The sequence below is a fragment of the Stegodyphus dumicola genome, chromosome 1 (assembly GCF_044657685.1).
Source record: "Stegodyphus dumicola isolate Sdum_Otavi_A_Nest chromosome 1, ASM4465768v1".
NCBI lineage: Eukaryota > Metazoa > Arthropoda > Arachnida > Araneae > Eresidae > Stegodyphus > Stegodyphus dumicola.
Window position 1 is genome coordinate 67522597 of NC_140768.1, and position 72089 is coordinate 67594685.

Consider the following 72089-nt stretch of genomic DNA (forward strand, 5'->3'; position numbering starts at 1 on the left):
CTTTTAGCAACGGCCTCCCGTTGTGCGTTTGGAAACTCAGCTTTTGAAAGAAAAGGAAGGGGAATAATTTCTCTCTGACTACAGTATAGATGAGGTCCGTGACTTTGTTTGAGCTACTGCAGAATGTTCTGAAGTACACTTTTTTCTGTTTCGGCAACATTCATCTTGAGAATTCAACACTTGTTCATTAGCCCTTAGTAATTGACAGAAATGCTTTTAGAAAGTAGTGGGTTCATTGATACCAACAAAATGGTTGGTATCAATAAACTGGGGATACGTTAGTTTCAGTTGTTGGGTTCAAATGAACCTTTCAAATACTAAAAAAGTCCTTTTGCATAATCGAATCCTTTTGCATAAAGAATTTCATCTGAGAATAATTTTTCTACTTAAAAATGAGTTTTGCAGTACTTTTTAAATACTACTTGTATTTTTATTTTCATAAATATTGTAATTAATTATTTCCAATTTTAATAACTCGCAGAAAAAACACAATTTTCAAGAAATTTTTTTATTATGGTTATTCAAACTTATACTAATATACAGCAACTTTTATATTCCTTATACATTTGACACTGCATCCTTCAACCTGCATGTAAGTTTCTCTTCCTTAGTAACTCCTGACCCAGAGACGTCTCAATGAAAGCCAAATCATGCACAAAATTTTCACCTGAAAAGAAAAAAAAAAAAAAAGAAAATGATAAAATATTTTTAACACCATATTCTCGACCCCCCCAAAAAAAAAAGAAATTGCAAGAAATACAAATTTCTAACAGAAAAATGCATTTTCAAGCAGCTGAAATTGTTTCACAAATTAATAATGCAGATAGCAAATGTAACATATGGCACTATTGCCACTCAGTGCAATCTCTGCATATCCTAAATTCTGCTGGCTGATGTCTTCGTAAGTTCTGAACATTTTTTTGCCTCTAAATTTTGCTGCTCAGTGCCCTCTGCTAAATTATAAAATTTTGACTACCACTGGTTGCACAGGCCCTGATCAAAGCAAAGAGGCAAGATGCTACCTGCTATTGATAAACTGCCTTATAAATACCACAAATCTAAATAAATATCAGTTTTATTTCCAAAACAGAATTATCTCACAGCTAAAGCATTGCCTTTGCAGAAAATCTTCTAAATGGAAATAGAATTGCATCCACATTACATGTGCAGAATCCCAATAATTCATTATAAACAGTTCCAAACCATAGTTAGGCTTAGAACTCACAACAGTATTCTTCTTGGAAGTCTTCCTAAGGAAATGGTAGTATATTCAGGGAACATGTGGGCAAAATCATGACAGTATATCACAAGCCTAATTCTTGACCATACATACTAGAAAGATCACAGAAATTCCTCACAGGAAGCTAGATTCATATAACAAAATTTCATGCAACATATGGCATATGGGAAAAAGCAAGGACATTATAATCACTAGCATAGTTTATACCCAAATGAGTTGCAGATGGTGCACTATGTGCTCACAGCTGATTATCACTAATGCAGATATATATTTACTAATATTTAGAAGATGATGAAGTATAGCAAAATATACAAAACATTAGTCCTTAAATCCAACACATTTTCTGATTTTCATACCATCTAGAATAATAGATTTGACGTTAGGTACAATATCAGAATTTTGGGTACATGAAATGTGAAATGGTTTTTTATTTTTAGTCACTGTTTCTAGTAATTTGTTCGAAAGTAACAAATAAGCTGGTTTCAGTCTGTCAATGAAATGTTAACTTGTCTGTCCTTAATTAAGACTCGGAAATATTTATCATATTTTTTCACCACAAAAAAATGGTCCCTCAATAAGCAAATTCAAGTGCCTTTTTCACACGATCAGTTCTCACAAACACATGAGAACATGATCTCAAGTCTTTATGCATAAATATTTTATGTTTGTTAGCAGTTGATAAACTGGTGCTGATCCATAAAAGACAGTAAATTTGTTACAAATGGTTCAGGTTTAGTTTTAGTGGTAGGTAGTCGAAAAACTCACATGGTAACCTTATTTGCATAAAATATACCATTTGAGCTACAGAGTGATTAGTATCAGGACATATTGCAACTCTGAATCCTAGAAGGATTTCTGTCCATCTGATGTTGCTGTGAGCCTTTATTGCATTTTTTTAAGTTCTGAGAAACTGCTCAATTTTCCCACTGCAATGTGGGTGGTATGGAGTGGAGCGTAAAACTTTAGCACCACATACTTTTGCAAGGCTCTTGAAAGGCTGCGACTCAAACTGTCTTCCTTGATCTGAGATTATGGAACTAGGCACAACAAATCTGCTAATCCAATGATTGTAAAATGCTTTGACAACCATTTCTCTTGTGATATCTGGTAAAGAAACTACTTCTCCCTAACAGGAAAAATGGTCAATAAATGTCAGATAATACGTCCTACCAGCAGATGGTGGTAATGGCCCAATCAGGTCAACTTGCACAATACTTAATCTAGCATGAGGTGCTTGGAACTCGGCTATTTTAGATTTTGTATGCCTGTTGACTTTGCTCCTTTGACAATTAACAGGACTTTAAGTCTATTCGTGAATTTCTTTCTTTATATTTGGAAAGATAAATTTTTCAGTCATCTCGTTGACAGTTGTCCTGATACCAGAGGAGCAAAATTATGAATTTGATGAAACATTTGTTGTCTAAATTGCTTTGAAATAAAAGGCCTGATACTGGTTGTTGAGCTGTCTCATCTTAATGTTTTCCAAAATGCTAATGTAGATGATTTAAATTTCAGTGAAGCACTACCTGTCATTAAATGTTGCAATTCTTCATTATATTCTTGAGCATCTGCTACTGCTTCATAGCCAGTAACTGAGACTACTTCAACTGCAACTAAATTTTCTTTGGCATCAATATGCTGAATATCAGTTGAAAATTCCGATATATACTGAAGTTGGTGTTGTCTGGGTTATGCCTTCCCATTCTTTTGCTTCTATGCATATGACAGTGGCTTGTGATCAGTAAGTATGATGAGTTTGCGTCCTTCCGATACATGTTTAAAATGCTTGACAGAAAGATATATTCCTAAGAATTCTCTGTCATAGGTACTATAAACCTTCTGTGCATTATTTAATGTTTTAGAGTAGAACACAATAGGTTTTCAATCTTGTTCTTGTTCTTCCAATTGCTGCAATACTGATCCTATAGGAAAGTCTGATGTATCTGCACACAAAGGGTAATCCATTGGGAAACACAAAAGGGCACCATTGACTAAATCAGATTTGCACTTCTCAAACTGGTGAATTCCTTCATCTGTGCAGGCCTACCAGCGGCAGAGCGGTAAAATCGCTGAACACTGGTAGTTCGGTCCGAGGTTCGAATCCCGCGAACGTACTGGCTGCATGGGCGTTTTCGTGGTTTTCCCCATGTGTAACGTGTATATGAGCCAGTTTCCCTTAGAAAGTCATCCACGAAGGCATCCCTTCTCTTAGGCAGATAGCCCTAGTGTGCTTTGCCATAATTAAATACACTAAACACCTTCATCTGTGCATGGAACTTTACAATGATCTTTTTTTATCACCCTTTAACATTTCGTGTATGACTCCTTGAGTTTCTGCAGCATTTTTCAAAAAGCATCGATAAAATTTTATCATGCCCATAAATGAACAAAGCTCATGTATTGTCGGTAATTTACATTGCAGATTACTTCAACCTTTTCTGGCAGCGAACAGGAACCTTCTGTAGTTATGAGGTAACCCATAACTTATGTTTAATATGTAATACATAATGTAATATCCCACCACATTACCCATTTCCAATCCTCAGATGTCCAGTGTCTTTTCTCGACACCACTGAAAATGAAGTCTTGCATGTCGGCAGAACTGAGTGATTTTCTTACAGGCACCAAAACTATGCATTCCTATCCCTCTGCAATTCGCTGCGCATAGTTCTAGCTGAAATTTGTTGGGAAGAGCCTTGGTTGACGATTTGCGATAGTTGAATCCGTGTTCTGCCGTACAATTCATTGGAGATACCGCCGATCACTGTCTTTGAAAACTATGCTCGAACTGCAGTTACATTTTTTAGAGAAGGATTCGAAATCGATGCCCCCACTAAATGTGCACCAACAATAAGCCCCTTTTTCAAATGGTGAACGATCTGCCGCCTTTTTTCCCCATTTTACTTCATTCATCATGAAAAGCACTCTTACACCTTACTTATACTGGCATTTTAACCAAGTATAATCCACATCATAGAAAAAATTTGGATATTTCATCCCTAGCATGCATTCAGATGAAAATCTTAAAGGTTTCTTATTGATTGGCCAGTGTGTGTATTATTATATTATGCAACATGAGGCAGCATTAACATGTGAAGCTGGGAAGGCTTCTAACGATCACCTTTCTCTCTTGTGAGAGCAGGATGCACTGAAATTTGATGTCCTTATTTTTTAGAATGGTTATGAGTTTTGTAGACAAGTGGATCATCCACGTTCAAGATATAAGCAATCATCTTTCCACAATACTCAATTTTGTATGTCTTCTTCTCAAATATCATTGTATGGATGTCCTTCCAGCTGAATCAGGAGTCCTGAATTGTGATAGGATTAATGCAAGCCACTTGTTTGGTGTAGCAGAATCCGAGACTGCCTAGATACAGATCCTAGCCAGTAGCTTCGCAGAGTTCTCTACGTCAACCCCCCCGGGGGGGGAATGTCAGGCTGGGTACTGGCATTTCTATTTCCATCAGCTTTTTTGCAGCATCAAAAACCTTCATTCTCATGTTAGCAGACACTTTCCTTACTCTTTCTGGCTGGTGACAAATAGTTTTATTTCTTCTTGGCTCATTGCCGGAATCTGAACTTCCGCCGATCGGCTTATAGCAGCTATCATCATTTAAATTTTCTTGCCTGTCGGGTCACCAGATTTTATGACTTTCATCATCCCCAGGTTGCTGTTCAATGCTATCCGCTTGCTTTGAAGAGTTTGGAAACTTTCATCTCTGGATGCTCATTTTTGCTTCTGCAGGAAATCGTTATGAGCAAGCATTTTAAGGTGTTTGAAGAAATCAAGGTCACATTCTTCAGCAGCAGTGAGAGGAACCACTACTTTCGAATATATATTCCAAGTTTGTGATCTCAGAAACAATAAACTGGAAAAAATTGCTCATTAATAATGCAGAAATCAGTAAAAAATTCAATAAAACCATATGGCATGCTAGGCCTTCCTACAGTGCTCCTAACTGAAGTTGGCGCACCAAACTACTATAGCAGTATCAGGCGAAACACAAAGCGAGGGGAACTAGCAACTTAACGCTCACTGTCTCGAAGTCCTCTCCGCAAACGATATCTATACCCTCTTAAGCAATGTCCTTGCCTTATAAAGCACATGTTGTAGCATACAGGAAAGTCCCTCATGTCCAATAGAATTCCTGTAAATCCAACGTATCTTTTTGCTTTATAAAGCACATGTTGTAGCATACAGGAAATACCCAATGTCCAATAGAATTCCTGTAAATAAAACGTGTCTTTTTACTCAGTACAATTGTAATTTCACTTTCGATGCCAAGTTATTAATTTCCAATACTTTCAAAAATTTCTAAAGCCTATCAGAATACACAATGTAAATAATTGTATTGGAGATCTTTCTTTGTGGAGCTTTTCCTTGGAGAACTGGAGTTATACTGAAATTACTGATGAATAAAACCAAAATATTTCATTGCAGACAATGTTTACATTGAAAAGTATAACACTTGGTGCAGAAAATGCTCACAACAAGTTAGCAGCTATAAATGAAAGCACACAGGAATATTTGGAAGCATAACTGGATGAGGAAACATTCGGAAAGAGATATCTTCTGCAATGGGAATGAGCACAGGATATGTAATCTTCAAAAGTTGATTACTGAAATAAGGCAGAGTTCATCAGATACATTTTTTTACAGAAACAGTGACTTTGTGGAGGTCATTACAGAAATGTGGTTATACTTAAATTACTGATGAATAAAACCAAAATACTTCATTGTAGGCACTGTTTACTCTGAGAAAAACATGGTGCAGAAAATGTTCAAGTTAGCAGCTACGGGAAAAGCACACAGAAATATTTAGAAGCAGAAGTGGATGACAAAACATTTGGAAATGAGATCAATTTAATTTTCTGCAATAGCAGTGCAGCACTGGAGATGCTCTCTTCAAACTTTGATTACTGAATTATGGTACAGTTATCAGACACATTTTTCTACAGAAGCAGTGACTTTGTGGAGGTCTTTCTTGGAGAAATGGAGTTATACTGGAATTACAGAAGAATGAAACCAAAATACTTCACTGCAGGCATTGTTTTACATTGTGAAGTATAACACGTGGTGAAGAAAATGTTCACATGTTAGCAGCTATGGAGAAAGCACACAGGAATATTTAGAAGCAGAAGTGGATGTGGAAACATTCGGAAAAGAGATCAATTTAATTTTCAGCAATCGCGTGCAGCACTGGAGATGCTCTCTTCAAACATTGATTACTGAATTATGGTACAGTTATCAGACACATTTTTCTGCAGAAGCAGTGACTTTGTGGAGGTCTTCCTTGGAGAAATGGAGTTATACTGGAATTACAGAAGAATGAAACCAAAATACTTCACTGCAGGCATTGTTTTACATTGTGAAGTATAACACGTAGTGCAGAAAATGTTCAAATGTTAGCAGCTATGGAGAAAGCACACAGGAATATTTAGAAGCAGAAGTGGACGTGGAAACATTCGGAAACGAGATCAGTTTAATTTTCAGCAATCGCACTGCAGCACAGGAGATGCTATCTTCAAAAATTGATTACTGAATTAGGGCAGAGTTCATCAGACATATATTTATTTCTTGTATTCAAATTAAGTATATGTAGATGTACATCACTTAATGGCTATCACTGTTTACAAGCAGGTGTATACAGTATGGTGGAGAAAATGTTCACAAAAAGTTAGCAGCTGCACAGAAAATATACAGGAATGTTTAGAGAACAAGCATATCAGGCCACATGAGTACTAGAACAAATTCAGAAAAGAAAAGATTTTCATTTTCTGCAACGGTAGGGCAAAAGAAACGATGTTATCTTTAATAATTAGTGGCAGTGCAGCACAGGAGATTATCTTCAAAAAATGACTGCTGAATTATGGCAGAGTTTATCAGACTTGTTTTGCTTTCTACAGAGGCAGTGACTTTATGGAGGTTTTCTTTACAGACATGTGGTTATTCAGAAGTTACTGATGATTGAAACCGAAAAACATCATTACAGGTATTGTTTACATAGCGAAGTATAATATGTGGCGCAGAAAATATTCTCAACAAGTTATCAGCTATGGATCAAAGCACACAAGAATACTTAGAAACAGAAGTGCATGAGGAAACATTCAGAAAAGAGATGACTTTAATTTTTTCCAATGTTAGTGCAGCACAGGTGATGCTATTTTAAAAAATTATTTATTGAATTATGACAGAGGTCATCAAACTTATTTTCTTTTTCACAGAAACTGTGACTTTATGGAAGTCTTCTTTGCATAAATGTAGTTTTACCAAAGTTACTGATGATTAAAACCAAAATATATGATTGCACGCATTATTTACACTGCAAAATATAACATGTGGTGCAGAAAATGTTCACAACAAGTTAGCAGCTATAAATGAAAGCACACAGGAATATTTAGAATGAGAAGTGGATGATGAAACATTCAGAAAAGAGATGCAATGGCAGTGCAGCACAGGAGATTCTAGCTTCAAGTATTGATTACAGAATTATGGCAGAATTGATCAGACGTATCTATTACTGAAAGCAGAGACTTTTTGAACATATTTTTTTTAGAGAAATGGGGTAATATTCTAATTAGGTATGGATTTAATCATAATGCTTTGTTGCAGGCATAGTTTTTATTCAGACGTAGAAAATGTTATGGTGTGCTGGCTTGGCTTGTTACTGATTACAAATCAAAAATAATTTTTGGTTTCCTGATTCTTTTCTCTCCTGCATTCTTTCTAGGAGATGAAATAATTTTATCTGCTTCTGAAATTTCAATTTCTCTTTTTTCTTGTGTTTGTTTTACAGAAGCAGTGGCCTGTTTTTGTTTCTCATTCTGTGCTCTAGCATCAACAATATACTTCGGTTCTCTAAGAGACATTTTTCTTGGTGCTCTTGGATCAACAAGCTCAGGAAGAATACAATTCACGTAAAATTTTTCGAGTTTTGGAACTAAACTGATCCAGAAAGTTTTGTCTTCGGGTATTCTTAATGTGATTGCATCTTCTCTGCACCATATATATAAATCACACCAATTCCTCTCTGTTATGGCTAACTGCCCTTGAATTTGAAAATAATATTTGTGGCTTTTCGGTAAATAAAGATTATTATCAGCATCCATCCGAAGACCAACAGAATTAGGCTTGCTGAAAAAGTCTGACAAGTCTGCTGAGAATCTGGCTGTATAAGGACATTTTATTTCAAGTAATCCATCTTCGTCTATCAATCCATCTGGCGAAGTACAAAGAAAGGGATATTTAGGATCAATAAAAAGGCCACAACGTCTGATGTTTTTTCCCATGTGCTTTTCCTTGTATTGATTTAAGGCTACTGCTTCGTTAGCCAAGCCATACTTTAATGCTTTAGTTGAAACGTTATCATTATATATGATACGTTTCACTAAAGCAGCACTGAGTGTTGTTGGACGCCTATCAGCAACATCTTTGAAAAAGGATGATGATATTCTTCTTGATCTTTCATGACGCCATCTTTCAGATGATGACTGTCCACGTGTTACGGCCTCAAGAGAATCTTTTTTTGGAACTTCAATTGATATAAAAAAATTTTTAGCTGCCAATTCATATGCTTCATCTGATAGGTCTGGTTTCTCAGGAAAATCACCATAAGAAATATCCCCACCTTGCTGAATATGTCCTGCTTTCCTCATATTTCTCTTTTTCTTCTCAGTGTCAAAAAGTCTACGTCTCTCAAGACGTTTTACATGGCGCTTATTTCTGGAAGCTAAGAATTTCAAAGTTGGAGTCCTGAGGCTACTTCCTGTTACAGCTTTTTGTGCATTTTTTTGCCACTGTTGTGCTGGATTTTGATAGGCCATGACAGCAATACTCGCACGCCTGTTCATGCCACCAGCTTTGGAAAAATCAACTCTTTTTCCACCAGATGTTTTACACAGTTGACTCATGAAGCTTTCAGCAGGATTATTTGTGGCATTCCAAATAAGAGTACTGCTACACGATATCAGTACTCTTCCCACTTCTGCTTCAATAGCTTGCAACATACCCGAGGAAAAAATTTCATTGTATGTGCTGTCCAACTCTGCACCTTTCTTTGCACAAAAAGCACTACAAGCATCATGCTTGCCAAATATATGATGTGGCCCATTTCTCAAGTCAGATACTAATGCATCAATAGCTTCTTGTGTGTGCTGATAATGGCTAGGTAAAGCATGAGCTTTTATAGCTACTCTAGCACCTCTGACTAACAGTGGCATTTTAATTTTCAGCAATTTACGGGCAGCAATTCCTTTAGCCCCGGGGAAGCGCGCAGTATTTTGCTGAAGTTTCTCAAGAGCTCTGCGATATCTTCGAACAGCATGGTTAGCACATTCTACTTTGATCACCCGTCCTCCATATGAAACGCTTTCTTTCACTTTGGCCATTGTGTTAGCATCTCCATCTCCAACAAGTCGAGTACAACGTATTTTGTGAACACACTGGAGATAATTCAGACCTTCCACAATGGCACTGCTTTCCATACCTGTAGAAGGCCCATTCCAATTTCGCCAACAAAGGTGCACTTTATTTGGCATCTTGCCATCTTCAATAGCACTGCATATAAGGCACACTTTGTTGCGAATTCCAACAAACAAAATTTTCTGGGTGACCATGCCTATAATAACAGATATGCCACTTGAAGCATTGTAACCATGCCCATAGCTTCTTTTACACCAACCTCCATCAACAATGACAGTTATACAGTGATAACCATCATTATCTTTATCATTGCGAAGTTCTGCCTGCCTTTTCTCCTCTTCTATAGCAGCACACATAGTTTCCTGTGCACATCCCTGTATTATTTTGCCAGTAGTTCGCTCACAAGAAGCAAAGGTCGAGTTGCTCATATACAGAATTTCCATGATGCTAAACTTTTCCTCCTCTTGTGAAAATCCACTGCCAGTAGATAACGCACCTAATACTGCAAGCTGATTTAGGCTGCTTTTCTCCATATCAGAACAAATTGTTGCCATTTCCCCACATAAAATTTTATCACATACATAGTTATATGTAGTGACAAGACCACGTCGAATCACTTTGTTAAAAATAAATGATCCTCCAAATTTACAATTTAGGGAATGTTGCTCTAATGTCCTAGCCTGCACTATTACAAAAGACATATTGCAGATTGTTCTGCCAGATGGTAATGGATTTGCCTTTCGTCGATCTTCCCTTTCGATAATTAAAGGTGAATCAGGACACAGAAATTCATCATTAAGGTTCTCCTGAAGAGGCTCAGACTCCAAGCTAAAATATATATATATACAATATATATACATATATATAATTAATATATATAAATATTACAAATTAGGTTTAAATTTGGCTTATTTGATGACAGCAAAGCACTTGATCTTCCTAAGAGGAGGAATGCTTTCATGGAGGACTTTCTAAGGGAAATGGCTCATATACACGGGGAAAACCATGAAAACGCCCATGCAGGCAGCCCATTCGCAATTAGGTTTAGGAAATTTAGGCAACAGATAGCAAATAAATTAACAATAATAATACACTGGATTACCAGTATATTACTACAAGAAGATGAGTCATCTTCACAACTGCTGCTTCCATGCTCGCAGTGTCATTTGCTCGTGCAATATTAGTCACTACTTTGTGTGCCGGAGGTTTCACATGAAGGGCCTCTACACCTGAGTATAAAATGTTCGTGTTCCAGTAAACACTGAATTCAGAGGGGCAAGAATAACTCTTTCATGGTGGATAACTCAGTTACCAAATGGCTTTCTAAGGCTCTATTCAAGCCGTTGTATAAATGTCATAATTCCCAACTAACAACGCTTTGTAGTCAGACCTTGCTATGTCACAAAAACTAGTTTGGGCATTAAGCTTGAAGTTTTCAACTTTGTGCCGACTTGATATAAGAGTCGGCCAATCAGAGCATATACATAAAACCTATTGAGAGAGAAAGCTGTAGACACATACATGCATGCACAAATTTAGCTTCTCTAATTGGCTATGGCTTAGACCCTCTCTCGCAGGTGTGAATGGAACTCCCACATTTTGTGCCTTATGATTATGCGTCTATGAGATTTATACCATCATGTGAACGGAGCCTTACGATGGCATACTAAGAAGATGCACTGTCTTGTGGGGATAAGCAATTTATACTCCTAAGCCTAAAAAAAAAAACTTGGAAAAAAAAAGATCACGACTTAAATTTGTTGTCTAATTGCTCTAATTTGAGGCACATTATGAGAGGAAAGCAAAGGTAGTAATCAGAATTATTTAAAAAATTTTATCCTTATATTTTTCTTAAAAATTCTGTAAAATAATAAAATTTGTGGTTTTCCTCAAATAAATATATATGGAAAAAATAACAGCCACATAATCACAGATTTCATTTTGTTATATTTTATTAACAAAATTTAAATTATTAAAAATCTCTTTCATGAAGGGAACATAAAACATCATGAAAACAATGAAAAAGAAGCAATATTTAAAAAAGATAGTAGGCTTATTGATGAGGCTCCCATCAAAAGAATCAAACCCCAAAATATTTTCATTTGCTTCAGTGTCCCGACTGAAAATTTCACTGATTTCAATGAATATATTTTTAAAAAAATCTTTTATTTTCAAGTTCTTTCATGCAAAACGTCCAAATTTGGTACAAATCAAATTCATCCCCCTCTTTTTGATAGCTACAATATTATATTTAACAGTTTTAATAGCTATCAATATGTAAACAACATAATGTAACACCATAAAAGAAAAACATAAATGATGACATTTTAATTTTGGCATAGAGAAATACATATTTACCCCAAAAGAGAGCTTGTATTTCTACCTTCTACGTCAGAGTCAATAACTGAAATGTCCAGATCAGAACTGAGAAGAAAAGAACCATAATTAGTTTAATTAAGATACAATAACACACCGACCAAGTATTAATTTGAGAGTCAAGCAACAAAAATCAGCATCATATTTTGAAATATTCACTATTTGAAAATATAACGCTGATTTTGGTTGCTTGACTTCTAAATTAATACATAATTAGTTAACCATAATTAAGTAACTGTAATATCATGCACAGCTAATATCTATTTTAAAAATAAACCAACTTACCTCAGGAAAGCCTGGTTTGTCTTAGGAACATTAGCTGTAACTTCTGGCGTAGAAAAGTCAAATTTTTCACTTCCGGACCTAAGAATGAAAGAAATAAACTGCTATAACATAATTAAAAAAAAAAAAAAAAAAAAAAACATGAATAAATAAATAACACATAACAAATTTAAGCATTAAGCTATGTATGACTACCACCCATCTCAGACAGTGCGACAGATATTGCTGTATACTGTTTCGCCATACCCTGTGTAGCTATTATATCATGCTGTATAACCACAGTTTAGAAAAATTACAAAATGTGTTATTTATATCTATCTAAAATGGTACATTACTACATGATTTGTAAGAATAAATTAGAGGGCTCTGCGAATGAAATTCCTTCCAATTAAAAAATGTAGGAATAAAGAAAATGCAGGAATTGCAAATGCAGAAATGAAAAAGGGGATTATATTTTTTGTACAGAATCCAGATGACATATTTTTCAACATTTTAGAAATTTCAATATTAATTTTAGGGGCATAAAATATTAGGCCCCTAAAAGCAGAATATAGTTTTTAAATGTTCAGATAATCTTCCTATGAGAAGAATTCCTTTGAGAAGTACACATCTGAACCACAATTAAAAAACATGTACAAGAACAGAGCTGAGGACTTCTGTTTGCAGAAAGTCTGTCACATAACATATGAAAAGTTTCTTATTGGTAGATTTTTGATCAGACGGATATTTTAATGTTATACAGAGAAAGCATTCACTCCCTTTATACTGGAGATAATTCAATTTGGACAATGGCAAAAAGGCTAAGCAAGCCTGAGCGTATTGGTCCCATTCTTGGCACTAGTTTGGTTTACGCTCAAAATACACAGCAGATATTTTCTAATTACCTGCATCCCAATATCAATTCAATTCAGCTTTTGGTGGAATTTAACATTTGTGACATATTTTTCAAAAACTACACTTCACAACATGCATACATGACAAATACACAGAACCATAAATAAACAAGCAATAATATATATTTATATATAAATTTTACTAAATGATCATAAAATGTTCCAACGCTAAAAGAAAGTTTTAACATCCAAGTAAATGACATAATAAAAAAAAGCAAGTTGAACAGCGAGCACATGAATAAATGTGCATACACCTGTTAAAATATACCATAGGTAACTGACAAAGCATTTCGTAGCAAACATATGACTATAAAATTTCCAATAATACATGTAATGATGGTGAATTCAATTTAGATCGCAAGAACATGCTCATACTTTTGAAAAGATTCAATTATTTCAGCAATTCCTTGTGAATTGGAATTTACCCTTTCAATATTTCCCAACAATTTAGTGTGAATGGAGGAATAAATTCTTATAACAGAATTGAACAATTATTAGCATCCCCTCATACACACACATACAAAAAAAAGAAAAAAAAAAAAAAAAAAAAACTTACTTTGTAAAAAAATCATCCGGGCAATGATTCTCCTTTGACACAGATGCAGTTGTATCAATAATTTCTGACCTTCAATAAAAAAAATACACATATTTTACTTCGGAATTAACTTACTACGAAATCATAACACGGGGTAGTCGATATAAAGAATAAATTATTTCTCACCTTTCGAAAACATCCGCTTGTTCGGAATCTTCCACATCTCGGGAATTTAATTTCATATTTTTTTCTTGAGCTCGACGTTTACGCTGAATTCTGGATCTTTTATTAAAACCTGGATGTTTTTTCGGTCGTCCTTGATATTTTCGCATATTTTTTGCAAACTGACCACAGTACAAATAAATGTAAACAAAACGAGTGCGGAATAGCAATGCAATAGGGTTGCCGTAAACGTCATTCTGCTGACAGCTGACAATGTTTAGTGAAAACTGTGTATAAAGGAATATATGAAACGCTTCTAAATATTATTTAGAAAAAAATATGATTTATAACTGATATCAAAATCAATTACTTCATGAATTTTTGCAGAAATAAGATTACAATGTTAAATTTTAACTCGTAGCGCCATCTATTGATGGCTTTCCAAACTACACATTAAAATTACGTATTTCAAACTAATTTTTTTAAAATATAATATTTAAGTAAATTTCATTTCAAACCTGATTCTAACATTGTGATTCGAAAACTGACCTATTGCTTTATATTTCTGCCAAATTGCACGCAACATAGTTTCTTAATTAGCGATTCTGCGTGTAAAAAAATTTTTAGTATTGTAATGCTGCTGTAGTAGACCACCTTAAAGTGTTCTCGCATATTTTTCTTATTATTTTATTCAAAGAAAGTAAACATTTTTATAAATCAAAAAGTCGACGTTAAAGGGTTAATAAAAAAATTCATTAAAGGTTTACAAAGTATAAAATAAGTAATTCAAACTTCGGGCTTCCAGAGGCACGCGTTCAGATGGAAAACTATGTTATTCAAAATTCGATGGCTCTAGGTACCATCATTTTCTCGCAGTGCACAGAAACATACTTACACATATGCAGTTTCTTCATTATTCAATTTCTTTCAAAATAATACAACAATAAATATTTGCTAGCAACAATTTGAAAAGTAATTTGCTCTTTATGAAATGAATCAATACAAAATTCCATTTCGAGACTAATTAACCCCTTACAGGCTGAAAAATCAACTTACACAGCACTGAAAAACTCCCAATTCAGCTAATCACAATTTATTTTACATTTCTACTGGATGACAAAACAGTAAATCTAGTGCAAATGTACATCAGATTATCATGAAGAATAATATGGAACATTACCTCTTTTACAATACAAACTGTTTGTTTAATTGACTAAGTACTGCAAGGTTTTCTACTTAAGGGAAGAGTTGTTTTCATGGAAGACTTCCTAAGGGAGATTTACTTGTATTGACATTCATTACACACTGGAAAGTCCATGCAAAAGGCTTGTTTGTGGGGATCCAACCTAGCTCAAAATGCAAAATTCAGCAGTCTTAACCATTTGGCTATTGATAGGTTTCAGAAGACATTACTGTCAAATATGAGATTCATTTAACATTACATTTCCTCATATGGAAGACTTTTCAAAAATTTTGTAAGACTTAACTGACAATTTTAACTCACCACTGTGCACAAACAGACCAGTAATTACAAAAAATCTAGGCTGTGCGGAGAAAGCCGATAGTCTTCCATGAAGTCTGCAGATAGCGAAAGCATGTTTTACTTTATTTAAGTACAGAAACAAAAAATTCATGCATTTGCACACTTAGTAGCATAACTCTTTTTATACTAGATTCTATGACAATTCCTTTTGAAAGGCCTATCAAAATGAAGACTGCATTCCTTAACTGTCCAAATAAATCTGTGGAATTATCATACCACGCTAAGCTGGAACTCAGTGGAAGGGAACCAAGTGAATCTTGAGGAAACTATTACTAAAGAAATCAATAAAAAAATTTTTAATTTGTTAATTAAAAATATTGTATTTAAACATAATGCAAATGTACAGTAATTTTTATTTTCATGCTTAAATATAAAACATTTGTATAAAATGAAAAAATCAATTATGAGATGAAATTTAATGTCTAATAATAACAATAAAGAGAACATATGATATTACATGATGTAACAAAGTAACATGCTTTATAATGTAGATATATATTGCAAATTACATATTACTTGCTAAAATCTGAGCTATAGTTAATAGAAATATTTTTTTTTTTTCTTAATGCCACACTAAATTACTCATTATATAGATAAACTAAGCAAAAATCTAAGTTGCTGAAAAGCCTGAGATCTACTTATTTTGCTTCAAGGGAAATTTTCAGTCTCATTTGATAAAATTTTTAATATTTAAAGGGTAATTTTAGTAGCATGTATTATTATTATTATAAAGAAGAAAAGCACTTATTATTAGAAAAGGACTGGAAACAAATCTTGCTATGCATCAAGCTATTTTCATGACAAAATACAAACAAATGAAGCTGCTTTAAATGTTTTTGACATTGGAAACCTGTCTAATAATAATCAGGCTAGCAAAGGTCTAGCAAAAGTTTATTTATTATTACATTTATAATTATATTAAGCTGTGATACCATGTCTTTATTTTTCACATAACTTGACAAATATTGTTACTATATTAAACATAAGATCTTCAATTTATCTTCAACAAAACTAAGAAAATAATCAATTCCCAGAGTGTTGCCATTCAACATCACATATAATCTTTATCTTCCATGGCACCAAGTAAAAAAGACAGTTTCCAGTGATTTAACATGACATATTTTAATCTTTCAAATTAAAACTGCACTGGTTTGCTTAGTGTTTTAAGAGCAACAAACATATTTAAAATAATTTCAGTCTTTTTAAGATTACATCGAATAGATATGTAGTTTATAACATATGGATATGCAGCTTATAATGTGTCTAATAAATATTAGTTATGAACATTTTCAGTAATACTATTTTTAATAAAAGATGTTTCAAATATCATATAAAATTCTGTATAGAATGTTTGGTTTAGCCTAGAAAGCAAATAGTAGTTCATTATTCTTCTACCCCAAATTCATTATTCCTATTCTTTAAAAATAAATGATGAAATATGAAACAAAACTAATATATTTGTAAAGACTACCTATACAGAGAATGAGACTGATAATTGAATGAAATGTCTATACTGAGAAACAGATAACAATATGATAAAGAGTTACTTCTTGGTAGATTATCAGATGGCTGTTACAGTAAATGTTTTCCAGACTTAAATTTATAGCTTAGTACTGTTAATATCTTTATCTGTACTGTACATGTTCTATTCATTTTTCTTGCTACCATACTTTTCCTATCCTTTATATATTACATTGTTCCTCTATAATATGAATTTCTCGTCTCACAGTTGATTGTTTGCAAAATTAATACTCAAATCAGAAAAGTTGCTTACATTTTGCATACTAGTATATTTTATTTTATGGAAGCAGAATATTTCAACAAAAGTAGAGAGGTCTTAATGCACTAAATGAATAAAATTGTACTCATAACACTACTACCTGAGAAATATAGCTATGAATTATTCATAAAATTAATTAAAATAAAAATACAGTTTATGAATTATTTATTAAATAAATTAAAATAACTATATTTTATGAAATATTTATAGATGCAACAAATACCTATTTTAATAAAAACTTCTTAATTATAAAAATTAAGTATTCTAACCACAAGCCCATTTATAATGAAACCACTCATATAAGGTAACAAGAACATAAAAAGTAACTTCATGATTGTATCCCATTTTTATTTCTCCTTTCTTCTTACATTTTTTAAAGTCAATGAAAAATATGATGCCAAATAAATATACATAAAGCCATATTTTATGTCAAGTGGTTAAATTACATAACAATATGCATGTGTAATTTCATTAAGAAAGGGAATGATTATTAAAAGTATAACCTTCAAGCCTTAAACGTGCAAACATTTTTACATAAGAATCAGCATTTATATGTATTTGTCAAGCACAGATGTTTTAAAAAAATTCAATTTGATTACAGAAAAGGTTCAATATTTATCTCCAAGGCAGAACAAGGTAAATTCAAATCAAAGTTAGTCACAGACTCAGGATGTAAGACACCAAGTGTGCCAATTGTTTTACCATATACAATGATTTCAGCACAGCGTCCAGGGAAAAACATAGGGTTATCATATGCTTTAATAATATATCCAGCATCACAATTCTTTTCATTTAAATTTGGAACATCGAGAAGTTGCATGATTCTATCTAAAACGCCATGTATGATTTCAAAACCAGGTCGTTTATTGTAGTAAACTGCAGCTAGTCTTCGTTCATTTCGTGCTCGAACATCCATGCTAGGATCTTTCACTACTACATCCGATATCTCAAAAAGTTTCATAGGTAATGGCATTTTTTTATTTGCATTGATGGTTTTTAGAAGACCAGGAAGTAACGAAGTCCTCACTACCTGGAATTCAAGAGTTTTAGGATTGGAAATGTGAACAGCTTTTAATAATTCTTCAGTATTTCTGAGCTTGGTGGAGATGTCATCCCTGGAGCATAATGTAAAAGTAAGTGCTTCAGTAAAGCCAGCTTGTGCTAGTTCAAGTGCTAGTTGATCTGAAAGTTTATTTAATGGAAGCTGTGAAGCAATCGTAACAGTCTGAGGAATAGTTTTTGTTATGTTATTGTAACCATATGCAATAGCAACATCTTCCATAATATCACGTGCATGCATTATATCATGTCTCGTAGGAGGGATTTCAACTTTAACTACAGAAGATCCACTTTCTGAGACAACTTCTGATTTTAAGCACATTTTCGTTAATAACTTAGCAATACTTTCTGGTGTTTCATTTATTCCAATTTTTTTATTTATAGATTCTGCTGATAATACTTCTGTCCTATATTTTAATTCAGGATAAATCACAATATTGTCACTGGGATCAACAACTTCCACTGGTTCAGTAACAAATGGTTCTTCACAATATTCACTAAACATGCAGACAATAGTATCAAGAACAACTTTGGCTTTATGCAGATCTACTGAAGTGATTTCAATAAAGATATTTTTTGTGTTAAGAGTGATTTTGGAATGTTCACCATTTATTATTGGTGGCATAGAAAGAACTACACCATTCTGGTCATATATAACAGGATAAACAGGTTTATCTTTTATAATATGAAGATACTGTTTCAAATGCACATCATTTGCATAGATATCCATTAATTCTTCTGCTGTATATTCTTTATCTTTATTTAAGGGGCAAAATTTGATATCTTTAGGTGCTTTAGCAGTGAAAATGAAAGGCCCATTTATGGTGTCAAGATCATGTGTTCCTATAGCAGCAAGTGTTCTTCTGCGGCATATATTTTGGTGTAATTTATCCTGCAAATCAATGAAACTATCGTAACTACTCTGAGTAAATGTGATGCCTCGTAATACAGCAGCAACTGCAAAAGGCCTAACTTCTGCAGTTGCAGCATCAATTATCAACTTCTGTTTTTCTTGAGGAGATGATAAAATGTATCGTGGTATATCTATTTTATTTTGAAAAATTAGCAAAGATCTACAAACACCTTCTAGACATAGCAAATCATAACGATTTGCAGGAATATCAATTTTGAATACACTGACTTCTAGATCTTTTGTAGGATCAGGTTTTTCAAGTACTACTTCATCAAGTTCTAAACCAAATTCAAAACATAAATCACTGAACTCTTGTTCAGTATACTTCCTCCCTAAAGCATTAAACAGCAACTCTTCTTTAATACCAATGGTGGGCATCTTGAGATCTTTACTAGAGATGGACAGTTGTTCCTATTTGAATAAATTCAAAGAATGATCTAGAAGTTTAAAAAAAAAATTAAAAATTAAAAATCATACAATTACAACATCGATACAGTTTTTATTTTATCAAGATCAAAAATTAATAAATTAGCAATAATTTCTTTTGTACTTAAAACTACAATGGGCTATAGAAAACATTTAATCTAAGATTAATTTACTTTTTTCTCATAAATAAATGGAATAAGGTGCTAAAAAGTTGCTTTAAAATGGTATATCAAGGTAAAATACTAAATATTAGTATACTGAGTCATATATCTTTACACGAAGCATTAGTTGCCAAATATACACAAGTGCCAGTGTGGTAACCTGTTTGTGACACATCATGAACAAATGTGCAATAACATCACTGCAAGTAAGATGAGAAAGTAATCATCCATCCATGAATTTTCTCTCCTAGATTTTGACTTGCTTAAAGTGGGGCAACTATAAGATATGAATGCGAGTTAACTACAAATACAACATTAATGATTTTAAAAATGGACGGTGGTGCAACAAATATCAGTGCATTACTGGCCGCCATCATCTAGACTCCTACCTCAACAAATTTAATATGGCAGCAAACACAAAAAGACAAATATTTTTGGCAATGGAAAATTAAATCGGCAATTTTATGCACCTTGTGTAATCAGAAATTAATCTCATAAAATCTATTTTATATTTATTCTTAATTTAATAGAACTGTCATTCTTTTCATGCAACAGTTTTTATCAATGGCAGAAAGATATACACAGGTAGGTGTAATGAGTAATATTCAAAATAAAACTTCATTTGGTTTGTTTAAATTGAATGAAAGCACAAATTAAAATTTTTAAAAAATTAAAGATTTTTACTGATAATCCAATTACTAAAAAAAAAAAAAAAAACTTTTAACTTAAAAAATAAAAAATTTAGGTTTCTTTTTAAGAAGTTTGAAAACTAGTCATAATGCATATACAGTCAAAAGTCATTAATCCGGACTGGTCGGGACTTTGGTGATTCCGGATTATAGAACATCAGTTTAAATCTGGAAAGACGGCATGCAGAAATTATAAAATTAAAAATATGAAACCGTAATTTATGAAATAAAGAACAATTATGATCTAAAGGGTATCAAAATTTACAAAAAAAAAAAGCTTAATATTTATTTGTTTACTTTATTAAACATTTCTTTCAATGTAAGTTGTTTAAGTTGCTTCGTTTTTTATGTGATAATACATTCTCTTTAATTCTATAAACAGACATAATTCCTTGTTCAGTTACAAAGTTCCGCTGTTCAAGTCCTGTAATTAGCTGTGTCGAGAATACCGACTAATTTGTCAATCGAAATTTTTTCGTTTTCAATAACCTCTGTCACTTTCTTTGCTATCAAAAGCGAATTATAATGACGAGGAATTTGATTTAAATCATATCAAAGACGGAGTACATCGAGATGAAATACTACATTTAGTAAGGAATTATAAGCCAAATAAAATAAAAACATCTGCCCTGAAGATAAGGATAGTGCTGACAGATCAAGTTCCAATTTATTTCGCACTGCAGTGTTAAAGATAAACAAAGGATATGCCTTTATCCATTTTTTGCAGCAATTCCACTTTTTGTTTAATGGACTTCGAAACATACTTTCGCTTTGTAGATCCTTTACATATTAGTAAATATATATCAGAAATTCTATTTGACAAAATCGAAAGTTTAAGCTTACTTTTATAAAATTGCTCTAACAGTCTGCAAAAAAAAAAAAAAAAAAAAAGCCGGATCCAATTCGAAGATTACGGATTACGGAACAACGCAATCTGCAACATTAACTGAATTACATTATTTTAGCTTATACCATACGTTATACATTAAACGCGCATTCGTAAACGTATTGCGCACGCACACACGCATATTTGCTGCCGTAAAGGTCTTACGCACATGCGTCAAAGCGACGCATGTGCAGAAAGTTTGTAGCTTTGAGGTCCAGATTATAGATCATTCCGGATAATGGGTGTCTGAATTAACGACTTTTGACTGTATTTTAATTTTTTAACCACATATTGCTGTTACAATTACTATGCTGTCATAAGATACAGATATGGTAAACCTAAAATGTTAACTTCTGGTACAGTGGGATACTAATATTCTACAAGACATTAACAGTTGTTTAACCTTCTGAGTGGCATGACTGGCTGCATCCAGTCATGAAATTTCTTTGTCACTTGCACATATTAGCTTGTAATTTATGATATTTTGCTTTCTTTAATAATGTAATTTCATCTTAATGAATGTAAGCTTGTGAAAATAGAAAGACTTGTGTTTAAACAGCATTTAATAGCTAAATTTGCATAATTACTTCTTTTAGTTTCTGTTTTCACAAGCTTACATTCATTAAGATGAAATTACATTATTAAAGAAAGTAAGAAAGCAAACATCGTAAATTACAAGCTAATATGTACAAGTGACAACAAAATTTCATTTCAACGAATAGTAATGTAATTTCATCTCTTTAATAATAATGTCATTTCTTTAATAATGTAATTTCATCTGAATGAATGTAAGCTTGTGAAAACAGAAACTAAAAGAATTATGCAAATTTAGCTATTAGATGCTATTTAAACACAAGTCTTCATGAGAAGTCAAAAAGCCTGTGTTGCTCAGTGTTAAATAATGGTCTTCAGAAAACTTCACTTAACATCTGTTAACAAAAGTTAAGATCACTTCCTAAATTCCAAAAACATACCTGAATTTTGTCAGAAGTCAGATATAATTATACAAAGATGCTTTAAAAATGTATAAAAGTAAAACTGAAAAAAATTATTCTCAAAAATGCTAATTTTAGAAAAATAATATAAAAAATGTAGATCTCTTCTTAAGATATAAGAAGTTTGAGAACTAATAATAATGCTTATACAGTACAAAGTCTTTAATCCGGACTCATCGGGACTTCGGCGATTCAGGATTAGGGTTTTTCTGGATTATAGATCATCAATTTAAATCTGGTGAGATGGCATGCAGAAATTACAGTTGAACAGCAGTTAAAAACACAGAGTGAAAAATTAAGAACTTAAAACAATTAAACAAACAATTAGAAAAATTACAAAAAACACTTTGCAAATTAATTTATAATATTTACAATAAAATAGTATTTTTTACTTTACAATTAATCATTACTTTATAATTTATTATTATTTTCTACAATTTCACACTAGCAGGCAAGGCATCTTCAAAACTGTGAATAAACTGCTTCCTGCATAGTGCATCTGGTGGTGAGTTAATGAAGTGAAAGTTATTTTAACACATTCTTTACTGAACAGTCTTCGTGATAGCTTATGGGATTATTGCATTATTTGCTACGATTTTTGCATTCACGCGTGTATTACATACAGTGATAAAATAACTTAAAATTGTGGCTATTCTTTGTATTTTATGTTAATGAAACAGTTCATTTTTTTAAAAACTTTTATAGAACATTTTTAAATAAGATACCTACTAACTAGCCACACTCACAATGTTTGAAAATTGTTCTCTATAGAGAAATAAGTAAATGGTGATAGACTCAAAATTTTAGATGTGAATGCTTAGAAAAATTGAAATTAAACATTTGGTTAAAAGAAATACAGTAATGAAAAAGGTGCATCTTACTAAAATTTGTCGTGAAATGAAATTAAAGATTGATAATAAATCAATGTTACTAGCATGTAAAAACATACTAGAATACTTAATTAAACTAGAAACTGAAACTAATGGCAAAACAGGCAATAAACAGAGCTAATGAAAACTGCTATATATAGGAAAACTAAATAAAAATTGGTAAATGTAGTCCTACAAGGAACTTGCCATAAAGGATACAAAGAATGTTTGAAAAAAAAAATGAAAGAACAAAAAATAGATGTGGAGAGAACTGAACAGAATGAGAATTCTGATTACAGTTAAATAAAAGATACTTTATTTATAATAAAAGATTCTTTATTAAGTTGTATCTTATTTTTATTGTTATACTGTATAATGAAAACTAGTTTCCCCCCTCTTGGGTTTATTTAAATTGCAATTTATTTATTTATTTATTTATTTTAATTTACGAATGAGAGTCCTGATTTAATGCATATAACAATACTGTTATAGTCTAAATTGAGTATCTTGACAGTTCTGATAATTCATTTGATGTAATATATATGATATATTAATCATTTGATCATTGGTACTTTTTGGTGATAAGAAGAAATGCAAAGCAACCTTGGAGGTTTTAGTTTAGCCCTGAAATTTCAAAGTTCCTCAAAATGTCATGAATAAGTGGTATTTTCTTTATTTTAATTAAAAAATTCTCTCTCATTTTGTACCTTGATTCCTTTTCTTCCAATATACATCCAAACTGAAATCAAATACAATAAAAGCTAGCAGAAATTTTCATTTGTAATGAATATAGAAGGCAGCCTTCTATGTGGAATTTTCCGGCCATAACGCTGAGAGGGTTAAAGAATAACAAACACAATATTTCAGCAGAGTGCACAAAAGGTACATTTGGACACTAAAAAATAACTATTGCAGAGAGAAATTTTAAAAAAGGTATTACTGATTGCAATTATCTTATGAAGAAAATGTATCAAAGCATGCATTATACATCCGGACAAAAACACTGCTTCCTTAGGAAATACCATCTTCCTTTTCCTCCAAGATAAACCTTACGGTTGTTATTTATTTTCTGTCTACAAGAAACCTTAACAGAAAAGCCAAATGACCAACAAATCATGCATGGCATATCAAACAAATCAACTAAATTATTAGAATATTCAAACTGCGTTAAAAGTGTACTGAAATGCTGAGATACAATTGGGAAATTCTGTTCTATATAAGATGAGTTAGCTGCAATGAATGATTGTAAAATAATTATAAACTCTTGTTTTTTAACATACATTTCAGAAGAACATTTCAATTTAATACCACTGATTCTTACTATGTTTTAGCAGCGAACTTCACCATACCAAATTTGAATACTCTTCTATTAGCCGGGCATAAATGTCGCCAATTGTGAACCAAATGCGAGCCAAGTCACCAAGCGAAGCGAATGACAAAACAGTTAACAGAATAAAAGTCGAAAATTTTAAACTATAAACAAATATCTATTAATAGTAAGCAAAACAAGTTTAACTATAAACTAATATTAATGAATTGTAAACAAAACAGTTTTACCCAAAAAGAATGCTCATAATTATTGGTTTTTCCAGAATATGGTGATGTCCCTGAGAATTTGCATCGTCTCCACATAAATTCAGCAAGGTACAACTCTAAATGATGGTGAGAAGTTCCCTGATGTTTTTTATTTCTCCATTTCATACTGACCCAAAGGTTGTTTGATTTTTTTTTTAGTGTTTACACCAGTGTTGGGATCAACAAAATTGTACCTGTTATTGACTTTGAAATGCTGTAGATCAGCTTCTTCCAATTTAGTTGTGCAGTAGCCCTTTCAGGAATCAAAATAGATGATTGGCCCTTCTTTGATGTGATTTGTTATCACATCTAACAGTACTGGTAAAGAATGGTTTGGAACTTTAACCAGAAAGAATTCGTCCGTTTCCTGGCAAATGCCACCAAATATACACTGTTGTGGAAGAATTTGACCAACATTGTTCTTTCATTTTGTAAATAAGCTCTCGTGTATCTCAACTATTTTTTCAGGACCACCGATTTTTTTTCCTCATGTTCTGCTGTTTTATGATTTATATCCAGTTGTTTTTTACACAATTTGACTCATATCATCTCTTCGCTCCAACCGTAAATAAATCTCAAAGATGTTAGAAAACTCAATCTGGGCAATTCACATCACATACCATTGCAAATTCTCTTCTTCATGAGGCATGTTGAAAGATTGCACCACCAACGTATTCTCTGTCACAAAAAGACAGTTTCATTTCATGATTCTGATCGCATGTTGCATTCTTTGACAATATACCTTTCCCTTGAAAAAAAGAGACTGCATCTTCAGTTCTAGGTAAATCCCAACTTTTCACCATTTTTTAAAACAAAAATTAAGATGGAAGAAAAAAAGAAAAATGTGCTTTGTTTTGAATGGATTCAGAGAATAGAGCACATGGCCCCAAATGAACATTGCCCTTATAGTTGTAAGAAATTAGGCAGAATTCTACATTATTTGTCGATTTTTCGCTTGCACCCGGCTAATGGAAAAGTACCCAAATTTGAATATGTCAAGTTTTAGAAGTGAAATGTTGTAAATTTTTCCAATGCAAAAGCACATTTTTGTAAAGAACTATTTCAGAATATAACTCTGTAACTTCTAATTTTATAATAGCTACTCTATCATCTAACCCTATTAAAAGTGTTTCCTTAACATTACAGCAGTCAAGCAAAAGATAATGCATCTGATCCTGTTTTTGCTATTTATGAAAGCTACCTGCCACCCAATCAGTGTCATACTGATATTTGCTCTTGAGATCCACTTCAGGAAAATTATCAGACTCTTAATATTTAATTTCATTCATATCCAGCATGCAAAAATTATATTAGTAGACAGTAAAATTAGTGTTACTGAGTCAGATGAAGACTTTGGAAAAAGGAGGGGCATTATGTCATGTTTAAAACAGTCAAGCTAGATTGCATTCATAGATATACACCTTGCCAAACATAGAGCTGTCCATAATTCAGGAAGGGTCATTAGTGATGTGGTCCCACATCTTTCTCCAAAATATCTCAAAGGTCCTTGGTAGGATTTAAGTCAAGGCTTCTAGGTAACCAATTCATGACAAAGAAGTCAGAGGAATGCTTAGAGTCACATTAGCCAACCGGGACCTGTGAGAGGTGCAGTTATCTTCCTGGAATATTTACTCCATTTCTGTGTGAATGGCACGCCAAAATAAATGGATGGAGATGACTGCCCAGCTACTCTGTATACCATGTCACTGAAGATGGTATAAGTACCAAGGGATCCCAAACACGGCCAAGAGAAAACACTTCAGGCCATGACTGAGTTTCCATGGCCTTGTACAGTTCCAACCTGGCATGTAGGATCCATGGCTTAATGAACCTGACGCCATACTCTCACTTCCTATCGCTGTTAAGTAGTCGGAATCGAGGCTCACCGTTCCCTGCTACTCGTTTCCAGCCCTCCAGAGTCCATGCTCCATGTTTTCTTACCCAGGCAAGACATGCAGTTTGATGGCATGCAATCAGCAATGGTACTCTCATGGATCTACGTCTCTTGAAGCACATATGGTGAAGCGAGCATTGCATGGTCCGTTTCTTGATGTTATACGATTGTCATCCTGATTCAGCTCAATGGTAATTTGAGCTAATGTTTGGCTTCAACGGCTACACACCATATGGCTGAGCAGTCTCACACCATGCTCATTCAAGGCTAATTGCCCTTTGCAGTTTGCCTGATCACTTGATCTCCCCTCCACTGTATGTGGATTCTCAGCATACTCTTGACACTGTTGACCTTGAAAATCCAAGCACTTTGACTAATTTCTGAAACTGAATAATATCTGCATTGAGTGCCTTCTATCTGTCTGTGATTGAAGGTGTCTAAATCGGAAGTTTTAACCATACTGGCAAACGAAACGATTAATTAACAACAACCATAATACTAGCTATATATATATGCAGTTATATTCTCTTACTTTATTTTCCAATGCTGTAAACAGGGAAGCAAGTTTTTCCTGAATATCCGTACACTAGTGAAAAGTCATACATTTATTGCCAACTTTCAGAACTGGAAAAAAACACTTGTTTGATTATTTCTACAAATTTGACTGATAATCTCAATCCTTTTTCCGAAAATTTCACTTTGCTCAACAATAAATAAAGCGAACAGCTATTGCAAAGGAGATACAGCTATCTTCACACCAGTTTCTGACCCATATTCTATCATTTTGTTTGCAATTTTTGACTTTGTATTTCCACAAAATTCTCTTGCTTCAGTATTATACCTTCATTAAATGTGAATTTTCATCTTTTCTATCATAGGTCAAAAGACCATATTTCTGAAGAAATCCAATACTTTCTTCCTAATCAGCTTGTAAATTCCAGTTCCAATATGATTGATTATGATCCCCCTTCCCCCCAAAAAAACACTAGAAAGGATGGATACTGATCAGCAAAATGACAAATATAAAGTATAAAAAAACCATGTGAACTCAAACTTGTATATGGCATGCACATGTGGTGGACAGCCTACTGATATGTATATACTAAAAAATTTGCTAAAAATTCAGCAACTTGATTGAATGTAGAAAATGGGCTATAGATAATCAGAAAGTATCAAAAATATGACAAAATTATTCACCATGCACTATCGGTATCCCAAAGAACATTTGATACAGTGCTGTTGTAAAATTAAAGGAACCAGATTGATTGTAATGGTGATATAGCTTTGACATCCCATTATACAACTCTGCAATATCATAACTTTGCACAATGTATGTTGTGATTTCTATACCTGTACAGTTAAAAAAAAAAAAAAAAAAAAACTTGTTTCAGTGATAGGAAGTTAACATAGGTGAATGTAACTAGAATTCATACTTGAAGTCTAAAAATGATCTAACCTTCAGGAACAATCATTGTCTGCAGGTCTACGATAAGGTATATAACCGTAGATAAAAAGATTTCTACAAAACGAAGTAACAACAAAACATATATTTTACATATACTGAACATAAAAATTAAATACATTAATTAAAATTTACATAAAATTACATAAATTATATTCATACTGTAAAGGAAAATTATAGAATCTTATTGATGTCTTTTCAGATCTCTTTTACAATTAGGTGTTAGTAATTTGTTATAAATCTATATGGCTTTCATATAGTTGTCAATGATGCCAACATACTGTAATCACCAACCTACCTGGGTTTTCTCCCTCACTTGTGATATACCATAGTTTGACTCCTTTATCACAGCAAGCTGGGATAACTCAGATAATTTTATTAGGATCTGCAGGTGTTGATACATTGATAATTTTCATTCCTGTTTGTTGCAAAAAAATTCAGCCACTCAATTGAAATGCCCTACTTGTTACATCATGTTTATTTTAACAGAAGCACATAATGCTAATTTTAATAGCATGAACATGAAAATTTAACCCCTCTTTTCAAGTCATGTTAAAAAGATCTGTTATTTACAAAGATGATTTTCAGGTAAAGTGATATAAATAAATAAAAATATTGCGACTATTTTTAGGTAACACAGATTATGGACTACTCAAAACATAACTACACTAGAAATTTTAAAAGATCCAGGATAATTACTGTTTCTTCCCCTAAAATATTTCAATAATGATAAAATTGAGGAAAACACAGTGTGAATAAATAATAAAATGCATTCTGACCCTTAAATACCTACGTATTATTAATACAACAAATTCCACTGGTCTACAGATGACCAGTGGAAAGCAGGATAGCGCCATCTGTCGGCAGAAATAGTAACAAAAAAAATCAAGTTAATAGAACTATTAACTTCATTTTTTCCTGACCTCAAACAACTTTTTATCAATTTCTGCTTAGGAAATGTCCTCTTTGTAGCTACTAATACCAGAACTGTTAAAAGAATTTATAAGGTAACCCATATATTAGGGTAAGTATCTTGTAAACAGAATACATAAATACAAGAAAGAACTTCTTTGGTGTTTCGGCCACACTAGAAATGAGATCCTGTAAGCTGCACAACTCTACGGTTATCTCTTCGCATTATTAACAGATTGCTTACTATATATTCAGTTATCAGCTGTATTTAAAAAGCACACTACAAATTTCTGAAATTTTCTGTTAATCAATTTCTATAAAATTTTCAACGTCAAACAGAAATTATCAATGCATCCTTATGATGTTGAGCTGCTCAGTCATTGCTTACTTCAAGGGAGGAAAAGGTACTTTTCTGTTATTGAGACCAGTTTCAGAATTATATGTGTGAATGTACGTGTGAATTATATGTGCACATATACATACATACATATTCTCAATCCAGTCCTGATAACAGAAAAGTACTAGAAATGTCCTTATCTGTAAATTAACTGAAAAAATTTTTCTTCAAATGCTTTTGGATCTATTGAAGTTTCAGAGGAATTCATAACTCAGCATTTGTCTTTTGTAGAATTCTAATACATTTTAATATAGGTTTCATATATTAAATTTCTGCCAAAACTCGAGACTCAACCATAGCATTAGTCATTAGTCAAAAACTTTTCTACATGTTTTGAGAGTCAAAGGCAATTTTGAAAACTGTTACCAACACCAAAATGATGCATTTACTGCTCATTGCAATATTTCCAAATCCTACGTGTATCAGATACAGTACAAACTCTTCGGACGTCCATAATCCAGAATGATCTATAATCTGGACCTCAAAGCTCAAACTCAAAACAAGTCACATATAATCTGGACCTCAAAGCTACAAACTTTCTGTGCATGCGTTTACGCCTGCGCGTTTAATGTATAACGGATGGTATAAGCTAGGCTAAAATTATCTAATTATCTATTTCAGTTAATGTTGCAGATTGTGTTGTTCCTTAATCTTCTAACTGGATCCGGCTTATTATTTTTTGCAGACTGTTACAGCAATTTTATGAAAAGTAAGCTTGAACTTTCGATTATGTCAAAAAGAGTTTCCGATTCTGGAGCTGCCAAAGGATCTACAAAGCGAAAGTATGTTTCGATGTCCATCAAACAAAAAGTGGAATTGCTGCAAAAAATGGATAAAGGCATACAGAAAGTGACAGAGAGGTTAGTGTAAACGAAAAAATTTCGATTGACAAGTTAGTCGGTATTCTCAGCACAGCTAATTACAGGACTTAAACAGCAGAACTTTGTAATTGAACAAGAAATTATGTCTGTTCATAGAATTAAAGAGAAAGTATTAGCACATAAAATGAAGCAACTTAAACAACTTACATTGAAAGAAATGTTTAATAAAGTAAACAAATAAATATTAAACTTTTTTTTTGTAAATTTTGATACCCTTTAGATCATAATTGCTCTTTATTTCATAAATTACAGTTTCATATTTTTAATTTTATAATTTCTGCATGCCATCTTACCAGATTTAAATTGATGATCTATAATCCGGAATCGCCGAAGTCCCGACGAGTTCGGACTAAAGACTTTGTATTGTACTAGGAATTAACCAAAAATCAAGTTTTTGATTTATTATCACAGTAAAATTAGTATTTTTCTCGGTTTATCTTTACATTATGGTAACTTAACGATTTTTTGGCGAAAATTTGGCAACCAACTCTCCTACAGCAACCCTCTATTTTTTTTTCCCTGCCGCCATTTTGTCTTCACGAAGTAAACACATGTTTCTTTTCTTTTTATCTACTGAACACTTCTTCCAACAATCTACTAGCCGAATTACACTTATGCTAGAAATTTTATCAAACAAAACTGCTTAATCATGACAAATATTCACTGCAAAATTGGGAAAAAGTGCACAATACTATACTCCTTACGCGTTTTTCAAAATAACACATACACATAAACCATGTACACGCCGACTTATTTTTACTTTAAAAAACATCCCAGAATTGCACAAAAATGGCATTGCGCACACTCTTCACTATATCCATGTACACTGCTTTTTTCTCATAAATTAGAACAATTTCACAAAAATACACGACAATTTTCTCAATCTTTAAACCCGGTAAAAAGAACATATATGAAATTACCTGATCGCGAAAAAGTATTTACCCTTTACAAATATGAACATTTCCACATATAAAATAAATAAAATATCCAAAAACTTTTACCTCTAAATCATCTATTACATTATACACGTCACCAATGAATTCATACCGCAAGCATTACAAATACTTAGTATCAAATATTTAAATTATTTCCATACACGTTTATTTCAACTTATAGTATACCAAATTCCTACAAACATAAAATTCTCAAAATAACTATCATTTCATTAAAATATAATTAAATTCAAAAACACTACTTAAAATATAAATGAGCACATACATTAAATTAATAAAAATTACCTTACAATCCTAATTACTTTAAACTAAATCATTGCTAATAACAATTTTCCCAATAATACCAAATTCCTTTCCACCTTACATTTAGAACAAACAATGCATAAAAATAATATCCTCAAATAATTAAAAATACTAACTTACCTAATCTTCTTCAGAATCTTGATTACGTGGCGGATACACTTTTCTAATTCATTCAATAAAATTATTGAAAGATTTTTTGTGTGAATTTTTCCTCCATACTTCCTCCGCTAAATAAAAAGCAAACTTCTCTTTATCACAATGCCTAAATACCCATTTCGAATTTACTTTAGTTAGGGCCATGGGATCCAAAAATTAAACAACACTGTTTCACACAACACAGAATAAAGCTAAATACAAAATTTCCACATTTTTTCCCGATTTCCCCCCTTTTCTGATTTAAAGAACCGTAATTCGTCCATTAATATCACATGACATATCCCATGATCTCTCATTTCCCTCACGCAAAATAATGCGTAATCGGAACTGAGTACTGCTCACATTATTACCAAAGTCCCAGGTAGTAACCTTTATTGCCTCCAAAATGTCGCCAAACTACCAGTTACCATATTGTAAAGATCAACCTTTTTCTCTACCAAGCAATGCTTTAAAGATATTGAGAGCAACTTCACTATAAGCTCACGAGAACAACTTGCTATAAGCTGTTACTTTAGAATGGACACATAAAAAGTCTATTTGTCCCACTGACCTTGTCTCATAACAATGGTAACGACAGCTGCAGCAGATGGTCAAATCCCTTCATTATTGTTTCTTTCCTGCTTTATTTCCATTTGACATGTTTCACTTCATTAAAAGCTTATAACTGAAGGCTGATCTTATGCACTTTATTTTGGATTAGCATATTTTGCTTCATTGAAAAAGCACAAATAAAGGTTGTCTTCATAAACAGTCTCAGATGAGATAAAGTAAATAAGTGCTATGTGGTGATGATGACACGTTACAATCATAAATCAGGGAGAATCAAAAAAGGCTTGAAATGCCTATTTTAAAATAACAGACTTCAGTGCTCTTCAAAGATCAACACCCTACATAGCTAAAGTATGTAACGAACTCTTAAAGGCAAGTCCGCTCTAGTACAAAATACAACAATGTGTGGCAAATGAAAAAAAAAAGTCAAGGATCATGTTGTTATGCTGGTATAAAAATGAAAAACTTCTGTGGATAGTGTATGGAAGTTCACTCAATCTAGGAAGAGATGAAGAAAAATTCTGATAACAAAATAGTTCTTTCCGAGACAACATCATTAACACTACTTGCAATCCATAAGAATCAAGATTACCAATATGCACTCCAAATATATAATTTATATAAGATATATTATTTAATAATCAAAACTCCAGAATTTTCAAATAATTCTGAAAAAGGTCAAGAAATTGTCACCTCCAAGTTAATGTACATTATTAAAAAATTTTCGCAGCTAGTACTTTATATGAGATTATTCCATTATGTATTACATAAAATTAAATGCATCAAATTAATTCTCGCACGTCTCACATTGCGCAAATTAATTCTTTTCTAATTAAATATCCTCCAAAAAGACTTGTTTAATACTTTTTATCATCACACAGAAATATATTTAAGGATTACTTCTATGCTTCAAAATTAAATTAATCACAAAGAATTTGAATATAAATTAGTGATATATATTTTTAAATGTGCCGATGATGCAACAAATATGACATCAAAAACATATTTTCTACAAATTTCTAGTCAAAGCTAACATTTATACAAAATCTAATATCCAGAAATTAAAATCTGAAATAGAATTTATATAAATAAATTTCCTATTTACGCAAACAAAACATAAATCCTCAGAAAAGTACAATACCTATTTCAGTATATCCGGCAAAATACATGCAACGAGTCAGAAGCACAGTTATGTAGAAACTATCAGACAAAAGAGAACACATACCATTGGATATCAGTTTTATTGCGGCTTAATCACAGTAGGTGGCGCGATCAAATTGTTTTGTTCAATATATATGTTGTGTTTCAATATTTATGTTTTGTTAAAAAAGAAAAATTTTAAAATTAGGGTAGAGAAACAGCTTTCCTGCATCAAAAAAATCAAAGCAAAAACTTCTGCAGAAAAATTAGACACAGGCTTGCAAGCAGCGATGTTACTGCACCAATATCTCAGTGGCTTAGAACACAGCAGAAAATTTTGGACTTTGAGATTGTGGGTACAGATCTCGGTCCAGCTCACTTTCTATTTACATCCTATTTTTGTTACCATCTCTTCTTACACCATGTACTGTCTGTCTACGGTAAGAACAGCTCCCGTCACGGTGTCTGGCGAGTGGCGGTCGCTATAGCAACAGGGCTAGTATATTTCAAATATGGACGAACCAAGGGTTGCTTTATTGTTATTTTGTTTTTGGCGACTGTTGGCTTAAGGGAAGTTTATCATTCGTCTTCTCGGCTTCATTCCAGCTGCACGCATCTTTTCTTAAGCCTTATATTATTACTATTAGCTCTTTTTATTCTCGTTGTTATATCATTTGTGCTAGCATTTGCTCAAATTCGCTTCTATTTAGCTTGATTTTCGTAGTGCTTTGTTAATCGCCAATTTTTTAAAATGCCCTTCCAGTTTAAGAAAGGTCAACCTTTAAAGTCTCAGTCACGTCAAATCGTGTATAGTGTCGCAGAATTTTGCGCTTCTGAAGTTTTGGCGAACTCTTTAGTAGTTCCTCTTCCTTAAGTTTTGAAGAGCGAAGTATCAACAATGGGTGAAAATAAACTTCTGAATACACTTGGAAAGAAATGTAAAAGCCCTGCTAATCATAAATGTGAAATTTACGATTTTGACAAATGCGTTCTACGGCAGACAATACAAGACTTTTACATCAAAGAAAAGAAAGTGCCATCTGTGCGGAAATTACTGCCTGTCTTGAGGCAAAAATTAGACTTCCCGTGGCAAAAAGACTCTTTGTGCAAAGTTTTGTGTTCAATGAATTTTCGTTGAAATGCGTAGAAAAAAAAAAAAAATCTTATCGAAAGACCTCACATTGTATTTTGGAGGAACAATTATTTACGCGAAATGAGAAAACTCAGAGCAAGTGAACGAACGCCACATCGTTTACATCGATGAAACATGGATTGACAGCAATTTAACTTTTAAGAAATTTTGGCAACATGATACGGTTTTGAGCGCACTGCCAGTTTCCCTTAGCAAGCCCTCCATGGAGGCATCCCTCCTCTTAGGCCTGGAGGCTTTCCGTAATCATATAAACCAACCCAAACCACTGGTAATTAAGGAAAAAGCAGTTTTGATTTTAATTCACCTTCGCTTCCTTCCGCCATTAAATTAACCAGCTTTTGGTTTAGTTTAAAGGTATGAGAAAAGAAGAAATGTTCGCAAAAAGTATTTATTGAGAGCATGGGTATGTAAAAAAATGCTTTTACTTTCAAGATGATTCTATATACATTTAATGATGAAATTTTTAGTCATTATTAAAGCACAAGCAATAAATTAACAGAAAATTTTGAAATAAAAACATAGCAGAACGTCATTTAAAGACTGAAGAAATTGCTTTGAATGTTCACGGTAGATCAGCTAGAGGGGAGAACTATAAAAATTAAATTTATTTTATATTTATGAAGTGCGTCTATACTATATAAAGAGAATAGGGCAATCAAGTAGATTTCTAAGATGTCATCTATGATTTTGCAAGCAAACAAATAAACAAAAAAGAAGCAAAATAATAGCATGATTTTTTTAAATGTCGAAATTAAAATTTTTCTTCAAAAATAAACACGGATTTTTAAATTTATTTCCCTACAAGTTTATTTTTACTCATTGTACATCTAGAGGGATTGCAAATTTAGCGACTTGTACCTCACACGGCAAAATCAAAGACCGTTTCTTGACTGCAAAAGCTTTATCTACGCCATCGAATTTCATTTTCGGAAATTGGATGTCGGGGTCGACGCAAAGGGTCAACAAGCATTTTACTTGAAACTAAAACAAAATGTGAATATCGCCAAATCATCTTTAAATGCGCCAAGGTGGCAAACTCAGAAGTAAGTCTTCAAGACACCCCTACGAAAAATGGGTTAGGGCTCGTTTCTACGGCAACAGACAGCTGCAGACAAACTGGCGAGAGCTGTTCTTACCATAGACAGACAGTAATGCTGATCACAGTAGTTTTTTATTGCCATCATATCATCGACATCTCTTGTGTTCTCAACTATGAACTTTTGAAATGTTATGCTAACAAAGGTTATGCGAGTGCTACCTGTTCCACTCAAAATGGGCTTTTGCCCAAGAGCCTGATTCAAGTGACTTTTACATCTAAGTCTGTCTATCGATACATTTACTTCTTTATTTTTTATCCTGAAAGTAAGACATTTTGTTGAACGATTAATAACCAAATACAGACCTTCATATGGGGGTAGAACTCTGTCAATGCGATGAAAAACGTGAGAAGCTGATTATAAATCTTTATATGCAAATAATTTAGGGATACCTTTCTGTTGTATTTCCTTCGGCCGAACTAATTAAATATACTTTTTAAATTTATGTATAAAAGTTCCAGGTGGTGTATGACTTATTTTCTCTTCAAAGAATTCTCCAGAAAGTTAATGTTTTCTCCATATACCACTTCCGCTCTAATATAGTTAGTAACGTTGTCGATTGCCGTTCGTAAGCCTAAAAGAACCGTTGGTAATGATTCACTCCAAATATTATTATTATCTACCTTGCTGTTTAGGCTGTAGTGTGTGAAAGCTTAATTCTTGACAGGGTTTGAAATATTTCAGATGAAAATTGAGTTATTAGATGCAAGGGTATTCCAAATCTTGCTATCCAATTGCTATAGAAAGCTCTCGCTACCGTTTCTGCAGAGATATTTTAGAGCGGAATAGCTTCCATCCAAATTGTATATCTATCTATACATGTTAGATAGTAGGTGATACCATTTGATTGTGGTAATGGACCAACAAGATCAATGTGTACTTCTGGAAATCTTTCTGATGGCTTTTGATACTCGCCAATTATTAATTTCGAATGCTGGGATATTTTAGATTTCTGACATTGAATAGAAGATTTCTCCCAATGCTGAACATCTTTTTTTTATATTTGATGAAATAAATTTTGAAGAGATTAATATTATTGTTGATTTGATTCCGGGCTGGAATAATCCGTGAAATTGATGAAATGTTTTCATACGATAATTCTTCGGTATATAGGGTCTAACATGCTGTGTTGAAGTATCACACCATAATGTTTTTCCAGATGGAAGAAAAGTCAAATTTGTAGATTTTTGCAGTGTCCTGAATTCATCATCACGCTCTTGTTCTTCGGTAGTTTCGTCATAATTAAGTAAGGTGATTAAGTATTCTGGATAATGTATCCGACATTACGTTATTCTCCCCTGTAATGTACCTAATATCTCCTGTAAATTCTGAAATACGAGTTATATTGCACTTGCCTAATATTTCTTAGAGATGATCTATCTGGTTTTTGAGAAAATATATAGATTAATGGTTTGTGGTCGGTATACATTATGAATTTTCGTCCTTCTAAGAAATGTTTGAAATATTTCATAGAAAGATAAATTGCGAGAAGTTCACGAATACAATCATTTTGCTGTGTAAAGTTAAGTTTCTTTGAAAAAATCCAATTGGTTTCCAAATACTATGTTCAAATTTTTGAAAAACTGAGCCGATTCCGAAGCATCTGCGCACGATGAAAATGGCAAGTCTGGGTCGAGGGGAGAGAGAAGAGCAACATTTGCTATAGCTCATTTACATTTTCCAAATTTCTCAGTCATCCTCCAAGTTATCCGTTCAAGTTCATCCGTCCAAGTTCATCCGCCCAAGTTATTTTCTGATTATCTCCTTTCTTTGCACCTTTTAGGTAGTCGTGTAAAACAGCTTGAGTACTAGCTGCATTTTTCAAAAAAAGAGGGTAGAAGTTAACTATTTTGAGAAAGGTTAGTAATTGGTGAATAGTGTCAGGCAATTTAATATTAAGGATACCTTAACCTTGTCAGAAAGAGGTTTTTATCCCTCAGTTGTAATTAGAGGGTCTAAAAATTCCAATTCATTAACGTCAACAACAGATTTAGATATAATGTCTCAATCCACATTTTTGTAATCTATCAAGAACTAACTTTAAATGCTTTTCGTATTCCCCTTCATTATTTGACGCAATCAAAACATCATCCAATTATGGAAAAAAATTAGTCCTCTAAATACCTAATTAATAAATCTCTGAATGGATGCGTTACGCAACCCGAAACTCATGACGTTAAGTTCATATAGCCCGGAAGGGTTATAATGGCAGTTTTGGGCTTATCATTTTCATTAATAGGAATCTGAAAATATGCTTTATGCAAATCAATTTTAGAAAAGCTTAGAGTATTTTTTAAATGTTTTTGAAATCTTCGAATCGGGGTATAAAATAACGATCTGGTATTGTTTGTGCATTGAAACGTCGATAATCCTCGCATGGTCGGGAAGGAACCATTTTTCTTCGGAACCATATGAAGAGGATTGGCTCATTGTAATTTAGAAGCACGAATAATATCATTTTCTAACATATATTGAAAATTCCTGTTTACTATTTATAATCGCTTGATATCCATTTGTCTAGCTCCTCAACACCATGCTTAAATGTTGATACTGATAAATTCGGTTTTGCTAAATCTGGATATTGTTGACACAAACTAGGATATTTAGAATTTTAATCTAGAGTACTAATAGCATGATCAAAACACACTGTTGTTTTATTACTTCGAACAGATAGGTTAGTTATTTCATCAATTATATTCTTATTGTGCAGGTCAACTAGAAGTTTAAATTTATTTAGAAAATCAGCTCCTAAAATAGCTTTATCAACTTTAGCTAATATAAACAGAAATCGGAATTCTCTTCTAAGTCCTAAATTTAAGTTAAAATGGTGAAAATGTGCTTTAGCCCACTGCTTGGCGATGTTTTGGGGAAAAGGCAAATTTTCAATTTGTCACAATTTTTTGCTTTTAAAATGATTGAATTGTGTTGTTCTTATCTATTGGTTAAGGATTTCATGTCCTTAGTTATTCTCTATGTTATAGCTGCAGAATTATCTACAATTTAAAAGATGTTTAATTTTATTATCATAGCAGCCATATTGTTTACATTTCAAACTTAGCAGAATAGTGGATTTGTTGCCAATCTAGAGAAACTAAGTTTCGTAACCACAAATTTACGTCTTCTTTCACTATTGCGAATTAAATCCTGCTTAATCCATTCTGAAATTATAATTTAAGTTATTAAATTATTTCATGTATTGACTCTGCCTAGAGTCCAAAATAAATCAAGACAGTTTGTGTCTTCAGTGTCTTTTTGCCGAGTGAGACCAAAAGTAAGGTAAACAAAACGGCATCGAACAATGAACAAATATTTAAAAAATTGGCATATTTTTTAAAGAAAAATTGGTTAAAGCTCAGAATACTCTGCATAAACAAAGTTGCGAAGGCGGAGCTAAGTGACGTCCATAAATGGGTGGGACTAAGCTTTTGACGTCACAATATATTCTCTATTGATATGAAATAAGTATAATGAATTGTTTACATTCGAAATTACCATGATACTGTAAGTGAATTCTACCAATTACTAAAACGGTAAACAACGTCGCAGTCTCTCATACTTCTTTTTCATACAGCTTCAGTGTTTTCAAAGATTTTTAAGCTTTAGCATTTATATAAATAAAAAAGATTTTTTTTAATTTAAATTCATATTATAAAACATTTTAATTTTATTTTTACAAATTACCTTATTGCTACGTAACGACACAATCCCTTATATACCAGTAAGTAGACAAACTTCATTAGTTTCTGAACGTTTTCAACTTTACATTAATAAAAGAAATTATTACATATCATAATCATACACAGCTTTCATACCACTCTTTCTTAAATTCCTAAATCACGCCATATTCTCCGGAATCATACTAGAATTCTACACATTAACAAATTTAAAATATCTAATTTCTCACAATGAGAGAAAATAAGAAAATAAATACGACAAATTTGGAACACTAAGCAATGCTCCTCTCTCACACACATATTATCAATGAACTCATATTATCAAGTGCAATTACGACAGCAAACACTACGTATTAAAATAATAGGTAAAAGTTACTTATAGGGTCAAAGTTTACAGTTTTGCTACTCCGAGTAGATCTTCCGGCTATCGATATTTATCGTAAGTTGGAAAGCATTATCAACATATCAAAACTAAATAAATAAAATTACTGTTGCGTGCGTACGTATTCGTAAAAATTGAATGCACAAGTCCAATGAAAAGTGAATAAAAATTTATTATTATCACAACAAATAAAATATTTCCTCAGTGCAATATTGCAATATCTCACAGTTGTTATCTTTTAAACTACTGAAAGCGTTCAAAAGAACTAATTCAAAACAGAGAAAGCTAATCCGATTTCACTGCGAATTCACTACAGTAAACAACAACCGTTTTCTAAGCAAACTCATAAAACAACTGAGCTGAGAAGTTCCTTCTCTGGCTTTTTATAAGCTTTTTAATCAGCACAAGCATATTCCGGTATTTTCTCGACTTTTCCCGAAAAGCAAAAGCGTACAATTACGAGATATCTATTTATTAAATGCGAGTGCTCCTGTATATTTAATTTTTCCGGCGTAGCTTTCTCTTCAAATAAATCGCGTGCAGCATTGTATGGGGAAATGAAACGATTTAATAACAATTATATTAAAAATAGCAAACTAAATAAATACAAAAACCATAACATTGCCCCCTTCTCAAGGACTGCACGTCCCGGGCAGTACAATCCCTGGACAGAAAGCCAGACTTACAACTAAGGCAATAATGCAATAGTAAACATTACATTACAAACAGCATGAACAATGAATGCAATAACTCACTTAAAATAATCAAATACTATCAAATACTAAATACAAATAAAATACAAGTCAAATCAAATACACAATTAGAAACAAAAAGGACCATGGTCTTACACTATTTACAATTATTTACACTACGTACTATGGCCATAGTAATGAGCTAACCTGTCGTAATGAACGACTTTAGGTTTAGATCTCGATGACTTACGGATCCGAATCACGACGCCGTTCAGTCTGTTTAGGACTGTGTACGGACTATCCCAAGGTGACTGTAGTTTTGGACAGATTCCTTTCCGTAGAGTCGAATTCCACAATCACACCTTATCTCCTTCGTTTAATCGGTGTTCAGTAGCTCTCGTGTCGTATCTGGTCCTTACCTTCTCCGTCGCCAAGTGGATTCGCTCTTGCATCACTTCAAACCGGACCTGGAGATCTTGGATGAATTCTGTAGGCGATGAAGATACATTCAGAGGACGACTAAACAGAAGATCACAAGGCAGACGAAGTTCATCACCGAAGAGCATCTCTGATGGAGAATAGCCGGTAGTTTCATTTTTCTCCTCGAACCTACCATGATTTCGGCAGCTTTCTATGCAATTTCTCCTAGAAAGGGCGTTGGCGTTTCCAGATGAGGATCCCCTCTGATAAGGAATAGTTATGTCCTCTGAATCTGAAAACAATCTGTTGTTTTTCAAGTCTAAGGAAAAATGGCATTTTCTTAAAAAGTCCAATCTGAGTATACATGGATCTGTAATATCTGCCACACATGCTGTGTGTTGGTAGGTGGCACTTCCGAACGTGATACTCACTTTTAACTTTCCATCTATGTCGATTTTATCACCCGACGCAATCTGGAAGGTAACACAGGATAACGTCCAAATGAGTTTATCCTTAAATTGTTGAGCTAAATCTTTCCGAATGATGGTAAAATTAGCTCCTGTATCAATGATCATATTGCAAGGAACTCCATCGATATTCCCATTGATGGACAGTCCGTTACTGTTGCCACTCACTGTAGAAATCTTGAGCGCTTTAAAACAGGGTTTGTCATTATTTGGCAACTTCCGCTGCTCGATATTGTCCTTAATTTGTTTCCTTGGACATGGTTCTATTTTCCGTACCCTGGGGTGTTCTGCAGTTCCTTCGTATATGGCTTTGAGCCCCGTAATTACAGTACTTTAGTTTTTTGTCCCTCCTTTTCCTTCCGATGACATTTAATTGTCTGGGGTGATCTTCAATGCCGTCCTATGTGACTTTCAGTACCACATTTCCCCCATTTCAGAGCCATTTGTTCTCACTCCTACTCTTTATCAAAGCATTGACTTGTCGGGATAAATCATCTAAACGAGCTATCAATTGAACCATTATCTCGTGGACCCACGCAGCTCTGACTGGGTGGAGATCTCTACGAGTTGCCTGCTGCGCTGCCTCGAATTTCATGGTGTACACTAGAGCGGTTTTTACGTCCTTGATATTCGCCATTCGCAGTGCTTTCTGTATTTCAGGATCTCGGATGCCGTTGACGAAATATTGCAGCTACCTCATTTTCCTTGATTATGCCGGGCAGTCCGAAAAGGCGAGATGAGATGGCCTTTCAACATCAGTGGCGAACTTCTAGAGTGTTTGACGGGATTTTAATTGAAGCGTGCTGTAGTCTTTCAAACACTTCTCCCCAAAGCGCAGCTCCAATACACTGGACAGCCCCGAAATCCAGCCTGTCCAGCCCCCGAAATCCAGGTTTTCTGGAAGAGTTGGAAGAATATCTGTTGCATCTGCTCTCAGAGAAGCGGCGAGATGACAGGTCTTATCTTGGAAACCTCATCCGTTCGCTTCCGCCATTATTGAAAATTTCATCTCATACACTTTCCAAGAAATCTTCCTATCACATGTGGATAACTTCAGGGAGGAACGAGCAGGGAATTTAAAACCATCAGAAATGCTCCCTGTCGTCGCTAGGAATTTTTTTAGGGTATCAACTTCTTTAGCGACTGTGGAAACCCTGTCATCAATTTGTTGTTCTACAGCAGAAACTCTCTGTTCTATATGTTCTTTTACAGAAGAAACTCTTTCTTCTATTTCTTCTTCAACCGAAGAAACTTTTTCTTCAATTTGTCCGAACTTTTTTTCGACAACGTCTATTCTGTTTTCCATAGCCTCGAATTTATTTTCTATTACGCAGGTAATTTCTCTTTTCATTTCCTTTTGACCGGCTTTGATCTTTCTTGAACGGTTTTCATCTCTTCCTTAACGGATTCTTGGCCCAAATTCATCTCTCTTGACTGGCATCCATCTTTTCTGTAACAGCTCTCCTCTCTACTTTAACAGAATCTTTCATATCTTCTTTAAATACAGCAAAAGCTGCCATGAATTACCTCAACCGTTTTTCCGTCGCTCTTGTTACTGGCATTTAAAATCCCTCTTCTGACATCAAAAGGTGTTGTGCGCGTACAGGTTCGTGATAAATTGAAAACACATGTCCTATGAAAAGTGAATAAAATTTATTATTATCAGAACAAATAAAAAATGCTTAAATTTCCTCAGATATTTGTGCAATATTGCAATATCTCAGTTATCTTTTAAACTACTAGAAACGTTCAACAGAAGTAATTCAAAATAGAAAAAGCTAATCCGATTTCACCGCAAATGCGCTACAGTAAACAACAACCGTTTTCTAAACAAACTCATAAAACAACAGAATTGAGGTGTTTTCATGCCACTTATATAAGCTTTTTAAATACATGAGAATTTTCTGGTATTTTCTCAAAAAGCAAAAGTGTACAATTACTAGATATCTATTTATTAAATGTACGTGCTCCTCCTATTTTTAATTTTTACGGCTCAGCTTTCTCTTCAGATCTGTCAGGCGCAGCATTGCACTGGGAAATGAAACAATTTAACCCCTTCGCCGTCCTCTCCTGTTCGCGAAAATTTCTCCCCAGCGGGACGTCTGTTTTTCGTAGCGTGTAATGTTGTTTTCTCTGTACATCATAACTTTCCACACATAACTTTAGTAGTGGATGAATGTCAATGAATATTAAATAAAATTATAAGGAAATAAAGCATAATAGAAAAATAATATCTCTGCTTATTTCTAACAGCAGGATAATTTGATAACATCTGTTCCAGGAGGTCCGCTCCTCCCATTTTGTATTTTAATCTTTACAATTATTGGTTTTTTACAGTTCTTTTCCAACATCAATCATCAAGTTATTATGGACTGTACTCATCAAACGTATATCCTTCTTGTCTTTCCAATTCACAACCTCATTTTTTCTCTTTTTCTGCTGAGTAGACGTTGAAGCCATCTCACACTGTCTTGTAGCTTATGTAAACTGGTACGAATATTCATAAAACCCGAAGTAAGTTCAATTAGAAATAGAATGCCTGATTAGTGCTGCCCTCTAGGAGGTATTAGAACAAACAAAAATAAAAACTCAAATAAGTAAACATTTAGAAAGCGTTTTAAACGTTTAAAAAATTTTAAATGTAGAAGAACGCTTGTAGCGCGTTAAGGCCGCCCTGCGGAAGTTACACTTGAACGCGCTAGACGCGTTACGGACAATAAAGAGGTTAAATAATAATTCTATTAAAAATAGCAAATTAAATACAAAATTCGTAACAACAGCATCAGAAATGAAGGGATTGTGTAATGATAGCCAGCGAAACGCTCTCACTAAAAAGCATATCGAATACCAGAACCGATCGCAAGAGCTCTCTTTTGCATTAGACTGCCCTGGAAGAGACCCAGCATCAAATACCAAGGTTATAATGATCTTCAAATGACATACGAACCTCGTGCACTGCTGCACTTTAGTCGGGGCTAATAGATGGCGACGCGAGCAAACAACTCCATATAGAGCAGCACCAACCGGGTTTACGACTCAGACTGATCACTATAAGTGTTCGCACACAGAACTCAACTACGTCTGCAACACCACATACTATCAGCATGACGACCACTGTTGTGGCTTGTCTTGAGGCTGCAGCAAAGAAGGGAGCGCCTACAGTGGCACGACGAATGATAGCATTATACAGAAGTTGATGACATGGAACGAATCCCGATTCTACATACAGCATCATGATGGACGTTTCCGTGTGTGGAGACCTGAAGATAACGAACGCTTCTTTCTTCAGCTTCATACGGGCCCCAAACTTGGTGTGATGGTATGGGGTACTGTTAAATACACATTTCGGTTACCTTTCTTTTTCACATATCCGGTAATACTACAGCCGTTAGATTTCTCATGTACTAAGGCCTTCGTTCGTCTTCGACACTTGCGGAACGCCATCTTACAACAAGATTATGCACGACAGCACGTCTCCCGTGTTGTCCTGACCTTCCTCGATATAGAAGGTGTGAGAAAATATTAATTGTAAAGTTTTTTAAATCATATACCATTGCTCTTAGGAAGTATATTAATGAAAATAAGGGACTTGTTGGAATGTTCTATTAAAACTAAATTCTGTATTTATATGGATTATAAATATCTGTGATGTTCTATGCTGTGATTTTGTTTTGCGGTTTTTGTTTGTAGTTTTGCGTTAGATGTGCTTCCTTATTTTTAATTTAGTTTTTTTATTTGTTTGGGGGTGACTAGGTCGCTGGCTGCCCTTGTTTGTGTAAAGACAGCGCCCTTTCTATAGAGCTATAAGGACATTCGTGAACAGGTGGGCTGAAGGGAGCCTCCAATTCTTAGAGATGTTTCTCTGGCCAGCGCGTTCTTCAGATCTCACACGCACTGATAATATCTAATAATGAGTTTTGGAGAACGTTACCACTCGACAGCCATTACAGCTGATGAACTCTAGCATATAATTTATGAAAATTAAATGAAGTTACCACATTTGTCATCCAAGTTCACTTCAACTCGATGTCTAACCGGGTTACATTGCTGGAAATGTCAGCCCTGTATACTGAATTCTTCACGCCGTGTACCCCAGATCACATGTAAATTTAATCATGTCTTTCTCCATTATGCTGTATATGTGCAATAAATAATTTATTTTGCTTGTTGCTTTCTTTCCTGGTTTAGCAATTTTAATTGCCAAGAGTGTATTTAGCTCAAAGTTTAACTTTAAAGGTGGACGATAATGGAGAGAGAACAGTCTACTCAATAATACGAAAGAAGCATTAGAATGTTTAATTTAGATCTTTAATGTCATATTTGAAATTCCGATGATCAGGAGAATTTTCATTGTTGGAGAACAAGAAAATGAATTTCCAACCATAACATTAAATACTTTAACTAACATTATTCTAATTTCTTTTCAAAAAAAAAAAAAAAAAAAAAAGCGAAAAGGTTTAAAATACATAGTTATCAGGAAACATCAGCTTTATCAATTCTACATTAGCAGTCTTTACCAATTGGCCCAGTTATTTGAAAAATTAGTTATATGAGTAAGTCAATTGATAATTAACTTTTTATATTTTTTATAATTAAGAATACTATGGGCATTCTTTTATGTTACAACTTCTTGTTTAAGAGGTTTTTCTCAGCTTAATTGCCATTTAAAAATATAATTGGATTATAGTTTAATTAAGATCGCTTTTTCTTGCTTAAATTAAAAGCATTGTTATGAATGACGTATATGCATTACATGCATATTGAAGATATGTTTAAAGTAAATTAATATCTTTACATTCTTTAATTTTATTCTTTAATTTAATTAACATTTCAGTGAGATTGTAAGACTTTCATTTTCCCGGTAATTATGCAGTTGTAGTATATCAGTTTAGAATTTAACCGAAAATATTTCCCCAGAAAGAAATCAAACTCAGTTTAGGTAGTGGCGACATCTGAGGTCATTATTATGAACGAGAAATTTTTATTTCGTCACAGTTTAATTATTTTAATTCATAACTTTTGCTACAATGCTAATTAAAGTTGTTTATAAGGCCGTGACCTTAAGGATATTTTGAATTACGTTTGTATCAGATTTAAGCTCTAACTATTTTAACTTAAGTGCAGTAATAAGATTTCAGTGTATATCGGAAGCGTTAAATATTCAGTTAATTCTTCCACATCACTTCTTTATAAATTATTAAGTTTTTTGTCTAGCATATTTGCGTAACTATATATATAGGAACTTACGGGAAACTTAAAATATCATGAATCTGTGCGTATTGTAATTTACTTATATTACGCTTATTTCTACTTATATTATACTTATATTACGCTGCGTAGGATTTAAGAGCAGCTGGAAAATATTTTTCTCAAAACTTACGAGCATTTAAATGTTTAACCTTAATGGTGCAATTTATTTGCATAGTTTTTGTAACTACTGAAGAAATTTTAAATATACACAAGATAAAAGTCCAAAAAGCAACTTTTTTTATTCACTTTTCACTTACTTTATTAATTTCAAAGATATACGTATATATTAGTATTTTTCCCCCCTTGCATGTTGATTTTAGTCATATATCTTCTTAGAGAAATTTGGCTATGTTTGAGATTCAGTAGAAGCCAATTATGAATTTTAGACAGGCGCAGTGGACTTAATAACTTTAAATAACTAAAATTCTTCCAAAAATATTATTAATAATGGATTACACGAATTTATTTTTGTTTTACAGTTTGAATAAATTGATGAAAGATAAAAGTGTTGAGATTTACTAATGAAAAAATATCAAACACAGACGCACCAAAAAAATTTAAAAGAATTTTTTAGCTGAAGAGAATGAAATGAGTATATTTTTTTTTATCATGTACAATAGATAACATCCAAACAACTTACAGCATGACGAGTTTCATAGCTCATGAATTTCTTCGCGTAGTTTACAGCCTAACTGTTCAGACAACCAGTAACCAAATGGATTGCATCACTGAACACATGTAGGTCGAACCTCGACGAGATGCACTTCTGGCCGAGTATGTAAGGCCGCTGAATAATGGTAGTTTGATCCGGGTTCCAACCGAGGACAACGGACTGACTGCATGGTTGGTTTTTGTTGTTTTTCCACTGTGCGTCATCAATACGAGCCAGTTTTCTTTCGAAAATCCTCTCCGAAGGCATCTTACTTACCTTTAGGCAGATACTGATGTGCGCTTTCTCATATTCAGATAACCTAATACTATAATCTAACGAACATCTGTGAACAGGTGTACTTTATGATTGTCTTCCCTTGAGGGTAATCTAAATGCGAAAAAGGTATCCTTGAAAATCTTCTACGAAGGCATCCCTTCCTTCGTACCCAAGGGCACAAAGGAAGGTTTTGGTGGTTTGTCATATTCAATGAACAGTAAATAACAAGACATGATAATTTAAGATTAAATACCTCATTCGTAATACTGATCAGATTTGCACAACTGTACCGCTAAAAATTCCTTATTTTCCTGGAGACTTTAAGCAACAAAATGTTCATTACCATAAAAGAAACTTGTAAATGATTACTTAAGTTTAATTTTAATGAGAGAAGGAGAAGAAGTAATTAGTCAGTTTTTAAACCAATAATATATATTTACATACTTATACTGTACGTCATATATACGCACAATATTTGAAATACATTACGCTACTACAAACCTCTTTAACGAATAATCGCACACAAATTGCAGTTTAAATGAATCAAGTTTTCTGATTGGGCTGTTTGGGTGAAGTAATAATATTTTAGAAAAATCTGTAATATTTAAATTTTGCACGCACTACGAAGAAAAATTTAATTAGTGTATTATTCCTTTCCCTACTAATGACACTTGAAACCTCTTCTCCTCTTTTATTTTACAAAAAGTTTATAATTATTTTAAATACAAAGTATCATACATTAGCAATTTTATGAAGGATTATTAGAAACTAATACTTTTAAATTGTATTCGTAGATTAAACATGTACAGTTTTCCTTAGGGATAAGTATTTGGTTTTTAAAATTTTTATGAATTACATCTTGTATAAATATGCTAGGATGAAAATGAATTTTTATTTTGTTTATTTCTTTAACTCGGTTATGAGAAACCCTTTTCTCAAGGAAACGTTCTTTTCGCTGGCCCATATAAAATTTTAGGTTAATAAATGTTTACTGAAATGTATCAGTGATAGAAATTTTCATAACCTGAAGGCTTACTTAAAGGTTTTAATTAATATTTTAAATTGAGTTGGATTCAGTTATTTAATTTAATTGAAATTTAGTAGTCTAATTACCTAAAGCAGATTCCAGTCTTAACAGAGGATTCACAATGAAAAGAATCCAATGGTTTTGCTCACCTTCCACAACCTTGAGCTTCTAGAGTGGACTTCTAAAGCGAACAATTGTAAATGCTTTCATTTTGAAAAGACACTGCAATCACAAATGTCAGTGCTTTGTTCAGGATTTGAATCCAGACACAAGGGTGGCACACTTGGTTTGCAGTAATTGCCGCAAAATTCTAGGATGACTTCTCTAAACTGGAACTATGAGTCTACAAACCAACTATTTAAAATACATTTAGTCCTCTAGTCTTTGCTGAAACATTCTGTGTATTTAATAACAGTACTGAAAACGCATCTCAAAATTCTGGATCAGTTTCATTCCTTTAAAGAAAAGCAACAGCTGTGATAAATGGCATTTGTTAAATGCTTTAGGTGCTCTAATGTCTTCAAGACGCAAAAACACGAGATTGTTAGATTGACGAACCACAGGGAGGCACTAGATTTACAGCAACTGAAGGTATTGACGACAGGTATCTTTAGTGCCCTTTCATATAAAGACAGATTCAAAGCCAGATTTGTATGTAGGATTAGAATATAAGACATAAGAAAGATGTCTTGTTGAGTCGAAAGGCCTGCTAAAGAAAGAGAAAAAAATGTTTTAAGTGCTTATTCAATATTTTTTATCCATGGTAAAAGCTTGAGTATCATTAATATAGTTAGAATTAAGTTAGGACATAACGCAAGATGTGATAAAAATTATATTTCTTTTCATTTATATCCAATTTGAAGTGTCATCGAGCGTTTATAGATAATAGGTGAAAGTAATCAATAAGCGAATGATGTAAAACAGAAATTCAAAAGGTGAATATGCACTGTTTTCTAGGAAATGGCAAATCATGTAATTCACAAAGCACTTCAAACGCTATTAAAATTAATATTAAAGAGTTATCCTAGTCATACATTTACATCTTATTTATAGAAATTAAATTCCAAACTTGTTAAAAAAACCTTTAAAGACAGAAAATTATTTTTCTTGAAAGCTCTTTAAGCAGGGACTTCGCAATACGTTTAACATGATTATTTTCTTCTGCATGTGTGAAATTTGCGCAGAAATATTCACATGCTGAATAGAGAAAGACAGCTTACCTGACCATCAAACAAGAGATCACAAACCAGATGATGATCACCAATTAAGGTGGCCGTCAAAGGCTATCTTGACGATTAAGCAGGTGATCAAGATTGCTTGAAAAATCTTAAAGCTAAAGCTTGCAAGTGATGTTTTAAGACTATTGGCAGCTGATATTTTCCCCATAGAAATCTTCACTGAAATGTTGAAGATTTATTATCTAATGATGAAATCTGCACATTTGTATTCATATGGTTTTATAGCAGGAGTGACTATCCGTTCATCAAAACCTAAAATGTTTCAGCATAATAGATGAAAGTGATACCATTCGCAACTACCATCTATTTGTCATATTTCTTTCTTTCAGGTTTCATATACAACTTACGAAAACGTAAAATCCTTTTATTTTTAGTAAAACCTCTTTAAAAAAAAAAAAAAAAAGAGGAGAAGAGGTTTACTATAAAAGATTTTAACCTAACGACGGATGTGCCAAATGGTAACTTTATATTCGTGCAGCTTACAGCAGGAGTCACCCCTCATACCTAGAAGTGTTTCAGAAAAAAAATTAAAATAATACTTACTTCTGTCTTCTGTTTGCCAATAGTTAATTTTACGTCAAATTTGAGCCGCCTATCTATATAATATTTTTTTAAGGCTCTAACGTGGAGAGAAAACGAGAGCGGGGGTCTGATCGACATCTATATTTCAATGTTCTAGAGCTCCAAAGTTTAGAAAAAGTACAATATTTAATACACTTCTCGTTAATCTATAAGTAAAATTAAACGTAATGATTACTTTGCTATTTTTTTGCAAAAGATAATTGTCATAACCACTTAGTGTGAACAATCTCTCTGCGCGTCTGTTTGTTTGTGGCATTATCTCCTCCGAAACGGAAGGGTGTTAAATTTCCAAAGAGCTATCCCCAGATTCCAAACTTTATAAGATTGCTATTTCGACCATTCTCATCTTCATAAGACTATAATTAGAGGAGATATGAATTATAAACTTCAAAAACGATAATTTTCGCTCTCATTTTTCCGAGTGGCAACAGTCACGCACTCTGGAGATTAAAATCTGCTTTATTTCGAAAAGTGTTACCACTGCTCGCTTCCAAATCGTAGATTCTGTTAATAAAAAATTTCTAAGTTTTAAAAAATGCGAAATAAAAATAGAATTGCCAAACATAAAATATATTCTTTCCGATTCCCAAAATTCGTGGAAAGCCATCTTCCTACGACTTTAATCAGGTGAGATATTAATTAAAAACTCTGAAAAGGTTAATTTTCGCACTCATTTTTCCGAGCGGCAACAGTCTAGCGTGTTGGAGATAAAAATGCTTTATTTCGAAAAGTGTTGCTACTGCTCGCTCTCAAATCTTAGAATTTGTTAATAAAAAATTTGCATGCTTTACAAAATGTGAATTAAAATAAGGCTGTCAACCATTAACCATATTATTAGACTAAAGGGCTATTAATTTCGTTTTGGCATTTTGCGTTGAAAACTTTAAATGTCGGTTCACTTTTTAGACTGTTGCCACCAAATATTATAGCCCTGTATTATATTTAGAGAAATTAAGTAACGAAGAATCTACATAAATGTATGTTTCTCTCACTGTGACAAAATGATGGTACCTAGAGCCATCAAATTTTGAATAACTAACGTTTCCACTCGAATATGGGCATCTGGAAGCTCAAATTTGGAATTTGTTTTATTATTAGTCCAATGGGGCAATTGGATCTGAAGGACTAATTTCGTTTTGGCGTTTAGCGTTGAAAACTATAAACGGCGAATCACTTTCCAAATTGTTGCCACCAAATATTATGGCCCTGTGTTATATTTAAAGAAATTAAATAATGAAGAATCTGCATGAATGTGTGTATGTTTTTCGCATTGTGATAAAACAACGGTACCTAGAGCCATCAAAATTTGAACAACGTAATCTTCCGTACAATATGGGCATGGAAGCCCTAATTTGAATTTGAAATTTGTTTTATTATTGATTTCATATTTTGTAACACTTGATCGAATTTTTGATTAAAAAGCAAACGATTTCAAAGCGAGCAATGACAACACTGTACGAAGAAAAAACACATTTTTATTTTCAGGGCGCGAGACTATGTATCGGAAATTCTAAAGATATGCTCATTTTAAAATTATTTTGCGATATTGCTGTTGAACTGAATTTTATGGTTTGAGTACACAGAACAATGATATTTAGTAAATAAAGGTAACACACAAAACGCTAAAAAAAGCCCCTTTGGGTGTAATGTAAAATCTGAAAGCTTTCAGATTTTTTTAATTTGCTTTTACTATATAAGGTCGAATTGGTTGATGGTTGGAAAGAATGAACTAATTTCTTTCATACTGAAATGTTTTCATACATTTGCGTTTCAGAAGAACATAGAATCTGCAAATTTTGCTTTGGCTGCTCATCTGGCGGACTTGCCTGCTAGTATATAGTTTAAAATTAGCTAGAAATTAACCAGTCTTGTAATTTAGCCAGTCTTGTAAAATTAGCCAGTCTTGTCATGGTGATGATTTGTCGAAAAATATATATTGTTGCGTTTTTTTCTAATTCTTCTGACACTAGTTGTTACGTTATTTTCTTCCTTCACGTTCGTACGGGGTTAGTGTGGATTTGGAGTGAATAACGACGACACTTGATGAAGTATCGAAACATACTTTATTGGCCAGTGTTCTCAGGGCAGCTCCAAAATCCAGTTTATACAGTCGTCGAAGAACTACAATAAACACGTTGGAACAATCAGCCACACAGCCTTCAGGTTATCAGGCTATAACGGTGGAGACTGTTATAGCTAGTTAAGCACCACAGTTAAAGCTTCACTGTTATAGCTAGCTAAAGCACCACAGTTAAAGCACCAGAGTACAGCTCCCGACTCTGCTCGATCGTTCTCGGAACTCCACGTACTCTCGAGACTCCCCACGCTGCAACGCGCGATGCACTCGACGACACACAGAGATCGGCTCCCGACTCTTCGGTTCAGTTGTTCCCGGAGCTCAACACGCTCTCTCGACGACGCACTAAGAGACTCCTTCGGTGCACTCGACGACGCACTAAGAGACTCCTTCGGTGCACTCGACGACGCACTCGCTGCCCGGCTGTCAACTCGATCGACTCCGCACGACTCGTTAGACGAGGCACACTCTCAATACTACTGACTAACTGCGGACCAGCAGGGTTTATATAGCTTTCGGTTTGTGTTCGAGAACATTCAGGGCTAAACTGGTAAGAATTCGTTCCAGAAGGCTCCATCAACCCATGGCATATCATATATATAATTTTGTCGCCAAATGTCGCCAAACGGAAGATTTCTCGCCAAATGTGACAACCCTGCCATCTATTGTCATTTTATGATAACCCTAAAACTGCTTTGCGGAAAAGCCATCTTACCGCGCTTGTACATTCTGCAACAATATATATGCATTTCAAGGTTTCAAGGGAGATGAGCTATAGAACATTTCCATCAAGCAGCATAAATATACATTAAACATATATAATTAAAACCATACATTAAAAATATATAATTAAAATCGGTGAAAAATAATAAAAGAAAGTAATCATTACAGTGTTTTTTATCGGGGGAAAAAAAAAAAAAGTGACCAAATAAAAACAAAATTATGCTATAAGGCTTCAAGAATTTTGAAAAGAACTGAATTGCAATTAAAAACATTAATTAAAACACAAAAACATTAATGGTTTACTGGGAAATTCAAAGGCACATTTTATAATGAAAATTTCATACTATAGTAGCAAAGAAAGTCTCTCAAGTAAAAAATATTTGGCTAAAAAATACGAAATCCTTATTAAACTGAAAGCAAAAGTCAAAATGGAACACCCCTTTTGTGAATTTTAGGAAAGGAAAAAATTTACACGAATTATATGAAATCTAAATGAAAATTAGCGATTTTTTACAAATGAATTGGAAGAATATTAGATGATGTAACTAACAGCAATTTTAAGTTTAGAAAAATCAAAAGTTTAAGGACATGCAGATATTAACATTAGGGGCCTTTTTTAAAAGTTCATGTTTTCAATTATGACCAAAGAATAGGTACATTGTTTCATTTATTACTCTCATTTGGTTTAAAATTAATAATATGTTAATTATGGTGTGGATTATAACAAATTGCATACGAAGGTCTTCCTTTGTTGCTGCTTTTTACTAAGTACTGGAAGTGGATAATTTATTACTGAACTCTATTAATAGTTAAATTATTGCAAGTAATTAAATAGCGGAGTTTTAGTTTGCAATTTTGCGGAATTTAAATTATTTTTCGATAGGAAAGCAACTAATATTTCTAATAATATTCTTTCTAGGGATAAACGATGTAATAAGATATGCAGCAAACATTTAAATTCTCTGTTTACTCCTTCACCTCTAATAATAGGAATTCTTTAATATTTAGAACTCTGAAAGGGGAGACTCATTGCTGGTAAATTTCATATAATGAGAAAATTTGATTTTCTTTTAAACATTTCTAATTTAAGCACTTATCTTGAGAATGTTTGATATTACTCTGAATATGTTTAGTAAGGGAAGATTATTCTAGATTAATTTGCGAATATACTTTTCAAAAGTCTCTCTTCTTTTGTGCAACTAAGAAAGAAGCCCCAGCAGCTATAAAACCCTCCAAAAATTGAAAATAGGGTTAGTATCCAATTTTTACATAAAAAAGATAATTTAAATATACTTTAGCAGTTAAAATTTTTCGTTCAAAATGCAAAATGTAGTGAATTCTGTCTTCTACTTTACAGTTTACAGATTAAAAATAATTAATTGCAACTTGTATTTCTTATCCTAAACCGGACTGGCAAGTAAAATAATACTTATGAGTAAGAGTACGGGGATTTTATGTACTGTTCAGGCTTTGGTTTTTAATGCTTTTGACAAACATTGAAAATCTTTTCCAAACATCGCATTCTCAAATTAAATGCGAATATAAATGTTAAACGCATATTATATTGTTTAACATTTAGGAGCAAAAACTTTTCTGTCCTTTTGTTATGTTGTAAGTTATTAATACAGCTGCCAGAAATTTTAATTCCGTTAATTTATTTCCGAACTAAAGAAATAAAAAGTTCTGTCTGTCTATCTCTTTTTACATACATGTAGATATTCTGATAAGATAGATTTCTATTATCTTCACTTCTCGTAACAAATACATTTGTTATCACTAGATGGCGCCTCTATCTCTTTTGCCGTGGTTGAAATTGAGACTACTAAAGTTGAAATCGATTCCGGGTCCGTTCCTTTTTAAATGTAAAATGAAAGCGCGATCTCCTCTAAAAAGGAAAAATAAAGCGTCTCTCCAGGGAGGCAAGATTTGAAAAAAATCTCTCTGAAACGAGATTCCAGGTCGTGTCATTTATTTTTCACAAAATGGCAGAAATATGTTGCTCGCCTCGTGGCCTTTTTTCCTTGTGCTCTTTTATTAGAATCTTTTTGGCGTTCTTTTCCTTTTTTATTTTCGTTTGCAGAACGTGAGTATGATAAAACGTTTTATGGGAAGGCATTTTCGTATCTCTTATGTCGACGCTCATAGCAAAGCATGAAATTTCATAGCTCCATGAATATTATACTAAGGTCGTTCGTCTCAGGGGCATCGGGTTGAACAAGTCTGTAATGAATCCATGAACTGCTTGCTCTTCAACGCTTGTTATTGCTCTGTGGCCCCTCGTTTATGTATGCATACGGTTGGAATAAAGTTGGGGGAAAAAATGGTATGTGCATGAAGCAAAGTTAAACTGAGAAACTGGAGAAGTTTTCGACTGTGTTTCGCTGTAAAAATGAAAATTCGTGTAATCCTATCCTTAATTTTCTGTACTTTGTTTTAAAAATTTTAGACCTTGAAAACGAGTTTTGAAACACGAGACTTGAAAATGAGTTTTTTTTTTTCCCTCTCTGTTTGTAGCTGTACTAGTAGTATTATTATACAAATTAGTTTTTTAAAGCTGTTATTTTAACACTATAACAGCTTAATAAACTGATTTGTACATCCTTGAAACATAACAACTTTTATTTTTCGCTGTATTAGTCACCATTCTAGCAGTAAAACATATTTGAAACAATAAATAAAATTTGCTAACTTTCAATTTTATTGAGGAAGTGCGTTGGTACAATTAGTTGACTACTTATCGTAGGCTTTATTTTCAATATGAGCAAAAATTTTTACTTCCCCATTTTTGCGCTGATTTCAGCATATTTTACAGTTTTTCAGGAATTTTAATTTTAGGATTATCACATATTCATATATTGAATATTATTTCTTTGTGGATATGATGTGTTGATATTAACTGAATGCAGCTGTGAATTTGAATTCTGAAATTGGCAATTATTATACTCGACAAATAAGCAATAAAGAGCAATACAAAAATAAAGATACGAATTTTAGTACATCATCAATGATGTATAAAGCATGCTGCCGTCGTTACCGTTATGGATATCAAAGGTCATCGAATGTAGAAGTTATTGGTACCTCAAAAGCTAATCAGTTGTATGAGGTAAATCGAATATCGGTAGAATCAGCTAAGCCACGTCATGTGGAGACCCTCAAATGAAAACTGTAAGTATTCCAAAGGAAAAGAGAGTCTTCAGTGAAGACAATTTTCTTCCATACGCCAAGCCTCTGCAACTGATTTCATATCACGCAGAGTAGGCATTTTAACGTAGACTTACACAATGTTCAGAACTCTAATTTTCTGCTTTTAAAAGTTATTTCGGTGTTTAGAGACGTTTTAGACTCTGTATATCTGAACACATAGCTTTGCATAATATAGTTTTTTGTATGCGCAGCAATAGATATATATCACATATTAGTTAGGATATTTTTCATATATTAGTTATATATATGTATCACGTATTAGTTATATATATATATATATATATATAACTATATATTCATATCTGTATATAAACCACTATGTAGTTAAATGTGGTTTTTCACTTATCACATCGATAGGTTTTTTACTGTATTTTTTGCCATTCACATGTTTCCAACGATTGATTTTAAATGTTTTTTATATTCTACATTTTATTTCGCGTGTAGCCTAATTTTTCACCCTTCAATGTCATTTTTTTTTTTTTTTTTTTTTTTTTTTTTTTTTTTTTTAATACTGTGTTGAACTATTTCTTGGAGCCACAGCTCCCGGTAACATTTTGGCGAGCTCACTACAATTTTTCTTCTTATTATATGTCCAAACTGTTATAGCTTTTCTTTCTATTTATGACACCGTTCCTTGATATTTTACTAATTGTTACTCTGGAAGACATTTTCAATTATTGGACGGTATATTAATGTGTTCTTTAAGTGAATTAACTATGGCGTCATTGGTTATAATGTACAGACTATTAAGATTTTTAGAGCGATTTTAAAAAATATCAACTTCACTATCGCTGGGAATTGAACCACAAATCTTTCAAATTATGATTGTTCCAGTCAGTACATTAGAAATATAGGCAGGAGGAAAATGTTATAATTTATTAAAACATTTTCAAAAAAGATGATAGATTAAATAAAATTAAAAAAAAGAAGCGGGGGGGGGGAATAGAAAATTAATAAAAAAGATTGTCATTTATATAACATTGTAAAACTCCTCATTACTCGATTGACCATTCTATAATGTAAGATTTTTTTTTTTTTTTTTTTTTTTCCAACGGCCTTCGATGTGTAACTGGAAAGCACGCTCGGTCAGCTATCAGAGGTGGTACTTAGCAATCGGTAGGTTTGGAGCTCGAATCACGGCAAGGGTATTGCAATTTCCATGTTTTCTGTTTCGACAAACCTAATAGTTCTGTAATATTACATTAGAAGTTTCTTTTCTTTCATATGTTAATAATATAATATGACAAATGCTCTTTGCTAAATGCTGTTATGAAGTATAGCTAAAATCATTTTTGAGTACATTTTTACTTAGAAACAACGTATTTTTATAATTAAAAGGTGAGCGATAAATACAAATTCGCAGGCCTCATTGATTTGAAACAGCAGTTTTAGCTAACATGAAAGTTAATCTCAATTCTTGGGATACTCATCAGCGGCCGAATAGTGAAACTACACTGAACACTAATAGCTCGACTCTGGTTCCCGTGTCAGTTAATGGCTAATTGCGTGGAATTTTTGCTGGTCCCAGCTCATCGAACATCAATTCCTTCCTTTAAAATATTTTCCACAAAGGCATCCTGCTTCTTACATAGATGTCCTCCTGTGCTTTGTCATAATCCAAATAATTTAATCTTAGATTTCATAATCGAATAACTAGATCAGCACCCGTTCCTTATAATTAATATTTACTCAAACTTCTATTGTTTTAATATGTTATAGAAACAAAAATTTGCTCACATTTATTACTACTTTTATTGCATAAAAAGATAATTCAAATCCTTAGTTTTAATTTTTTTAGCCTGAATGCTATTAAAAAGAATTTTTTAAACAGTTGCATATATTATTTTGAAAAACTAAGGATTAGGTTGTAGAGACATTTGTTAATTTCGAAGCAGGAAAGACGAAAAATGAGCAACGACTGCGCCGGGGCTCGAGCCACGGGGGCTCTCGAATACGCGCAGAGCGTGGGGACCGCTACACTAGGAAGGCATGCTAAGAAGGCGGGAGAAATACCTTATATGCTCCCCCTTTTAAAGGGCGACTGGGGATTAGGGGATCCAATCTCCAAATCCTGGCGGTGGAGAATCATCATCCACCACCTATTTCAGTTCGGGCGCCACTGTAGCGACATTAGGATATTTCGAAGCTAGAAAGATGAAAAATGAGCAATGTCTTCGCCGGAACTCGAACCACGGGCCTCTGGAATACGCACCGAGCGTGCTGATCACCACACTGCGAAGGTATGCTAAGAAGGCGGGAGAAATACTTTATAAGGTTTATAAACAATTTATATGATCAAAGTATTTTTTCTTATAATTACTGCTAAATTAAAATATTAACTAAATAATTAAATATGGGTGCAATGATAATGACAAAGAATGTCCAAGCTCTGGAGCTTATTGCCCTAATTTTTATTAAATGAACTGTTTGAGAAGAGTTTAAAACACCTATCACAATGGCAGTTTCATTAAGGCAATTTAAATCAATAAGAACATTTTTCTCACTCTGAGTGGTTGCTTATGTGTTACAGATCTTGTTTTTGAAGTCACCGAATTCTATAATATCCATGTCGAAATCTTACTAATGCCAAAGTCACATTTTCTGAAGAGCAATACGAAAGTTAAATTAACAATTCTCTTTCATTTTTCTTTGATTGGAAATTTATGACATTTTTATAGTAATAATTATTATTTTTCACACTTTAATCAACGAAAGGAATTTTATAAATTTCTATCTACGTATAAATAACCTATATTTAATGACTCGGGAGGATAGCTGTTAATTATTTAAACATTGTAGGACTTTTAAAAAAGTTTATAGAGTCATTAGGTTTTTTTATTTGAAGCAGGAAACGTGAAAAATGTGAAATGCCCTCGTCGGGACTCGAACCTGGACTTCTTAAATACCAGACGAGTGTACTACCGTTGCACCACGAAATCAGGCAGAAAGGCGGGAGAAAATACCTTATATACTCCCCCTTTTAAAGGGTGACTGGGGATTACGGCACCCAATACACCAAATCCTGGTGGGGAAGAATCATCATCCACCACCCATTAGTTCGGGAGCCACTGTAGTGTTGTAAAATGTTCAGTGCTCTACCCGGGACTCCAACCTGGACCTTTCGAATACTCGCCGAGTGTGGTACCGTTACACTACAAAGGTACCCAGAATAGGGAGAAAATACCATATAAGTTTTTAGCAAATCCTTCATTTCCCATTTGGTGTGCACTTTCCTCAAATATTTCCTTTATTTTTACTAAAAACTTGTTAACGTGCAATAAGCACAAAAGTCCGTCCTTTCAAGCTCTAGGGTTCCTAGGATTCTTCCGAATTCAGAATATCCCTACTACCATAATAATAATAATAATAATAATAATAATAATAATAATAATAAAAAAACGTAGGTTGGTGTAAATCTTAAATAAAATTCCAGTAATTTAGAAAACAAAGCTTTTGCTTTTGCAGAAACTATAACCTATATCAAATATGCTCTCGAAACTGATAGAACTTTATTCAAAATCTACTCACATCTAAGGTAATTTATTTTCTAATTTTAATTCTTATATTGACATGTTTCTCCTTTATCATAATGGGTAGAAAACTGAAGAGGAATCTCTATCCAGAAGTAAATGTGCAAAAGTTTGTTAAAAATATTTGAAGCGTTGACTTCTACTGCAAAGTTCCTTGGCAGAAGTATTTTAAGACACCAACAAAGTGCTATTGTTCTGACACCTACATATCTGCCACAACTCCTACAACTATTCAAAGCATTCATAGAAACATCTACTAATGAGTCCTATCATAGACCTTCATAGCTGCTTTCTCATCGACTTTATCACCGAAGCATCGTTTCTTTAATACCGCCTTCACTGCTAATAAAAAATTTACATCACAAAGTGAGCGATTTGCTAATACTGAACCGTCTAATTTACAGTTTGAGAACTTGAAACCACTTCTTTGTATTCATTTTGCTTAGATAATTGTGAATAACTGAAATGTAGGCATAAGCACTGTTGTGAAGAAAGATAACAGATCACATTTTTTTTCAGCTGATGAAATCATAGACTTTTTACTATTCTGCTTTATTAGTCACAAAATTTGGTATCGACAGGCAGCTTTAGCAGCTTATTTTATTTTGGAAACTAATTATGTTTTTTTTTTTTTTTTTAAAAAGGTATAAAATTATTTAAAACTCGACGTATTCTTTCGCTAATTTACCTTATTTGTGCCTTTCTTCACATTCAAGAGCTTTGCAGAGAAGATTCAATGCAGGTATTTACATTATAAAATTACAAATATGATGTGTCAGGCTGATCGTTAGTGAAGTTTGCTGCCGTATCCTTCTTGGAGACGGTTTTTACGTAGATAGGTGTATAATGTCTTTACGGGCATGATGAAACTTAAAATACACGGCTAGCCACGAGTGCATTCTCGAGTTTTTTTGGTGGTAGGGGGAATAGGAGCGGGATATTCTCTAATTTAATCCCTTAAGCGATTTTTCTTTAAAATTGGGCAAAGGTGGACAAAATTGAATTGTTATCTATACAGTGCCCAAGACCCAAGCCAATGACAGACACAATCCTGCGCTCCTTACTGCGGTAAAATTCATGGACTTGTTCTGGACTGTTACTATCAGGCAAGTGAGATGAGTCAGGACAACAAATATTGTGCAAATAATTTACACTACTTCCTTGTAACATGGTAATTTTAATCACATAATATTGTATGCCGGCTTATTATTAATTATGCTTTAAAAATGTTACAACTTTTTTATTTGGTAAATTTGGAAACGGGTTCAACACTGCAATCCTGCAATCTTGCAAAAGCTCATCAGAAAATATACTAACATCAGAATCCTATTATAATTCTCCAAAGCTAAAATCATCTCCTTCAATACAGTTATTACTCATTTCTCAAAGGAAGTTAAAAGAGAACCTAAAAATTACACAAAATTTGAATATTATCTTACGTAAGTTCTAGTGTAAATAATCATGAGCGTGAAATCAAATGCTTGTGTTTTCATCAATTGACTATTTCTGCTTCTAAAGTAGGTATTTAAAGGAACAATAAAAATGAATAGAGGACCATTTTATGAAGATCAGAGTCTAGAGTGGGCACAGGTGCGATGAAATCAGTTAAAAATGATCACCTCTATGTGAGATGGTTGTAATGGTTAAGAGGTTAATATTGCTTTGCAAGAATCGCTTCTTTGCTGTAATATTTGCGAATTGCTTTTCATGTTGATCAGAGCATCTGTGAAATGATTTCATAGTGAATGACATTCCCTTTTAAATCAGCCCCGAGGGTCGACGTAGCAGTCTGCAAAGCTACTGGCTACGATCTGTACCTAGGCAATTTCGGCCACGGGGGTATAAAATTTACAAACCTATTGGTTTTGGAGGTCCAGAAAGATCACTCGTTGGCCGGCCTGGTGGTCTTTCAGGTCCTATAGCGGTGTGGCTCTAGTAGCCTGGGGGATAGCGCCCTCGGGTTCGCTATTAATAGGCGAGGGCGCTCTCTCGGGATAATGTGACACTGCCACAGGTAGCTGGGCGACTGGCAGGTAGTAATTCTAACTACCAGTACCGCCTTAGGCGGTGCGTCTTTCTCTCCAAGGTGCGAGAGCAGAGGTTGAACCTCTGTGCCTGGTTCTAAGGGGCGAGGGAACCTATAGTGTGGTTCAGTCTCCCGAGGCAGTGAAGCCTAAACCTTATTTACTAACTTCTCTTTTAAATTTAAATCATCATGAATACCGCATGATTTTTTGAAATCCATTCGGAACATTTTCTCCTCCCGGGGCCAATGAAGAGTTTTACATGAAAATTTGATATTTGGTTTGAGGGTTGGGAAGGACATAACACGTTTTATTTGCTATGATGGTACTATTCAGAAACTTTTGGCCTTTGCCAACTACTTCATTGATCTTACCGTAGAGATTCTTTCATTCATGACGCTGGCCAAAGGAGGAAATATTTGGTGAGATACCCCGAAAACTGTACAGAAGGATGGTATAAATTGAATGATAAAAATTTATGATTGTGGAAATGCGACAGTCTGAAAGCGGTTTGTGATTGATACGCCTCTACATCACCAAATATGTTAGTATTGAAACAGTACAAGCATTTTGACTATTTGAAAAACGTTCTACTAAACTTAAAGTGAAGTAATAAAAAAAGTAAAATTAAAATCCGGCAAATGTCAGGCCACTCAAGAAATCTCATGGGATTCATGCTTTTTTTTTTTATTAACTCAATAATCATATTGGAAAAATAAAAACGTTTAAAATTTAAAATTGATTTTATTTTCATATAGAAGGAGTTTTATGGCATCCTGAATAACTCTATATCCAATTCTAAATTTTCTTATCTCTTTACTTAAAAGAGACAGGAAACATCGTCAAACTCTTGTAGTGCGAAACGTCATTTACTTTAAAAGAGATATCAGTGCAACATTATATCGATGTCGAGAATGTTAATGATTGCTCAATAGAAATTGTGTTATTGTAAATTGATAATATTACTTCAATACTGAATAAAGTAATTTCATTCTTGCTTTTCCCCTTTTAAAAGAAGTATATAATGTCTCACTTTTTCATATTCGAAATCGCGTTTTGTCAGCATGTATTTACATATTCTCTTGTTAAAGATGGTTAGTTTAACAAACAAGAATTTTTAATTTTTTCCCTTCTCTCCAGCTCGTCTTTAAAAATAACATTATTAATCAGACTTGACAGGACCTGTGACATCTGCAAGAAAACACAAATATTTCCTGATAATTTTTTATGGGGGGGGAATAAAAAATAAAATAGAAATCTAAAATATGAATAATAATGCTATCCACACAAAAAAATTCTCATGAGTATAGAACTTCGGTAAAAATTCTGTGCCAAAGGAACAGGCGTGATCATGCATTAGCGGGCATTCAAATGAAGTTTAAAGAGCCTCTGACGTCAAACGCAGTTTCCATGCCAACTGCTGACGTCACTGCAAGAGCGTCCTAGCAACCGGCTGTGCTTTCTTTGTCTCTCAATCTGCAGCGGGAAGAACTTGTTAGAGCTTTCGAAACATCCTCCTTTTTTTTTTTTTTTTTTTTTTTTTCTTTCCAAATTTCCGAAGGGATGTAAAAGTTATTTTCTTATTTCTTTTCTTTCTTTTTCGGGAGAAGGACAAGCAGCGGGAGAAGGATGGGATTCGGATTGCGCAGATGACTTTTTATAGTTGCAGGGAATTATTCTCTTCTGTGCATCAGGTAAAGAGACTAGTTATAACTGAATGCAATTTCGGAAGCGAGGGAAGCTTGATTGCCAAATGTCTGAAAACTATCTATACTTGAGGAGATCAGTTGTCAACAGAAATACGCATATTTCTTAAAACTGCTCATTAAAATTGCTCATTATACACGAGCCTGAAATGTTGCAAAACTGTTTACAGCGAAAGTTTATTTTCAGTTACTTTGCAATAATGATCTAAAAAATTTATTTTTGGTTGTATTTTTAACTTCCAGGCTTCTGAGCCGGTTGTTTCCCAATAGTCTAAAAAAGGGCTGTTTTTGAACACCGCTAAGGATTTATACTATTACTAATCTACGTATTATTGAGACCTTTGGTTTCCGCTTTCGCTTTTTTGACACATTATTTTGGACTTTGGTTAGACAGCTGCTTTTGTGTACTTAATATACACAAAGGCTACAAAAATAATTAGAAAAATAATGATTTCATATTTAGTTAAAAATAAGTGTTTAAAATTTCAATTTTTATGATTTTTCTTAAAGAGAAAGAAAATTTCTAATAAAATATGCTCCGCAAAAACGCTTACTTCCCTACAACAAAAGGATTCTTTCAAGCATACAATTTAATCAAAATATTAGCGATAAAATATTGTAAGCCCATTTTAATTCTTTAAATATTAAGTGGAAAAAGATCTTAAATTAAATTAGCTCCTCTATCTGTTAGATAATAGTATGCAGAAAATTATGCATTTTGGAAATTATTTATAAGTGATATAAAATCTCTTAGAAAAAGAACAAAAATGCATCTCAAAATAAGTCTTAATAAGCATCTATTAACTTCAATCCCAAATTATTATTTGTTCCATATATTCAGAACAAATCCATAAAGAAAATTTCTGCTATTTCTTGTTGAATACTTGGCGAACTTGTACAATATTTCGTTTCCTAATTTGCACTATCAGATTCTATAACCATTTATACATATTTCACAATAAATTATGTGTTCAGTTTATATATATAATATAACCCCAATTATCCAAAATGCCATAGAAAATCATATCAGAAAATTACTCTATTTTTTGCCAATAAAGATTTAATTAATACGGTTGGGAAAAAAAACGTATTAGCAATCTTGCCCTTCCCGCAGAAATGTATATATATATATATATATATATATAATTTATTTCCTAAACAGTATTGATTAATTGATTATATTATCTCCTAAGTTTAATTAAAGTAGAATTATTTTAAAAGTGTGCATATTGACCAGAGCTTTACAAAGCGAATATTATAGCTTTCTTTAACACTCATCACAATATAGCGTTCTTCATCATTTTACAACTTTTATGTAAAGCACTGTGTTTTTATACAGACATATGTTTATTTTGCAATTAAATAATTTTATATTGCAGGCATAAAATAATAAAAGTTACATACTCATTTGAATGGCTAATAATAAATTAAATATAATCTTTTGTTAGCATGTTTTAATCTTTTGAAAGCCTGTTTTAATAATCGGTCTTAAACAGTTCTAAACAATCTCCGATTCCTAGTAATCCGAACAACAGTCACTCCCATTTATGCCGGATAATGAAGATATCACTTATCCATTTTACACAGATTTTAACTTCATCTTTTTTCTTCAAGGCAGTGAGCATCAAAAGCAGGATAAAGAAAGTTAAAAATTTAAATCTTTAAATTTCAGATAATGAAGCTGTATAAGACTTTTATATTAATTACGCTTTCCAATCATTTTCTTTGTTAAATATCCTTTCATATTTCATGATATTCTTAATACTGGATATTAAAAAAGAATGGAAGTTACTACATATCATAATTTCTGCATTAGGTTAGTTTTTAAATCGTTTTAAATTTCAGTTCAAAGACTGATAAATTTCACCGCAGACACATTTGAAGCTAAAGACTATGTGGACAGAAACAGGTCTGTGTCTTAGAGGGACCCTACGTTACAAGAGGCCTTAAAATTGTTAAAATCGCAAAATATGTCTTTATCTGAAGATGAGGGGCTCGCAGAAATTCAGATGAAGTAAGCCCTACACTTCATAAATCCGCTCGTGAATAGAGAAACTAGATCGGAATTGCATTAGATAAAGTATTTGGGAAAATAACTCTGATCGGAAACAGGTTTGCTGCATACATAAAAGCACACAAAGGCTGTCTGCCTAAGGAAACGGATGCCCCCTGGAAGACTTCAGAAACTAATTCCTATTCATGCATGAGCAAAACTATGAAAATACCCATGCAGCCAAGACCGACCGATCGTTAAGTTTCAAAACTCAGTTCTAACGACACTGGTAGTTCTATTACCCATTTCCTATCATTTTAACCACTCGTGCGAAAAGGCGAAATGAATTATCACTCAGATAAGCACGTTCATACAAACACTAAAAATATTTTCATAGTGTACGTAATATTAATGACGTATTTGTGTTTAAAAGAAATGTACTAAGAGTATTTACAGGAAATAAAAGTGAATGCGTATTGTAAAATTCGCGTACGAAATATCATACCGCTCAATCACATCATAAAAATTTTAACACACTATACTGAATGTTAAACCATATATTCGGGGGCTATGAAAATTCCGAAAGATGTCAGGATAAGTCAGTATCGGATTCTAATATGTCTCGAACCCGCAATTTTCAAGATGTCGGAAAATGGCCGTTGAGTGTTGAATGATTTTTGAAGAATTAAGAATTTGGGTGTGACACAAAGCTGTTTCGTGCACATTTTTATACAAAATGGGCTCCATGCAAACAAACCACAGCCTCAGACCTGTATCGTCAGTTCTCTTCAGCCACTGGTACGACAATTTCAAGCAGACCGTGTACAGACGCTTAGGGCAGATTGGTCTATATGCTCGTAGACCAGTCAGATGCGTTCCACTTACTGCAACTCACTGTCGCCTGCGGTTAGCCTGGAGTAGAGAGCATGCATTGTGGACACCGCAACAGTGGGCTTGTGTGATGTTTTCCAATGACTCCAGGTTTAGCTTGCAGTCTGATTCTCGCCGGATTTTCATATGGAGAGCTCCAGGTACCCGTTACCACCAAGAAAACGTCATTGAACGACACCGTTACGGTGGTGCAGGAGTGCTCGTTTGGGGTGGAATTATTCTGGGTTCCAGAACTGACGTGCATGTTCTAACTGGAACCATGACAACTCAAATCTATCGGGACGTCATTCTGGGACAGCATGTACGTCTGTTTCGGGGCTCCATGGGCGCACAATTTGTGTTTATGGATGACAACGCCCGTCCTAACCGTACAAACATCGTAAGCGAGTGCCTTCAATCGGAGGATAACACCTGTATGGACTGGCCAGCATTCTCACTGGACTTGAATCCAGTAGAGCACGTGTGGGACATGCTTGGCCGACGATTTGCAGCCCGCCAACCTCCTCCTACATGTCTATCGGAACTTCGGAGAATATTGCTTTTTGAGTGGTGTAATATCCCCCAAGATCAGATCGATAATTTGATATTCAGCATGCCTAGGCGTTGTACGGACTGTATTGCATCGTCTGGGAGACATACAATGTATTAACAATCATACCAACCATGTAATATTGGTTTTTTGTAAATAGGTTTTTTTTTGTAATTTGCTCCAGGTAGAAAAAGTCTCTAATTTTTTTAATAAAATCAAACAAATAGCATCTTTTTTTTTTTTGCTCTTTACCTTTTGTTTAATAAACAAGCTTTACAAATAAGTCAAATTTGTTTTGCTTCTAACTCTTCCTTTGCCTGATTTTGCATTATCATTAATTTATGGACATGAGTGTATTTAACCGTAGGATTTCTCTTTAAAGGGCTTCTTGAAAGATAATGTATTGGCAAGGAAGCCTGCAAATGTAGCGCAATCTCTTATTGTGCACTCGTGCTGAGCAACATTCAGAAGACGTTTTCCAAATGGCTGTGATTAGAGGCAAAGGTTCGTTTTCAAGAGGTTAAAATAAATTGTTGGTTACAATGAATGACTTTTGCTTTTCAGAAAATTAATTATGCATTCGTTATGCAATATTTCCCATAAAGAGTAAATGTGTAGTAAACAAATGGTACAAAATTTGCATTATTTTGTGAAATAGAAGTGATTGAAGCCATCGGACAGTAATTTAGTAATTTGTATTCTAGTGATCAAATATCTGGTAGCAAAAAGATATTGCTAGCATTCGAAGTACTTTAAAATCAGCAGCAATAATCGAGTCAATTGTAAGTCATTTTGCATGTGTACTACTGATTCTAAATAGTAAGTTTGCCAGCTGTGATACCATATTATATATTTTCACATCCTGTTACTACAGTAGACAATGAGCTATTTACCTAAGTAGATAATTCGTTTATGCTAAATTACTGCACCACAATATAAAGCATGGCATTAAATAAAGGCTCAATATTTATGCATATTTTGGGGCTATTGTGGGAGGGGGAGGAAAAGAAGGAATTTGCCTTTACATACTGCTGTGACTATTTTTCTATGCATGTTTCTATTAATGGAAACTATTATATTGTTACGAAATGTACAGGGGCGGTGAGATAGTTTCCCCGCAAAGAAGGTTTAGGGTTGCTACATTTGGCGATAAATCGCCCATTTAGCGACATTTGGCCAAAAAATTGGCGATATGCTATGGACGGATGGAGAACCTTCTGGAACGAATTCTTACCGGTTTAGCCCAGAATGTTCTCGATCACAAGCCGAAAGCTATATAAACCCTGCTGGTCCGCAGTCAGTTAGTGTGTGTGCCTCGGCTAGCGAGCTGATAGTCAGTAATTGAGCGAGTGTCTTGAAGTCTAGTGCCGAGTGATTCGTCGAGTGAATCGAAATGTATCTTAGTGTATCGCGGTTAGTGCATCGTCGAGAAAGTGTGTTAAGCTCCGGGAACGACTGAACCGAAGAGTCGGGAGCTTTGCTCTGTGTGTCATCGAGTGCTTTGCGAGTTGTAGCGTGGAGAGTCTCAAGAGTACGTGGAGTTCCAAGAACGATCGAGCAGAGTCGGGAGATGTACTCTGATACTTTGCAGTGAAGCTGTCTCCACCGTTATTGCCTGACAGTGTGAAGGCTATGTCGCTGATTATTCCAGCGTGTTTATAGTAGATCTTTGAAGAATGTAAAAGTGTTTTAGAGCTGTCCTGATTAATATTGGCTAAATAAAGTGTGTTTCGATACTTCATCAAGTGCTATCGTCCTTATTTACTCCAAATCCACACGAACCCCGTACGAAGGTGAAGGAAGAAAATAACGTACCAACTGGTGTCAGAAAAAAACGCAACAATATTAATGGAAATCCGAGGTAATACATCAAGGTGTTCATAGTCAGGAAACTTCATTCAAACTCCTCCTTTCTTAATCTTCAGTGTAACTTACAATTCCCGAAAAGGGGTTTTTATATTTTTCAACTCTTTTTCCACAAATAGCGACTTGTTCTTCACCATCGCAAAATTGTTACAATCGTTACAATTTACAGAAATAGAAATGTAAGTCTAAACTCAACTGGCCTTCAGACAGTGAAAAGGTGAAAATTAACAAATTTCATATTTTAGACTTAAAACTTGCAAAGTTCGTTTTATGAAAGAAAGACTTCCTAAATGAAAGAAGTTGAAAGCCAAAATAGACTCCACCATTTTAAGAAATTTGCATCACAAAATAATGTTCTAAAATCAGTAGGTAAACATAATCTATCCCGCAATATAATCTAAATTTTGCTGCACATTGAACAGCGCCGTAATGGGTTTGCACTGCATTGGAACAAAAACATTGTACACGACAGTTGCATAAAAGGTGTATCCCCATCTGTATCTGCTACTGAAATGAACTGAAAAATGATAAGTATTATAAAATATGATAAAGCGATCAGTTGTCAGAAGTCTAGATGGACTTTGGTTCGATTAAGTTTCTATCTATCGACAGCGACTAAACACATAATCAAGCTGAATTTAACAAGTGATATAATAAGACATGTTTTCTTAAAATGTATACAGTGCCCGGCCGCGAAAGCGGTTAGTGATTCTGATTGCAGCATAGAAAGACCCGAGTTCGAATCCCGGAGAAGGTTTGGATGTAAATTCTCAGTTCCTTCAATTAAAGGCAACTGTGGTCCTCCTGTTAGGTATATCAATAAAATGATCATCGCTTCCGGCCTTAGTATTGGCCAACGCCTATAATGGCTAGTGCCCTCGACTGGAGGGAAAAAATGTATACAGTAATTAAATTACTAATAAGAAGTGTAAGGTTTAACATTATTCACCAGATTTGTATTTCATAAATCATTATTCTACTACTAAAACTGAATCGATTACTTGCTCATATTTCTACTGAAAAAACTCAATTGCTTTGAAAAAGTGAACTGTAAAAATTATTAAATTTAATCAGTTATTAAATTTCTTTGTTAAAAAAATCTTACAGAATGATTTGTTTATTTCGCTTAATATCTGAGTGCAAGCTTTTGATTTCTTTCAATTTTCTGATGTAAAAAGAATATAAATGAAATATTCAAAATAAAATTACTCAGTAAAGACTTCTTGAAGATTAGATTATGATTCCAAATGAACTCATTTGCAAAAAATTGCATTTGAAATAAATACAGCTATTTTTAAATGGAAACAAGCCAAAAGAATCCCATGTTCCCAATAAATTAGGTTTCGTTTAAGAAGTTGTTAATAGACTAGAAGAGAAACACGCTAATGTGACAATCAAAATCGTAAAAACAACCTACAAGGTTGTTTTTACGAAGTTGTTAACAGTATAAAAACATTACAAAAATCTAGTGAAATCTTAAGAGTAATGGCATTCGGAAGGCAAATGGTTAATTTTTTTATTGAAAAATCTCTGCAACCAATTACAATTAATTTATTAAGCATTTTGTTTATCATGTAACTAAGTTCTCGTATTCCACCAAATAGTAGTTTAATATACACCTTTTTTGAAATGAAATGAAATAAAAAAGTAAAGCAAAAATAGAAATGTAAGTAAAAAAAAAAAAAAAATGTCACAAGCAGATTTATTTTATTAACTGTTGTCCCCCGTGAATTCAACCGAATTTCGGAGTCTTTCCAGATAAAGTATTCTTTTTTTCAGAGACTCGATTATGAAACAGAGATAAGCTCCGAAATCTAAAAAGAACAGTAAAGTTGCAAAAGATGTAGGCCATTCAGTTTAGGCTCACGTTTTAAATTATTCACATATCACCCGCATCAGATAGTCTGAGAGGACTGACTGCAATGACACCTGTCCCTGGGGTTCTGGGGACGTCACCAATCATTAAAATGTGCATAATATACATTCCATTTCAAGTCGGCAAGCTTCGGATCGGTGCCGGGATCCATTTAATACTCCAGTGACGTCACTTCTCATTATTTAGCTCCACCCACTTTTGATTGCCGGAGGGGAAGTTGTCGCGAATGCTGCGGAACGCTGTCTTTCTCCCCCAGTCTGCCAAACTTCTCTTTGTGCATGAATAATGAACACCCTGAGGAAAACACACACAATGGAACACAGCGAAAGAAGGTGAGGCATGATGGGAATGTAATTAGGTCCTTCCGTCCCCGTGTCAAAGAGGCTTGCTATGCTCTATAAGACAAGCCTTGAAAGTGTCCGAGGCATTTTATACAAAGCACGTAGAAAAGGGGAGGACTCAGAACTAATCTGCATTTCTTCTTTGAAAGTTCTGCTGTAACTGTGGGCACCATCAAACAAGGATGAAGATCTTTTTTGTTTATTTCTCCCTTGCTATGTTTCAGGAATTTTGGAGAGAGGTACCGATCATAGAATATATTATAGGAAAAGTCTGTTTCGCTGTAAAGTTCTCTAATTAAAGTTCGAAAAGTTTTTCGAAGTCAGTACTACTAACTAACTTTATTCACAATACGAATATTAAATGTTGTTAACGCAGATGAATTAACAAACTTACACAATGCAGCATTTTTACAGTTCAGATGCTTTTATTGGGCTGCATTGGTATGATAACGAATGCTTATATTATGTTACACTGTAATTGTATTACAGTTTCTTATTTAGCTTACACTGTAATTGTAAGCTAAATAAGAAAGTCATTAAGGTATACAAGAGCTAAGTAAATTTTGCAGAACTCTTGCGTTTAACATTTACATTGCGCATAAAGTTTGTCTCTCTCAGATAGTTTCAGCTGAATGTACAATATACATTTTTATTTATATATATACATTTATTCCTTACTCTGATATAGAATCATGTAGAAGATAAAAAATAAAAATTAAATTGATATGGAAATCAAATAAATACAGCAAGATAAAAAAAAGTACTGAACATTCAAATTTGACTCAATTTTATTTCACACATTTAATAAAAGTAATTATAAGTACTTTTCCCCTAATTCAATAAAAACAATTATATAACCATTTCTTCGCAGTAATTTTTATACCCGAAAAATTATACCCGCATTTTGGGTACTTATTAGTGTTTTGACATTATGCTGACTGGATTTTGTAATGTTCCTTAATT

The 72089-nt window shown here is 33.5% G+C and overlaps 2 protein-coding genes across 3 annotated transcripts; both read right to left on the reverse strand.

Annotated features, from left to right (window-relative positions):
• Positions 1-492: 492 nt before the first annotated feature.
• LOC146999111 (uncharacterized) lies at positions 493-17425 on the reverse strand. Its single transcript, XM_085816112.1, has 5 exons — positions 13938-17425; positions 13773-13841; positions 12327-12404; positions 12024-12089; positions 493-667 (listed from the first exon to the last, which is right to left on the reverse strand). The coding sequence occupies exons 1-5, from the start codon at positions 14081-14083 to the stop codon at positions 664-666; spliced, it is 363 nt and encodes a 120-aa protein (XP_085672238.1). The 5' UTR covers positions 14084-17425; the 3' UTR covers positions 493-663.
• Positions 17426-17563: 138 nt separating this feature from the next.
• On the reverse strand, positions 17564-33613 carry beta-PheRS (phenylalanine--tRNA ligase beta subunit). Of its 2 annotated transcripts, none has more exons than XM_035366129.2 (2): positions 33458-33613; positions 17564-19645 (listed from the first exon to the last, which is right to left on the reverse strand). In XM_035366129.2, exon 2 carries the CDS (start codon positions 19584-19586, stop codon positions 17832-17834), a length of 1755 nt encoding a protein of 584 aa, XP_035222020.2. In that variant the 5' UTR covers positions 19587-19645; positions 33458-33613; the 3' UTR covers positions 17564-17831. The 2 variants fall into 2 exon arrangements, with proteins under 2 accessions (XP_035222020.2, XP_035222021.2); XM_035366130.2 differs by lacking the exon at positions 33458-33613 and adding an exon at positions 28464-28569.
• Positions 33614-72089: the final 38476 nt, after the last annotated feature.

Coding starts and splice junctions, on each gene's coding strand:
- beta-PheRS (XM_035366129.2), bottom strand. CDS start 19,586: ATGCCCACCATTGGTATTAAAGAAGAGTTGCTGTTTAATGCTTTAGGG.
- LOC146999111 (XM_085816112.1), bottom strand. CDS start 14,083: ATGCGAAAATATCAAGGACGACCGAAAAAACATCCAGGTTTTAATAAA. Junction 12,405..13,772: donor CCGGATGATTTTTTTACAAA/GTAAGTTTTTTT, acceptor TTTCATTCTTAG/GTCCGGAAGTGAAAAATTTG. Junction 12,090..12,326: donor ACAAACCAGGCTTTCCTGAG/GTAAGTTGGTTT, acceptor TTTTCTTCTCAG/TTCTGATCTGGACATTTCAG.